This window comes from Protopterus annectens, chromosome 3.part1 (genome assembly GCF_019279795.1).
Source record: "Protopterus annectens isolate FY-2018-M chromosome 3.part1, PAN1.0, whole genome shotgun sequence".
NCBI lineage: Eukaryota > Metazoa > Chordata > Ceratodontiformes > Protopteridae > Protopterus > Protopterus annectens.
Window position 1 is genome coordinate 1887171420 of NC_056732.1, and position 72089 is coordinate 1887243508.

At 39.6% G+C, this 72089-nt stretch overlaps 1 long non-coding RNA gene across 1 annotated transcript; it reads left to right on the plus strand.

The window, feature by feature from the left end:
- Positions 1 to 14206: 14206 nt before the first annotated feature.
- On the plus strand, positions 14207 to 47612 carry LOC122798932. The gene is made up of 2 exons (XR_006364354.1): positions 14207 to 14757; positions 47078 to 47612. It is a non-coding gene; the product is annotated as an uncharacterized LOC122798932 (long non-coding RNA).
- Positions 47613 to 72089: the final 24477 nt, after the last annotated feature.

The window sequence follows — 72089 nt, forward strand, 5'->3', positions numbered from 1 at the left end:
TCTTTGATGAATATCGATACTCCCCCTCCTTTTGTGGTTCAGTCCAAGTTTTGGGGCCAAAAAGCATGGTATGAGGTATAACCTGGTAGTGCTGGGGTGCTCTCGGGAGCCCTGAACCAGGTTTCTGTTACTGCACAGATATCGATGCTCTCCATGCTACGGAGAGTTTTGAGTGCGTGCATCTTGAGGTTTAGACTTCTAGCGTTGAGTAGCATTACTCTTAGTTTCTTATCCCTTGTGATACCTATGGAGGTGGGTTTGTCTTTTGAGCCTTGCCTAAGAAAGGCACTATGGGGGTAGCAAGAGCCTTTGCCAATATGCGAAAGCCCAGGGGTAACAGGTGCAAGCCATCCCTAGCAAAGCATTGTGGCTTGTCGAGCATATCATCCCAGGCTGACAGGCATTGGATCCCCTTTGGATGACACCAATACTTAAGCCAATTGTTGAAATTGATCATCTTGTCTTCATATTGTGGAATCATTCTTGGTGAGGGTAAGATGCTACTCAAGGTCAGGGTCATACCGGCCTGGGCTACATGCTCAGAGAGATCCTCTATGTCTCTTTTCATGTAGTCCAGGGAGGTATGTCTCAGGTCATTCACACCAGCATGGACAATGACTGAGTCATATTTGTACTTGCCTTGGAGTGACCTGAGTGCTTGTGTTATGTGGCAGATCCTAGCGCCCGACAGGCTGCTCACCGTGACCTTCTCCTTGTTCAGCCTGGTGAGTGGGACGTCAGTGTGCCTGACGATAGAGTCACCTATTACAAGTGTATCAGGTGTGTTGTTTAGCCTTAAGGGCTGTGACTGTGTGGCACACTGGCTTTGTGAGATATGTGTTGCACGTGTTTTGTTTTGGGGTAGCGGTTGCTTGGGTGTCTGCTTTGGAGGTCTCTGCTGCTTAGGCAGATCTTTATATAGAGCCTCCGAGTATGTTTTTGTGTGATTATGTGTTTGGTTTGCTGTCATGGTAGGTCTATGTGAGACTGGAATTGTAGTGAGTGTGGTTTCCTTCTCCTTCTGACTGGTTATGCGAGTACTGAGTTGAGATAGCTTAGCCTCCAGTCTGGCTATATGGTTGCATCTCTCACATGTGTTGGAATTTGTTGGGAGGAGGAGAGGGTTGTCTGTGTACATGAGGCAGTTGTAACATTGCCTCGATTCCCATATTCACCAGCTCGACCAGAGAGGAGATTGACAACTGACCTTTGGACATGCTAGAATAATATTGGACCATTTCGAATATGCTGAGCTGAGCTAAGCAACACACAAACCTGCTCAGCAAAAGTAAGCTGTGCTTACAGGATTAGATGCTAAGCACTGTTTACCAGTGCACAAATTCACTTAGCTGAGCTAAACTATTGCTTAACATTTATATTTAAGTAATGCTTACACCAGCTAAGCGTAGTTGAGCACAACTTAGCATTGATCAGCTGTCATTTTATGGACTATCAGGGTTGTGGTATTAATTCATCATTACTGATATTGTGTTGTGTACGTTTACCTTCCATGAAATCCTCTATGTGCTTTCATTACATTATATTCTTGTGTATCTATACTGTATGGGGCACTTGTGTTTATATGGGTGTTTTACCTATTTTCTAGACTGACATCTTACTTTTGGACCTGTTACTCTATCCTGGTTGACAAATATTATTTACTACCTCATTTAATAAAACAAAACATTTTACTACTGCTTTCTCATGTAAAAGTGAATAAACTTCACTGGGGCTCAAACTATGACTGCCTTCCTGCAAAGCAGAAGCTCTAACCACTATGCTCTCTCACTTTGAGAATTTTACGGAAAAAAAATAAAAACATGGGTTTTTATTATTTTTGTTCTTTAGGGGTATGCACATAACTCTCAGCCTCTTTGGCAGGACATCTGGAGAACTACATGATACATGGGGGAACTCTGACCACAACTGGGGACACTTTTTAATTTTTTTCCTGTTGGGGACATGCTGGTGTTTACTTATTTGGTATCCCAGCATATACACTGGTATACTGATCTGGACATCCTGTGCTGGTCTATAGTGTGTGCATGTGGGTGTGCCTGTCTGCTTCCTACTTTCAGTGTCTATGGACACTGTTTCAATTAGTGTCTGCGGACACTGTTGTCTGTTTTCAAAGTGCCATAATGGCACTTTCTGAGTGCAGGGGGTGAGTTGACTGTGAGAGCCCTGTTTTGACACTCCCCCTGACTCATTCATGTTTCGTGTCCGTGAAACCTTAGAGCAGCATGCTTTCATGAATGTAGAAGGTGCACTGCTGTGCTACATGGACACGAAACCCCTCCATGCAGGAAGAGTACTATTCCTGCACAGAGTTTATTGAATCCAGGGGGCATCTTGGATAATCAGTGAAATCCACATCCACAGACTATAAGTGTCTTTTATTCACTGAATATCTAGCAACAAACTATTACACCATCTACCTTCCCTTTCTATTTGAGACTATAATTAGTATGCCAAAAAATTGCTTTATTCTCAGCATTCTTGAATACAGATTTTCAGAGTTATATCACTCTGTTTGTGAAACAAAAATCAACTTTAAATGAACTCCATTTTATCAGTTGTGTCTCTTTCTTTGCCGTGTTTCTTCCAAAGCAATACTTCACACACTTTCGCCTCTATAGTGTTAGTTGCATAGCTCTCAATCTCTTAGCACAAAAAATCTGGACAAAGCCAAAAATAATGGAAGGAGAAAGTTTAAAAAATAGGGACAAATTTTAAATATTGGCCTTATAAACTTAGAAAGAATAAAAGGTCTTGTGTTACCATACATTTCCCAAAGGGTATGAAATCTAAAACTCAAATGGCTGCATTATTTAATGAATTCATTCCTCAGTGATTCACCACAAGTATCCAGAAAATCACAAATTTTATGAGGAGCAGATCAAAAATTTGAGGCAAAAATCTGGACATTTTGGGAAAACCTGGACAGTTGAGACATATGATTACTTGTAATTGTCATATTAAAAAGACAAATCGGAGAGACTACACATACAAGTACCTTCAAGCACCTACAAGTAAAAGGTTCAAATCTCAGCCTTTCACTGATTGCTGTAGTAACTCAATGTGGCATGAAATGAAAATGGAGATTCCCTTATTCTCGTTCAAAGTAGCTTCACTGAGAAATGAATACACCTTGGCAGATGAGCGCTGTTGATCATATCAGTCTTATTTCTCTTCTGGTCTAGTGTGAACAAATCAAGCCTGTTTAAATTTCTGCAGATACTGTACAATATATATTATCATTATGTACAATATTGCTTCTTTCTGAATTATTACAACTTCAACATTAATATACTCCCATGAAAGACATTGTTACCATTAGTGCATCTGGATTCAGAATATACATTTCTACAACTTCCCGATGACTTATAATTTTGTTAGCTATTATTATGGGCTGTGCTCCCCAACCTACACTTTCCAAGTACTGATCAAGTAACTTAGGAGAAAAAAAAAGTATGTCCTATGCAGATCACCTCAAAGCCCTGTCTCTATACTCTGTTTCCTACAGACTTTTGAAAAATGCATTATTGCATCCCAATCTGATGGGCCTTTTGCATATCCAAACAATGAAAAATATTAGAATTATTTGATTTTCATAGGTTCATAGGTAAATACTAGGCTATCTGCCCAAGGGCATTTTTAAGCCTAGCCAGAATGTGTTGGCTTTTGCCACCCCCTTAGATTAGTTCCTTGTGTGCCTGCCCAGCAGAGCCATTAGTTCCCTGCGCCACTGTCCAGCAGAGCCACTGCAGTGATCCCCGGGGTAAATTATCTGTTTCCTATCCACCCCGTCAAGGTTTCTCTTGAAGAGCGTTAGTGAGGGTTTATGTCTGATATATATTGGAATTCTGTTCCAAAGCATGGGGAGTTTCTGGGACAGGAATCTATCCGTCCAACATGTCCTATTTATCATTGTAAACTTTGCTTGCAACATAAACAGGACGCAATGGAAGGACAAGTATGCAGGTATGTATCTCAGAGAATCCCCCTTTAGAACAGACTTCCCATCCATGTGAAGCAAAGTTCTTCCCTAACTCTGTTGAAAAGAAATCTGGAACAGTGGTGGAAAATCAGAAGTATGCCCTGAGTCTAGCAGCTATGTCTCTAATGGGTAGAGGCAGCATGTGTATTTTTCTCTAGCTTTTATATACCACTTACGATAACCTCTTTGGCACATAAACTTGAAGGATACATTTGGGATGCTCAGCTTGGCTTATAAAGGTCCCAGAAGTCATTAGCCTAGTACACACCTAAGAACTTATATTATAAAATTCAGTCTTTCAATGAACTATGGTGGTGATGAGTCTGTATCTGATGATTTATTACATGTCTTATCTTTACTTAATTATATACTATACTACTTGTTGGAACAATAGTTTAATGACCTTGGGTCACCGACTGCAACTGAATATTTAAAACAAAGCCTGTATTCCATGACACTGTCAAGAATTCCAGACTACTCAGATTAGACATGCTGGATGACACAGATAACTTGCTCACTTGTAGAACAACCTATTTACCTGTTGGGTGTCTTCTATTCTGCCTGCCCACCCTATACGATATATAAAATACCTCTTCTCAATGCCTACGGTAAGATGGGAAGGAGAGAGAGTCATTCTGATAGGATATCTGCCAGAGACTAAGAATGTGGTTTCCTATGTCTGCCTTAACTTACCCTACATCACACTGCTGGTGACTATGAAGCAGACAAATTGACAGATTATTCACTCTTTTCAAGCATAACCTGACCAGCAAGGCCAAAGCTTTATGGACAGTTAGTCAATCAGCCAGCATGTAGTTGAGGCTGAAACCTAAAAGTATAGTGGAAACTTACTTGGCTGTGTCAGGTAATTTGCAAACACCAGTCAGACAGGAAGAGGACAGGTTTAAGGTATTGCACACTGGGGCTGTAAGGAAGTTTATCCATAGGATTCTGATCATGCTGAAAATTGTAATGTTCATAGTTTTAGTACTAAGCTAACTGCCCTTGCGAGCCATTTTAAGCTTAGCCAATTACCCCTTGTGAGACTCAAACCCTGCACGTTGTGTTTATAAGGCAAACACCTCAGCCATTAAGCCATCCTCCCAATCCCATTGGGTTATATCATATTTATTTTGGGAGGGTATTCCATCTAATATGTGTGCAATTGAGGGTTTGATTCCAGGTATTAAAAATGAATGAATTAGTAAAATATGAAGCTTACTTCCCACTCAATTTTTAAATGCTGGTGAGCTGAAGCCTTATTTGATTACTCGTATCTAATCACATGACTGTAAATGTTTAGCTTTTGATCAAAAATAACTTTAGTTCTTATATATACATTTTCTTTTTTAACAATTAACAATTTGCCAAACATTACATAAATGTCTCAAGTCCTACCTTCTCTTAAATTTTACTTCTCCTCCTGAACATTATTCTACCTGTATTCTCACACTTTCCATTTATTTTTGTGTAATTTGCTCCTTCCGTTTTCCAAAGATCCCACTGACAATTTTTTATCTCCTTTAAAATATTTGATACTTCAGTTATGGTTGATGTTGATATCTATTTTCTAGTAATTGTTTTTTGGCAGCCAAGAGCATTACCTTTAGCAAAGGCCTTACTCATACCTCTCAACTATACAGATGTCCCCAGAATGTCCAGATATTTGTCTCATAGTTTTGGTCTATTTCGCATAAAATTGGGGTTTTCTAGCAAATCACTAGCAAATCATTAACGACTGAAGTCAGAAAATAATGGCACACATTTGAGTTTCAGACTTCGTATCCTTCAGAAAATTCATGCTAATGCAAAACCTGTTATTCTGTCCACTTTCTAAGCTTGTAAGAGTAATATTTTAAAATAATTGTCCCTATTTGTAGGCCTTTGCCCCTCCCCCCATTATTTGTGCCTTTGTCCAGATTTCTTGCTCTAACAGGTTAAGAGATATGGTGCCTGGTCAATCCAGATGTTATATTCCACTGCAAAATAATTATTCCTTAGTTATAATCATATACTGATTTGTTTCTATAATATTTCTGACAAAGTACTCTTTAGGGAATTTTTAAAATCTAGTAAGGTGTCACAGTCCCAAAAACAGGTTCTCAGTTACCTCTCTTTTTCCCATCATACTTCCAGCAATTATTACCTCGATGTGGAAAATTTCTCTGGAGTCTGCTTATGGTATAAACATATGTATGCAAATACTTCCATTTAAATATCTTAAGCCTTTTGGATTTTGTTGCATACTTGGGAGCCTTACAGATGTCTTGCCCTTGTTCCTTTATAAGTTGGTTTTCCTGTCTTGCGTCCCAATCTTTTCTAAACTACCCTGATTGATTCTTATAGTTATCAGCTAATATTTTATATGCCTTACTAATTGTTCCTTTTAACAGCAGCTTATGTTCTAGACTTAACTACATGTTCTACCAGAGCTAGTCTTTCACTTAGGTCTCCTCTAATTCCTTCTCTTTGCCTGTACTCTGATATCAGTCCCTGGTACAGATGTCAGTCTCTAACCTGCATTTCAAGCTTCTGATTAGTCTCATGACACTCAATCACATTTCCCTCTCTAGATATTTGTTCCTTGGCCAATACCTTGTTTCATTTGCTAATTGCCTCCAGTGAATTTTAACTCCCCCTTGCCCAATTTCAAAAAATAAAGCTAAACTGCCTATTTACAAAAACTAGCATCACTCAGTATTAAACCCAGTTCCATTTTCATGGATAATCTAAACTATTTAGCTATACATTTGGAAATTTATACCACCACACTGGTGCACAAGGACAGCGATTCCTGGATTTTGTCAATACAAACATCCTGGAACAACTAGTCAGAATATCCATTGGGGGAATAACTTCTTAGACCTTCTCCTTACTAACATGGGGGTATCTTGTACCATCCCTTGTGCGTCTTCATTATTTGTTAGGTCTGACCATAAAGCTGTCTCTTTTGAAATAAAACTGAATCCAGGGACCACTTCTGCCCCTTAAATGTTTTTTTTTTTCCCAACACAAGCTACCTTTTTCTACTTGATATATTGGCAAGCTTCAAATCCCACCAAACTAATTTAATTCAACTAAATATATGCAAACATCCACCACAAATTATACCAGCATGTGAACAGCTGTAGAAATGCATCTGCACCCAGTAGAATCAAGCAAATGACATACCACAAAAGCAAATCCCTTGGGTGGAATTTTAATATCAACAAGAGTTACAATAAAAGCAGGAGATTATTGTGTAAAAGTATGAAGATCAAGACACTGAATTATATTGCCCTCATCATCAAATTAAACAATAACTTGGGTGTTAATTAAATCTACCAAGGCTAAGGTCAAGACAAACATAGTCACCCAGGCAAAGGGCAAAAGCAAGGCCTTTTTTAGTTATGTTCCTAATCTCAATAGCACAATTTGCAAAACAGATTGTAAATGGTGTTACCTCAACCAAAGCTGAAGATGTTGCTAATTTACTGGCAGATATTTTCAGCTTCAACTTTACCCCTCTCTCCCCTACCCGTCTCATGTGAAAGATCTGAAACTGACTCAACACCTGCAGTCATACAAGACCAAGTCCTGAAAGTACTACTAAAAGTAGAAAAATAGTATGTCAGTGGATGCTGACAATATCCCAGGATGCATCATGAACAGCATGAAGAATGATGTCATACCAAATTAATGAAGAGCAATGACTATTCCCCTGCATAAGGAAGGACCTTCCATGAACCCAGGCAATTTCAGATTCACATCTAACCAGCCTCAATTACAAAGCCATGGAAAAAATTATCATGGAATTACTCAGTAAGAATATAGGAAACCTCCAAACACTGGCCCCATCTCAGTTTGGATTTTATGAAAGACAGGTCAGTCTTACTCAAACTGATGGACATTTTGAAAATGTTATCAGACCAATGGCTGAAAGTAAAATGATACACACCACCTACCTCAACCTGACCAAAGTTTTTAACACATCCCCCCACTCAGGCTTTGTAGAAAAGTTTAATAAAGTAGGAATAAACTCCTTCTGCACCCACTGCATTGCCCACTGGCATATGGGTGGAATGTAGGAGATTGAAATAGGGGACAAAACCTCCATAAGAAGACCTATCACCACTGGAGTTCCCCAGAATTCAGTGCTGGGACCTCTACTACTTGGTATCTACTTCTAACAAAGTCTGCAGATGACTACAAGCTAGAAGCAGTTATCAAATCCCACAAATTTAGCCATCTTACAGGAAGGCTTGTCCCTAACAAAAAACTGGTGCTAGACACGCAAACTAATGCAAAATTCCAAAAAAAATGCAGTATTGTCTCTTTGGAAAGTCAGCTCCTCTAAGATAACTACCAAATTGACAGGGCACATAAACAGTTGATCCATTAATTCAGGATTTGGGAACTAATGTGGACAGTGACCTTACTTTTGACCAGCATGTGCCTGTTATGTCAATAAAGTCCTTCTATATTTTGTAGCTCATAAGCAAGAGAATGTCTTCTAGATAAGGGGATATCCCCCTTTACTCAGCACTCCTCAGGGCAACCATTGAGTATAATGACCCTTTGGCATGTATCTGTCCAGGGACATGTGACAACTGGAACATCCACAGAGATACCTTACAAAAATGATACAAGACCTAAACTATATTTCCTATATGGACTGCCTCAAAGTTCTATTGCTGCTGAAGGTCTATTGCAGACAATCTCCAAACTCTGGACCCTACCCAGTTCAGATCTGTAAAAGGCAGATCATGTCTCCTAAACCTGATTGACTTCTTTGAAGCAGTCACCAAAGCCATAGATGAGGGTAAGGTGGTTCACACAGCTTATCTAGATCTCGCCAAGGCTTTTGATACCATCCCCCACTCTGGAATTATAAATAAGTTCACTAAATTAGGTATAAATCCCTATGTCACAAGATGGGTTGCCAACTGGCTCATGGACAGAACCCACACTGTGAAAGTAGCAGACTCCAAGTCCGACTTCAGACCAGTGACAAGTGGAGTACCACAGGGTTCAGTCCTGTGTCATCTCCTGTTTGGTATCAACTTCTCTGAAGTACAAGCTAACACAGAAGGTCTTTGGCTAACAAAGTTTGCAAATGACTGCAAACTAGGAGCCATAATCGAAACTCCTAACGATGTGGACATAATACAAAAGGGCCTCACTGAGACAGATGCCTGGTGTCAAAGCCATGGCCTGAAACCCAATGCCAAAAAATGTATTGTCAACCCTTTGGTAAAAACTCTGTACCCATGGACTACCACATAGCTGGTAGTCTACTTAATGCGGAAAATGTGATAAGAGACCTTGGGACACAGATGGACAGCAGTCTCTCCTTTGATAATCTCATCGCCATAGTGGTCAGGAAATCCTTCTACGTGGCTCACCTCATCACAAAAGATTTCTCATCCAGGAAAAAAAAAGTTCATTGTTCCCCTCTACTCATCACTCATTAGACCCATTATAGAGTACAATGCCCTTTTTGGTATGTACCTTACAAGACATCTACAACAACTGGAAAGGCCACAGAAATACCTCACAAAGAGGATTACTGGCCTCAAATAGATGCCCTATGCAGACCGTCTCAAAAAACTCCAGCTTTACTCCGTCGCATATCACCTACTCAGAGGCGATCTCTGCCTAACATACAAAGCTATGTCAAACCTAGAGCTGTTAGAAATGCTCCACTTGAAGAAATCCCAATCCCTCTGAGCTACACACTCTAGGGACCTAAACCTTGTCACCACAATAAACAGAATATGCTGGAGGGATAGATTCCTGTCCCAGAGACTTCCCATACTCTGAAACAAACTACCTATCTATATCAAACAAAGATATTCATTAGCACTCTTCAAGAAAAATCTTGATGACTGAATGGGAAATAGGAAATTCACACCAGGGATCACTTCTGTGGCTCTGCTAGACAGGGGCACAGGAAAATAAATTTCTTGGGTGGCGAAAGCCAGGGTACATTTTTGGCTAGGCTTATATAGGCCCTAGGGCTAATAGCCTAGCACCTACCTATGAACCTATGAACCTATGTCAAACCTACAAGCCATCCTCCAACCTATCTGAAAGTCAAATGGTACCAGAAATATTTCATTCATGGACCTAAACAAAATGGTTTGAAGGGAAAGGTATATCTTGGATAGGATCTCACTGCTCTGAAGTATACTGTCCATCCATATAAGATAAAATTCATCCTTCAGTACATTAAAGCATAACTTTGGTCAGTAGATGAGAAGTAGGAAATGTACCCCAAGAGTCTCACATATACCAGTAATGGATAGAGGTAACTCCTAATGCCTTCATTCTAACACATGGGTCCTCTCAAAAAATATGTGTTTTGATCTGGTAATTGTCAGTACAGTAATATATAAATATATATCTTAGAAAGGGTTAGGTGAATCTAAACCTTCTAGCTGACTGTCAGCATGGTTTTAGACCATTCCACAGTACCACCACTGCTCTCCTATCGTTTACAGACGGCATTAATAAATGCCGTAACAATAACATGCTCTCCGCTTCTCTTGTCATTAACCTCACTAAGGCTTTTGATATGGTCAGTCATCAAATACTACTTAACATACTCAACTCATTCTCACTTGACACACAAGCATTACTCTGGTTCAAATCCTATATGAACAATTTACAGCAGGCTTTCCTTTGGGATAATAACCTATCCAAACATCTCCCTGTTACCCTTGGTGTCCCTCAGGGCTCCATCCTGGGACTGCTACTCTTCTCCATATTCATTAACGACCTTTCTACTAATTTACCTGTACCTACTAGCATTCAATATGCAGATGACTCCACTTTGATTTGTAAAGCTAACACTTCATCTGAACTCCAAACCATCACCCAAACAGTATTCAACCAACTTGAAAACTGGTTCCAACAAGGTCGCCTCCTCCTTAATGCCAAAAAAATAAACTATTGCTATTTACTGCAACTGTTAAATCCACGCCATTAGACTTCTCTATTACATCCATCGATGGTACAATCATAGCTCCCGACCCAACTACAAAACTGTTAGGGGTATTGATTGACCACAACCTGAACTTTGACGCTCATATCAATGCCACCATCAAAACTGTCAACAGAAAACTTGGATCCTTATATGGGATAAAACCTTTTCTCACCCCAGAAGCCAGAACTACTATTGCCCAGACACATCTAATCTCCACACTCTTTTATGCCTCTCCAATTTATACTAATCTTTCCAAAAGTAACCTAAACAAGTTGTCTACTTCTTACAACAATATTGCCAGGTTTGCTACTGGGTCCTCATTCAGAACACATCACTGTCTAAACCTAAAACTTCTAGGATGGCTTGAACTAAATAACCAACTAAACTTTCAACAACTCTCCATTAACCATAAAATTCTACACCAGCCTAGTAAGACTCCTATTCTCAGTAGCCTCATCTCCCCCTACACAAACCTCACTAACCTTCGCTCAGGAAATAAACTACTAGTTACCACCCAGAAATCCCACAACAGGGCAGGTGATTCACTTTTCTCTAATACAGTGGGGAAGATCGGGAACAAGCTTCCCACTAAACTTACATCTCTTTCATCATTAACACTCTTTAAAAAACAACTAAAAATTCTACTAAAAACACAATGGCTATGTCCTTGTACTAACCCTGACTAACCCCCCCCACCTTATCCGTACTCTACAGACCTCCTCCTTAACCAACTCCATTGCAGCATTAGCAATTTCACCCCTCCTCCCCTCCCTTACATCCGGTTTCCCAGCATGCATCACTTAGTATTTGTCCTCACTACACTACCTTCTCAGTGTACATTAGCATTTTCACCCCTCCTCCCCTCCCTTACATCCGGTTTCCCAGCATGCATCACTGAGTATTTGTCCTCACTACACTACCTTCTCAGTGTACATTAGCATTTTCACCCCTCCTCCCCTCCCTTACATCCGGTTTCCCAGCATGCATCACTGAGTATTTGTCCTCACTACACTACCTTCTCAGTGTACATTAGCATTTTCACCCCTCCTTCCCTCCCTTACATCCTGTTTCCCAGCATGCATGACTGAGTATTTCTCCTCACTACACTACCTTCTCAGTGTACATTAGCATTTTCACCCCTCCTCCCCTCCCTTACATCCTGTTTCCCAGCATGCATCACTGAGTATTTCTCCTCACTGCACTACTTTCTCAGTGTACATTAGCATTTTCACCCCTCCTCCCCTCCCTTACATCCGGTTTCCCAGCATGCATCACTGAGTATTTGTCCTCACTACACTACCTTCTCAGTGTGCATTAGCATTTTCACCCCTCCTTTCCTCCCTTACATTCTGTTTCCCAGCATGCATCACTGAGTATTTCTCCTCACTACACTACCTTCTCAGTGTACTCTTATCTTCCTACCCTGCACTTTTACTTTTCTGTTCTTTCATTATGATTGTTTTCTTCCTGTTATACTTATCCTCCCTAATTTCTCCTACTTCCCTGTATTATACACATTTTATAACCCTGTTATATCTTTTGAAAAGCACATCCTACCCAACATACTAACGTTGAAGCTCTATCTCTTTCCATTGGTAACAATCACTGTATTTTTACCCTTTTTCAACTCAGTTCTCAATTTCTGTATTTTCTTTATTTCTGTATAACTGAAGTTGATGAAATAATTCTGCAAGCATATTCACCTTATCCACGTTATATAATGTATTTATCTGGTTTTGGCACTGGCCTGATGTTAACTAGTTATAAGTGGAGCTTTTCTCCCAGGGCCTCTACTGAAAATGGACATGTATCCAGCTAGACTAGCCCGGTCAACAAATGTAAAATAAAATAAAATAAAAATAAAATACACTCTAAAGGGATAGATTAATTTTAAGCACAATATGAAATAATTGTGTAGACAGATCTCATTACCAAGAGTTTTGCATCCAGGAAGAAAGAGGTCATTGTCTCTCTCTCTCTCTACTCTTCCCACATTAGACCAATCATAGAGTATAATGCCCCATTTGTCATGTACCTCACTAGACACCTGCAACAGCTGGAGAGGTCACTGAAGTACCTCAAGAAGAGGATCCTAGGCATTAAACACTTGTCCTACATGGGCAGACTCAAAAGACTCCAGCTATTCTCTGTCTCATATAGTCTACTTAGAGGCGATCTCTGCTTGACTTACAAAGCCATGTCTGAACCAGCTCTGTTAGAAATGCTACATCTAAAGAAGTCGCAATCCCTCCACACCACACGCTCCAGAGACCTCAACCTCATTACCACAATCAACAGAACATGCTGGAAGGACAGGTTCATAACCTAGAGACTGCCCAGGCTATGGAATAGACTTCACATATATGTCAAGCAGAGCACCTCACTGGCCTTCTTCAACAGAAATCTTGATGAGTGGATGGGAAGTAGAAAGTTCACCCCAGGGATCACTCTAGTGACTCTATTTGATAGAGGCATTGGGAACTAATGTTGGGTGGCACGATGCCAGGGCGCTTCTATGGGCTAGGCTTGTAAAGGCTCCAGGGCCATTAGCCTAATGCACACCTATGAACCTATGAACAATGGCCTGGAAAGGCAGTTAGACATGTAGTAGCCTATGAACCTGTAAAAATATGTAAATTACCATCTTAAGAGTATGATGGTTGTAATTATAAAAAATGAGTACATAAGTGCAAAAACTAAATATATATATATATATATATATATATATATATATATATATATATATATATATGACCATACTTCTCAACTTCTTAGAGGAAGAATTCTGGACATAGTCATAAATTATGGCAGGGGACAAATGCAAAAAATTAGGGACAGTTGTTAAATGTTGGTTTTACACATATTGAAAGTTGATATGATAAGAGGTTTTGCATGAACATGCATTTTCTAAAGGATGTGAAGACTAAAGTTGAAATGCTTCTTTTTACTTTTTTACTTCAATTTTTGATGTTTTGCCAATGATTTGCCAGAAAACCAAAATGGTATGCTGTAAAGACAAAAAATACAAGGCAAACATGCGGGCATTCTGTAGAAATGTGTGCAGATGAGAGGTATGTGGATACATATAGATATTTCGTGCATCTAATGAAGTGCCTATCTCAGTATTCAATTAAAGTGAGAGAGCATAAAGTTAGCTTCGGGGTCTACATTCCTGTAACATTACGCGTCAAATGCCTTTAGTGAGAAAGAAGTAGCAGGTGTACCGATTGCAGGATAACAAGCTCTATGGAAACATGGAAGCACTGTTGGTATACCGGTTTGGCGGTGCCAACGCCCTACGGGTCACCCCACGCCTGTCTCTGGCAGCTGGCCCGTTGCATGTAGTATATATATGATTTAATTTCTCCCAAAGCTGTGGACAGAATTGTTGTGGTTATTTGTGCAAAGTTCTGCCTTGGGTATAGCAGGTTGCGCGATGGGGGAGAGTACAGAAATAACTTGTCCCTCCACGACAATTCGGGATGCAGTTGTTGCTGCCCTGAAGAAGTGGGGGCTGAGAGTGGTTGTTGCTGGACTGATAGTGACTGTTATTGTACTGGCACCGGTCGCGTTTGAAGGGATGCTCACCGGGATAGCCAGTCTTATATCGTGGTTTGCTGGAAGTGCATATACGCTTCTGGGTTATTTGTTCGGAAACTGCCCGACCAGCGGTTTACCTATTGAGCTTTCAGCCAGTGTGGTGGCCACCTTATCCATCTGCATACGTCCGCATTTCACCACATCAAAATTAAAATAATGGGAAGCAAACGCCCCAAAACACGGAGAGATTGTAAGTACCGCTCTTATAAACTTAGAAAGTTACATGTATTAGCATGCATTTTTTCTGAAGAGCAGGAAATCTGAAACTCAAACATATCACATTATTTAGTTACTTCAGTCCTTCGTGGTTTGCCAGAAACTACAAATTTTATCAAAAGCCCAAAAGTAGTATACAAAAATGTAGACCATTCGGGAAAACCTGGACAGTTGGCACTTATACGGTGACATAAGAGCGACAAGTTCAGCTCTTAACGCACGTTATTTGGACAGTTACAATCCCAAGCGTTTAGTACAGCTGTTTTGACTGATGCACGAAACACTAATACGAAATAAAATAAGAGCCACACATGCACATATAAACACACAAACGGTATTTTGCCAATAATTGAAGTTCATTTTTTTCACTTTGTGCGAACATTTACCTTACAAAATCGCGTACTACTAAAGAATACCCAGCTTTAAAACTGACATCTGAAAAGTTAACAACCCTGTTAAAAACCTACGAAGGTGACCTTAGCAGGTTGATTTTGTAAATTGGATAAGAGTGTCCATTGCTATTATTTTCATGAAATGCAGTTAAAAAGTCAAACGATTACAGTCTGTAGTGCTAATGAAATTCATATGTCTGTAAGCGATGAACACAACGGATGAAACAATATTTTTAACCAAGATTATGAAATAACTGGAAAACAATTAATCAAAAGAGAGATCCGATTAACTAATGAAACATACATTTTAAGACACTTTTTGATGAATGCACCATAACTGTAGACTTCTCAATCTCACAGGCATTTTTCTTAACTGTTAGTTTCGGTTGCTCAACAACTAACAATTTCCTCTTTGATTAAGGAACAGCATAAGATGGTGGCTTCTATTTCCCCAATACATGCTTAGATTATTATTTTACCCAATGCTAACACTTCAGTGCAGCACGATAAGTCTGTTGCAGTGCTGAGTATGCTGCATTTAAGGTAAGTTGAACTGACTGCATACCTAGCTCACTTGTGGTACCTCAGGAATCTGTACAAAATTCCCAGCCAAAAGCAATAAGCCAAAATAAAAAGGAACTGTAGCAAATTAATGCTTTTAATGAGAATAAAACAAGTAAAATGTTAGCGCTTTCGTTAATACAATATTAACTTCATTAGACAAACTGAGAAACATATAATCTTCCTCTAACTACAATTAAAACAAATCTGATTGGACAGAGGGAAAACAAGATTGAAAGTCATATGAATTATTAACTCTTGACTGTTCTTGTTTACAGCTCAGAATGCATATAGTTTGAACATGGAAAATAAAAACATAAAATGGTTTTCCTCAGAAAAAACATAAACTGGGCAAAATGCAATAAAACATCTCCTTACTAGAAATGTTAAAGTTCAATAGAGGAAAAAAAAACTGTGTTGTTGCGTTTTTCGACTTTTCCCAGTTAGGGGTCGCCACAGCGGAACTCCGATCCGCTAACAATTGGTAGTTGATTTTTACGTGCCGAGTTACCAGCCCTGACGCACAACTGTCAACGAAGGTACACCCATTCACGCATGTCTCCACGCAGAAGACACTCTAGCTGAGAATCGAACCGGAAAGCGTCTGACTGAAGCGACAGCACCACCGCAGGCTTTTGAAAAAAAAAAAAAAAACCTGTGTAATGTTACCAAATGTTTTTGTTTTTATGTTATTTTACTTCTTTTCAAAGCCGTCATTTCTAAAATTAGGGTAATAGACACTCTATCACTGATACCTGGCCATTTATGTGCGTTCAGTAAAATTTGCATTTCATATTAGCACAATTGATGTTGTTTGATATTAAACATTTTAGAGAAACATATTGATTTTATATATGCATTTCTTAGGAAAACCATATCTTATGTTTTTATTTTCCATGCTCAAACTATATGCATTCTGAGCTGTAAACAACAGTCTATCAAGGGTTAATAATTCATATGACTTTCAAGCTTGTTTTCCCTCTGTCCAATCAGATTTGTTTTAATTGTAGTTAGAGGAAGATTATATGTTTCTCAGTTTGTCTGATAAAGTTAATATTGTATTAACGAAAGCGCTAACATTATTCTTTTTTTATTCTCATTAAAACCATTACTTTGCTACAATTCCTTTTATTTTGGCTTGGTGCTTATTGGGACTTCTACAGACAGTTTTCAGTTTTCCTCATTTTTTTTTTGCTCCATTTTTAGTTATCAAAAGTAGTGTCAGAGATTCCCTGGACCTTGGCTAAATTTCATTTAGCACCCCACCCCCCCCAAAAGAGACCACTGGACTAGTGACCCTAACCTAGTCAACAAATGACAGCTAACTGACTAACAAACTGACCAAATATCAGACTAATATAACTTCATGTACATTTGGTCAATCTGTCAGTATACAATAACACAAGTGACCACTCCATATTTTTTTGCTTCTTACAAGGCAGTGTAAGAAAAGTAAAAGGACTGTTAGAAAACAAGACCATTGTGTGTGACCCATTAATGTAGGTAAAATGTAACTAAGCCCTATCCTTTTTATACATTTATGTATTTTCAATCTTCATGACAGCGTCAGATTTCAATTGGATTTACATGAAAGCAAAAAATACTAAAAAGGTAGACATGATATAACGATATTGTAATTATAACTTTAATGTCTTTGTCATTGTTCAGATTGTATAGCTCCTCTTTGGGACACCACTGAAAATAATCTCATTTGAGTTTGGTCAGACTATCTTCTAAACAAATGAAAATAAATAAAATAATTGCCCCAGAGCAGGGCATCCTCACCTGCAGTGATCCTTTAATTGTGTGTGTGTGTGTGTGTGTGTGTGTGTGTGTGTGTGTGTGTGTGTGTGTGTATCTTTGTGAGTGTAGGTGGGGTATGCATATCTTCTTTAGTGTGCCTGTGACTGTGTGTGTATGCTTATGTTTTCTAGTTTGTCTGTGGCTTTGTATGTGTGCGTATGTTCATGTGTGTATTGGTGAGTGTGGGTGTGGGTGTCAGTATCCACATGTGCTTGAGTGTGCGTATGACTGTGTGTGCATGTGGTTGCATGTGTATACTTATATTTTTCAGTTTGTCTGTGGCTTTGTATGTATGTATGTATGTATATATATATATATATATATATATATATATATATATATGTGTGTGTGTATGGGTTCCCTTGATATGGTCGGAATTTCACAATGTTGACATTCATATGGCCAAGAGCATATGATCGACATTGTGAAATGTCAACCACGGGGAACCGGCATCTCACTACAGTGTGCAATGGAAAGATTTCCACTTCCACACTGTAGTGCAACCTCAGAGTTGGTATATTTAAGTTCCAGTGGCTGTGTATTTTTTACTTGTATGTTCGACATTTCAGATATCGATAATATAGTCTCATCCATATAGCAAGTAGACCAATATATATATATATATATATATATATATATATATATATATATATGTCCACTTTTTAATTTCGAAATGCCAAAATCTCAAGTTTTGAGATACCGAACTCAAACGACAAGATTTTGGAATCCTGAAAATAAAAAGTGAACAAAAAAAAAAACAACTAAAATAATGTTTTTGCAGGGAGCAAGCCGCCTTCTGTCCCCCACACCCCCCCACTTCAATATACCAACTCCAAGATTGCCCTACAGTGAAGTGAATGGTAAGCAGAACAGGAGCATGTCCTTTTCGAGGTTAGTATACTGTGCCTCTGTCTAACAGTGACACAGAAGTGATACCCGGGGTAACCCTACGATCTCCCATCCACTCATCAAGATTCCTCTAGAAGAGAGTCAATGAGGGACTCTGCCTAACCTGGACTGGGATTTTATTCCAGAGTGAAGGGAGCCTCTGGGTTATGAATCTGTCCCTCCAGCATGTCCTATTTATTTCAGTGCTGAGGTTCAAGTCTCTCGAGCGTAGCTCGATGGGATTTGGATTTTCTGAGGTGCAGCATGTCCATTAATTCCGGGTTGGACATGGCTTTATACGTCAGGCACAGATTGCCTCTGAACAGGCAGTATGCCACTGAGTAGAGCTGGAGTTTCTTTAACCGGGCAGCATATGGCATCTGTTTGAGCCCTTTGATCCTCTTGGTGAGGTGCGTTTGGGGTCTTTCCAGTTGCTGCAGGTGTCTGGTAAGGTACATCCCAAAAGGGGCATTGTACTCAATTATGGACCTGATGAGGGATGAGTAAAGAGGCACGATGACCTCCCCTGATCTAGATGTGAATCCCTTCATGATTAGGTGGGCTATATAAAATGTTTTTCTAACCACTTTGGCCACGTGGTTGTCATATGAGAGATTGCTATCAACTTGGGTCCCCAGGTCCCTAATTACTTCTTCCATACTTAATGGATTACCACCTATGTGGTAATTTGTGGGCACTTTGTTTTTGCCAAAGGGGATGACTATACACTTTTTGGCGTTTAGCTTGAGGCCATGGCTCTGGCACCAGTTGTCTGTTTCTATGAGGCCCTTTTGGAGGATGCTTGTGTCAGCTGGAGAGTCGATTATGGCGCCCAGTTTGCAGTCATTTGCCAACTTGGTCAGCCACAGTCCTTCCATGTTGGCCTGTACCTCTGAGAAATATATACCGAACAAGACAGGTCCCAGGACTGAGCCTTGTGGGACACCACTTGTAACTGGTTTGGAGTCTGACATGGCTCCAGCAATTCTAACCATGTGGGTTCTGTCCTTGATCCAGTTTGCAATCCATCTAGTGGAATAGGGGTTTATATTTAAGCTGGTGAGCTTATCTATAATGCCTGAGTGGGGTATTGTATCGAAGGCTTTCGCGAGGTCCAGGTAGGCTGTGTGGACCACCTTCCCCTCGTCAATCACCTTGGTGACTGTTTCAAAGAAATCAATCAGGTTTAAGAGGCAGGATCTGCCCTTAAGGATGCAGCTTGTAGAAATGTGAAAAGAGTGAGTGGTATGTTTAAAGTTGGTTGTGGCTCCCAATGCCCAAACATTATTTTATGTGACAGTTTTCAAATCACAGGTGAATTATTCTAAATTAATGCACATTTTTCATGCAATTATAAACAAGTAGTTTATTTAGCAAAGTGTCATTTATATCTAGCATTTTATGCAGGAAAGTCTTACAGGAAATTAAAAGATCATATTTATGCACATTTATTAGATATTAGGAAGGGTAAAGTCGCCAATGCTTTGTCTAAACATACTGATGTTTTAAAGATGCATTTTTTTTTTTTAATTATTGAGCAGGTAAAGAGTGACCCTTGGGGTTTCATATTGGATGAACATCCAGAGAAATGTGAATTAAAGTGGCAGCTTAGGTTGGATGCCACTAGTTTTCCTGGGCTCAACAAAACCATCTCTGTTAGCTCTGTTTTAAAATTGAAATACTTTGATGCTTAATTCAGAATTTAGATATTTAATCGAATTGTGTTTTTAGTGGTTGATTTTATCACAAGTGTTTTCAATGTATATTATATAACAGATTTTTAATGTGAACGTGGTGTTCTGATGTTCCATTAAAATAAGGAAAGAAAGCATTAAACTTTATTAATAAAAGTGTTCTTCGATCGTCACAGATGTCATTCATACATCACAGAAAGTGTTTGTTATTTTATTCAGTTGGTTTGATACTAGCTTTGGTTCTCAGTTTGTTTGTCCTGAGGTAGATGCCATTAGGGTGACTCAGTGCAGCAAAAAGGCTCAAAAAAATGAATTGTTTCTGGTTTATCCTTTTAATTCATAAAGCAAGCTTCAATTTGTTATGGCTTTTTCCCTTAGCCGGGAAAAAAAGATTGTCATCCCCCACTTCAGCTACTTGTCCCTTCAATAATCACTTAATAAAATGGTCTCTTTAAGTTTTCAGAACTTATAGGCATCAACATAGATTGAAATGATCCAGTTTTGAGAAGCCATTAAAATCTTCACAGTATTCAGAAACATTTAGCCTGTGGCATTACAGAAAGCAGAATGATTAGGAGTGACAAAGAGCAAGGTGGTGTTTCAGGGAGAGAAGAAGCATGTGACCTTACTATAGAGGGAAGAATGTCAGCAAATCAGTTGAAATGGCTTGAGATGAGTAGTTCCAAGTCTGCATCACTGATCCTGGCATTGCAATGTAATTAAATAAATCCAAACTATATTGTAGCCATAGCACTCCAATGGTGTAAGAAGTAAAATAATTAAATGAAAGACATAAATGACCAATGTTATTCTTATTTTTCAGTTGAGCATTCTGTTCCCAAATTTCAGAGGAATTCTTGTGACTAAATTTAACTTGAGACGGTGTCCGATGAAAACCAACAAAACAAACAACAGCTGCATGAAGCCACATCACTAGTTAGTCCATTTCATTAGTAACATAGTCATTTTGTCAAAAATTAAACGTAGACATCCATGTGAGCATTATAAAATCTTCATAACAAACCTGCTGTACAAATACCATCTAATATTCCTAGACCAAAGTTTTGTTTTTTGTATTTATTTATTTTTATTTGAATTTGTTTAGTAGGGTAAAGCAGTAATCATAAGAGAACAATTTCAGTCTTAGCTCAAAAGCACAGACTACAATATGTTAAACTGAGTATAAAATATAGAATCAATACAAAGGAATACCCAAACAAGCTATATAAAATAGTTGCAACAATGAACCATGAAGTTTAGGGTGAAAACAATAAAACAGAGTGAAAAAATGGAAGGTTAAATAAGGAATGTGAATCATTATGTTGTGAGGTGAAGAAGATAGAGAGTGCATTTGGATTTTGCTAGGGTATGAAGAATAGATTTTAGTAGTGAGTGGAATGTGAGTTAAGAAGATGTATTTTTAAGGTACATGGTGAGGGATTCCCAAAGTTTGCAGCCTGAGATAGAAAGCAGTGGTCTGTAAAAGAAGTTGGGACTTTGGGGTTTGAAGACATGAGCCTGACTGGTCTAAGCTTCTGAGGTCATATGATGATATTTACCTGATGAGTGAGTTTGGAGGCTAAAAAATGAGTGTGTCTAATTATTTAAAAGTTTGAAACTTGTGAGCTGAGTAGGAGGTCAGTCCTTTGTATGACTAGAAACCATTTTGTTTTCTTTTATGGTTATACAGTGGGGTATAAGTTCTTGGGGGAAAACATACGAAAATAGCAGATTTTATTTGAAAGGGATTGAATGGCTAAGGAGTTTCTTTTATATGCAGCAACAATGAGAGAACATGACCATATTCTATTTATGAGAACAGGAAACACTTATGGCTTCTCTAATGAGAGAGAAAGGTGTTTTTTTTTTGTCACAGAACAAGAGTGTAGTTAGATCTTTTTCATTGTGTACACAAGATAGAGATGTAGGTTTAGTGGGGTCTATATTGTAAGAGCAAACTTTCAAAAGTTCGAGCCACATATGGCCAACACCATATGGGCAAAATTTTGAAAGATCGCAAGTGTGAACAGAGATTGCCGTAGGGAATGTTTCCATTTACTGCACTGTAGTACAATCTCAGAGTTGGCATATTTAAGTAGTGGGGGTGTGGGGGGTGCAGGAGGGCTTCCCCCCTGCTCTGAATGATCAGGTAGGTTTTTGTTTTCTTTCTTTATTTTTTATTAAATGTTTGAAGTTTTACACCTTCGCTCATATGGTGTCGATCATATGAGATTCTAATTTGTAAAACTTCGATCATCTAATATAGACCCGGTTTAGTGAGGTGTTAAGCCATATTCCAAGATGTTTAAATGACATTCTCAGTTGGCTTAATGAAGTGATGAAAGGTGTGTGAGGAGTTTTAAGTTTTACAGAGTTTGTGTCTAGTCTCAAAGTCCCAAAGAACATAATTTTCATTTTGAAGCATTATGTAATGGATTTTTCTTATTAGTCCATTTAATAAGGGAACAGAAATTTACTTGGAGATTCTTTTGCAGTATTTGTAGTGATTGGTTAGAATGGAATTTAACCATGTTACCAGCATGGAGTTCAGGTAGACCACTTGGTAGCTTAGGGAATAAAATGGGGGCATAAAACTAGACCTGTGAGTTTTGACTTTGAGGAGGGAGGATGTTGAAGTTAAAGTTGAGGAGTAGAGATCGACTTGAAGTGACAATTAATGATAATTATGGAACTAAGGAATGGCATCAAGGCTGATGCAACTGTTGATCAGTATGTCTGATAAGATGAAATGCTGTGGTAAGTTTAATACAAATGATTCCTGTAAGCAATCCTTTGTCCTTGCCTAGAAGTATGAGTTGTGCAGTGACCAGACCAAAAAAAGACACTGTTTAGTAAAATGGAGGTGATACTGGCTGATGCACTGGTAAGATTTTACATCTCAGTAGTTTGGATATTGTCTGATTGTGTTAAATTAGGGCAGGATGATGCGGTGTGTGGACTGGTTTTATTATGGCTTTTTGGCCATCTCCTAGCATAATGATTTATGTCATGCAGAGACTGTGAGCATGATATAGGGAAGTCAATAAAGTGGGGATGAAGACTACCTTGGAGGTTTACTGACATGTTTGTGAGCAACTACAGTATATAGTACATCTGGGATTGGCTGAGTTTAGAATAGTTGTCTAGTGTAGGGTGGACAGCATGATTTTAAGTTTGTTGATGAACAAATATGTTTTTAGTCAGCATGAGATTAATTTAAGAGGGACTTTTTGCAGAATTGTAGAGGAAAATCTGATGGAATGATAATTGCTGAAAGAAGGAGGGTACATTTACTTTTCTGACTGTCATTTACTTTTCTGATCTCCAAACAATGAACCAAGACCTCTGGCTAATCAAATTTAAAGATGAGTGTAAACTAGGAATCATTGTCAGGTCCTCCCTCTGACACCAGAACTCTTCAACAATAATTTATGATTGCTACCTAGTGTACCAAAATGGGCTCAAATTAATGTTAAAAAGTACAATATCATCATATTGGTAAGCAGCCCTTTCCCCATCATACAAAACAGACAACACCCCACTGCAAAATCAGAAAGTTGTTAAAGACCTTAGAACATGCATTGATAACTCCACACCCTGCAGTCATCATGCAATGACAGTAGTCAAAAAGATCATCTATTTAGCAAACTGTCATAAACTGTAAATGTAAACGAGTACTGTGCAAGACTCACCCAGGCAGTTTTTAGGTTCCAAGCATAAACTATGCTGCAAATGTCTGTTCAGACCAATATTCCAACGACATCAATTTATTTTACAAGAAAACAAAGTTGTAGAAAGATATATAAAAGACTGCTTTTTATTATTAATGACAAGGAGGTAAGTGCTTTCGCTTTACGGTCTGAAGAAGCTGTAAGCTGGCTCCTCCTTGTCATTAATAAAAGCAGTCTTTATATATCTTTCTACAACTTTTTTGTAAAATAATGATGTCGGAATGGTCTGAACATTGCAACATAGTTATGCTTACAAAAACTGGGTGAGTCTTTACTGCTAATTACAATTTATGACAGTTTTATTGGAACTGTGCAGACACCTTTGCTTTATCGTGGTGTTTTTCGTTACTATTTATATATTTAGCAAACTAATTGCCAAATAAATATCATCCAGATCTAAAGAAGCTATTCTCATCTTATATTCCACATTGATTGGGCCATTTATTGAACACAATACCCCCTCTTTAGGATGTACATCACTAGACATATCAAACAAATAGTAAGACCCAGAGTTCCTAAATAAGATGATCACTGGCTTAAAAATCCTAAATTAGCATAAAAGTCTAGAAGCACTGTGTCTTTATTCTGTATCTTATAGACTTCTGAGAGGAGATGTACACCTCACCTTCCATGCTATTAGGGCCCACTTGGTCTTGGATCTCTACAAGTCAATTAGGCCCACAAATACCAGAACCGGGAATCTAAATTTTCAAAAACAAATAATTAAAATGTGACAGTGTGATAGCTGGGTCTATATCACAGAATTGAAACATGAAATACCCAAGAGCCATAACATCAACACATGTAATGGGAACACTAAGAAAGCCAAAACACCTAAATGACGAAATTCATCATAATGAATTACCTTGGTTGGCCAACATGAACGGAATTACATTTCCTAATCATTGCAAATGATTAGGAAATGTAATTTCATTCATGTTGGCCAACTATGGTAGGTCAATATGATGAATTTTGTTGTTTGGGTGTTTTGCCTTTCTTAGCAGTCACATTATATGTCGATGTTATGGCACTCGGGTATATCATGTTTCGATTACGTGACATAGACCCTGATAGTTTCATTACAAGGTGCTGGCTCCCCAGCTCTGGAATAGATTCTCACTACAAATCAAGCAGTGTGATACATTATCTTTCTGTATATCAAAGTTGACAATTGGATGACTATTCACAAATTCATCTCTGGTTTGACTGGACTAACATTCCTTTGAAAAAGAAGGTACAGTCTAACAGTGGCCAGCATAAATGGTCAAAAGACTCCGTTTACTTCTGATTTCTATAATTCCTATCATGAGATATTGGGGAGGAGTTGTTAGTAATTACCAGATCAAGTAAACTGAGGTAAGATGCTTAAGATTAAGCCAGGTTGGATATCATACTAACTCTATCAGTTTAGATTAGCTAGAAGTTCTGAAAGACCATTTTGTGCTGGACCAAGAAAGTAAAGCCTGAAGTCTCCTAATGTTATGAGATTTTTATGTTGTTTGAATAGGAGATTATGATTTGTATAAGGCTTTCAAATTTATCTAATTATGAGGGTGTGGGGGAGATGTGCTGAGGCTAGATGAAATTATATGCCTTTGTGCAAGGGTAATTGAATAAGCAACCAGTTAAACAAGGTCTCTAATGTGCTAGTTGCTTGCTGCTTGTGCCAGAAGTTGGGCTTTAAGGTAAGATTTAAAGAAATGCAGGGGTGTTTCCTCTGTTCCTGGATCTTGGCATAGTCAGAAGGGGTAGCTGTATCAGGGGAAGAATGGTTGTATGGATAGCTTGGCTGCGACTGTGTGATTGATACAAGGTCACCCCACATTCTTTAAAACCTCTATGTTCAAGAAATATGGACAAACTAAAAAATAATGAGGCACAAAAGCTGAAAATCAAGGACAGATTTTAAATGCCACTCTCATAAATGTAGAAAGCTCTTAGAATAATATGTTTTGCAGCAGCATGCATTTTGTTAAGGATATCAGGCCTGAAACTCAAATGTGTGTCTTTATTTATTTAATTTAATCCTTTATGTTTTGCCAGAAAAGTACAAATTTTATGAGCATCAAAAAAAATATGCAGCAAAAGTCTGGACATTATACACGGTTTTGAGCAACTGAGAGGTATGGGTCAAGACAGTGCTTGGTCACAAATGCATTTATGCAGACTGTTGTATTTCTTAGACTTTTTAACAGTTATTAGGAAGCAAGAGAGAGAGGTACTGGCTAAGGGCTGCTTCAATGTTACACCTTAAGAGTAATAATGGCATTATAGGATTTAATTTATACATGTATTTGTGTAATTTAGTGGTTCTTTCTTAGTGGCCATTTGAGTGTACAGAATGTACCATTTATGTAGCAAGTGTTATATTGTGTGGTAGACTGGAGGTCAAGGTGGGGTAATAGGAGGGGTTTGATGTAGAATGAAAAAAGAAACAGGCTGTTTTTAAAAGGAATGCAGTGAGTGTTTTATCACAATGAATGAAGGTATGTTTTATCACAATGAATGAAGGTATGTATTAGTTCTGGTTTAAGCACTTGGGCTTCAGGCCAGTTATTTTACACTAAGAAGGTTCGTGGTCTGCACTCTTGTGGGAGGAGAGGCTGGACTCTGCCCTTCTGAGCTGGGAATTTCTGGTTAAAGGCTTAAAGTGCCTGCATATTTGAACTGTTTCTTACTGAAATTGGTATACCTTGTTTGCTGTAGCATAGACTAGATCCAGGCTTGTTGAATCTAGCTTTGTTTGTATGCTTGTTGTTTGTTTGCTTGTTATTTCCCTGAAGCACTAATTCCACCTAAAACTCGGCTTTTCAGCGCTTCTGTGGATCCCTAGTGATATCTGCATTGCTTACTGTACTTATTTCCTTGTTTCACTTGAAAGAAAGTTACTGTTTGTCATTTTTGCATTTAAGTTACCTGTAACACATTGCATTTAAGTTACCTGGCACTTGCTCACTAAAGCAATTATATAAGTCAGCACTAAAAAATTAAAAGCACTACACCCTCACAAACTCCCCTTGAGTACCTTGTTCCCCATTGGTCCTTTTTTCAATTATAAAGGAATCCCCAGTACTATTCTAGCATGTCCAAAGGTCAGTTGTCAATCTCCTCTCCGGTCCAGCTGGTGAATCTGGGAATCTTGAGGCAATGTTACAACTGCCTCATGTACACAGACAACCCTCTCCTCCTCCCAACAAATTCCAACACATGAGAGATGCAACCATATAGCCAAACTGGAGGCTAAGCTCTCTCAACTCAGTACTGGCGTAACCAGTCAGAAGGAGAAGGAAACCACACTCACTACAATTCCAGTCTCACATAGACCTACCACGACAGCAAACCAAACACATAAACACACAAAAACATACTCGGAGGCTCTAAATAAAAATCTGCCTAAGCAGCAGAGACCTCCAAAGCAGACACCCAAGCAACTGCTACCCCAAAACAAAACACGTGCAACACATAGCTCACAAAGCCAGTGTGCCGAACAGTCACAGCCCTTAAGGCTAAACAACACACCTGATACACTTGTAATAGGTGACTCTATCATCAGGCACACTGACGTCCCGCTCACCAGGCTGAACAAGGAGAAGGTCACGGTGAGCTGCCTGTCGGGTGCTAGGATCCGCCACATAACACAAGCACTCAGGTCACTCCAAGGCAAGTACAAATATGACTCAGCCATTGTCCATGCTGGTGTGAATGACCTGAGACGTACCTCCCTGGACTACATGAAAAGAGACATAGAGGAGCTCTCTGAGCATGTAGCACAGGCCGGTATGACCCTGACCTTGAGTAGCATCTTATCCTCACCAAGAATGATGCCACAATACGAAGACAAGATGATCAATTTCAACAACTGGCTTAAGTATTGGTGTCATTCAAAGGGGATCCAATGCCTATCAGCCTTGGATGACATGCTCGACAAGCCATGATGCTTCGCTAGGGACGGCTTGCACCTGTCACCCCTGGGCTTTCGGATATTGGCAAAGGCTCTTGCTACCCCCATAGTGACTTTTTTAGGCAAGGCTCAAAAGACAAACCCACCTCCATAGGTATCACAAGGGATAAGAAACTAAGAGTAATGCTACTCAGCATGAAGTCTAAACCTCAAGATGCACACTGAAACTCTCCTTAGCATGGAGAACATCGATATCTGTGCAGCAACAGAAACCTGGTTCAAGGCTCCCGAGAGCACCCCAGCACTACCAGGTTATATCTCATACCATGCTTTTTGGCCCCAAAACTTGGACCGAACCACAAAAGGAGGGGGAGTATCAATATTCGTCAAAGATACCCACACCTCCAGGTTGGTGGCACAGCACAAAGCATCAGAGACTATCCATGTGCAACTAACAGTGGGTAAAACTGCCTTCCAGTTTATAGCCTGCTACAGACCACCCTCCCAAACCCAGGAACCCCACTCAGCCTTCCTGAGAATACTGGAAAATATGAAGGTCTCCCCAAACACCATTATATTGGGCGACTTCAACTACTCAAACATAGACTGGGAGCATTACTCTAGCTCCAACACCCTAGCCCAAAGGTTCCTAGAATTTATAAACTCAAATGCTATGGAACAACTTGTTATGACTCCCACAAGAGGGGAAAATATACTGGACCTGATCATCACCAACATGGGTACACTATGCTCTAGACCAGAAGTGTATCCCTCACTGGTAAGATCAGACCATAAACTAATCTCACTGGATATTCACATCCCGACCCCACCCCCTGCCCAGAAAACTACAGTAAAAAACTTCTCTAAAGCAAATTTCACACTCCTCAAAACCGAGGTAGAATCCTTCAAAGCCCCCGGGCCTGTGGAAAATACAGCCCAGACCGCAGAATCCTTTATAAACACATTCTATGAACACCTTCAGGAATGCATGGATCATGCAATCCCAAATAAAACCAAGACCCAGTCCTCCAAAGGCAGATGTCCTGTCTGGTGGACCCCAGCCATAAACAAACTATACAATAGAAGGAGGAAGCTACTACATGATAGAGCAAAATCCCAAAAAGGGAAGGCATCTTTGATCAGTATTAGCAAAAAACTACGGGCACTTATAAAATCATCTAAGGCCAGCTTTGAGAGAAAAATTGCACAGGACACTAAGGATAATCACAATGCTTTCTTTAGTTATGTTAGGAACCTGGGTGGGAATTCCCAGATATGCTCAGAATTAGTCCAAAATGACAAAAAATACACCGAACCCACAGACATTGCCAACATCCTAGCTGACAGGTTCAGTGCAAACTTCTACCTCCCTCCCCACCAAAAGGGCAAATATCTATCCCAGCAGAGTGCTGCCCCCCTGACATCTCAGATTCTCAGGTAAGAGCCGCCCTCTCCAAAGCAAAAAACACAGCATCAATGGGACCAGACGCTGTCCCGGGCTGTGTCCTACATGAACTCCAAGAAGAGCTAAACCCAAACATAAATCTACTGTTCAATCTCAGCCTTACTACAGGATATGTACCCAAAGAGCGACGTACTGCAACAGTGGTCCCTCTCCACAAAGGTGGTGCCTCAATGGATCCTGGAAACTATTGCCCCATAAGCCTGACTAGCTTGGTCTGCAAAGCTATGGAAAGGATCATCATGGACCTCATAAATTAAGATATTGGGGACCTACAGACACTGGATCCTACCCAGTTTGGCTTTGTTAAGGGCAGATCCTGCCTCTAAAACCTGGTTGATTTCTTTGAAACAGTCACCAAGGCCATTGACGAGGGGAAGGCGGTCCACACAGAATACCTGGACCTCGCAAAAGCCTTCGATGCAATACCTCACTCGGGCATTATAGATAAGCTCACCAGCTTAAATATAAACCCCTGTGTCACTAGATGGGTTGCAAACTGGCTCAAGGACAGAACCAACATGGTTAGAATTGCTGGAGCCATGTCAGACTCCATACCAGTTACAAGTGGCGTCCCACAAGGCTCAGTGCTGGGACCTCTCTTGTTCGGTATATATTTCTTGGAGGTACAGGCAAACACAGAAGGACTGTGGCTGACCAAGTTCGCAGATGACTGCAAACTGGGCACCATAATCGTCTCTCCAGCCGACACAAGCATCCTCCAAAAGGGCCTCATAGAAACAGACAACTGGTGCCAGAGCCATGGCCTCAAGCTAAATGCCAAAAAGTGTATAGTCATCCCCTTTGGCAAAAACAAAGTGCATACAAATTACCACATAGGTGGTAATCCATTAAGTACAGAAGAATTAATTAGGGACCTGGGGACCCAGGTTGATAGTAATCTCTCATTTGACAACCACGTGGCCAATGTGGTTAGAAAAACATTTTATATAGCCCACCTAATCGTGAAGGGATTCACATCTAGATCAGGGGAGGTCATCGTGCTTCTTTATACATCCCTCATCAGGCCCATATTTGAGTACAGTGCCCCTTTCAGGATGTACCTTACCAGACAACTGCAGCAACTGGAAAGACCCCAAAAGTTCCTCACCAAGAGGATCAAAGGGCTCAAACAGATGCCATATGCTGCCCTGTTAAAGAAACTCCAGTTCTACTCAGTGGCATACCGCCTGCTCAGAGGCGATCTGTGCCTAACGTATAAAGGCATGTCCAACCTGGAATTAATGGACATGCTGCACCTCAGAAAATCCAAATCCCATCGAGCTACGTGCTCGAGAGACTTGAACCTCAGCACTAAAATAAATAGGACATGATGGAGGGACATATTCATAACCCAGAGGCTCCCTTCACTCTGGAATAAAATCCCAGTCCAGGTTAGGCAGAGTCCATCATTGACTTTCTTCAAGAGGAATCTTGATGAGTGGATGGGAGATCATAGGTTTACCCCGGGTATCACTTCTGTGTCACTGTTAGACAGAGGCACAGTATACTAACCTCAAAAAGGGCATAGCAAAATTAATTTAAAATGGGTGGTGAAGGGCAAACACACTCTGGCTAGGCTTATAAATGTCCTAGGGCAGATAGCCTAGTATGAACCTATGAACCTATGAGAAGTCCTATGGCAGGCAGTATTGGGTAGTGGAAGAAGGAGCCTGAGAGATGGACTAAGGCATGGCAGTGAGACAGAGTTGGTGAAAGTAAGTAGCGAGGAAGTGAAGTATCTGCAGGAGACACTGTGGTAACAGAAGGGTTTATATACTGATTATGTGAGCGTTATAAAGGAAATGACAAGTCATATTCTGTGAAATATAAGTGGTTTAGCATAATGATATGCTACTGTAATTAGTGAGGGAGAAAAATAGGATGTGAAGAAGAGACAAGAGGGCAGGAGAATAGATAAATCTTTTTTGTGATGTTTGGAAGAAGGTACTCTGACTCACTCATTAAGAGGCTGTGAAAATTGGGGAAAGATGGGTGAAGGCTGCCAGCCTAGACAAATAGAATTTGATGCATAATTCTATCATTTGTATATATATAAATGACAAATATAGGCTTGTGTTCTAAAATGAAAGAAAACACTCTAAAATGTGAACTTCAAGATTGGTGCAACATTGCCATCTGCTGTAAGGAAAACCAAGCCAAGCATTTCAAATGTTCTTTGAAGTAAAATTATCTAAATAGTGGCCCTGAAGTGGCTGGCTGAACACATTCTTTATATTGTCTTAACTTAAGGAATAATTGCTAGAGTGTACATGTGAAATGTCTTTTATCGTTGTAGTCTCCTGAGCAGGTGTTAACTTGCTAAATAATCCAGTTTGTGGCCTGGGAACTCCAGACTAAGTGTCAAAATGAAGTAATTTGGGAGAGCCTTAGCAGAGCTGTTTGTTAGTGTTTTAAAAACTATTGTTCAGTGAGAGATTGAAAGCATTTGTCTTGGACCATCAACCCCAGCACTACTTGCTCTTTGTGCATGTAAGTAAGATTATAGCACTGTGTTTTCTCTTAAGAATAGCTAAAGATTAGAAAGTTAGATTAAGTGTTTTTCTTTGCATCAGACCTGTCCTAACATATTATTTTAAGTTTCTGTGTGATCTCTGAACTCTTAGATATCTTTGCAGTGTAGTAGTATTGTCTTGTGTTTAAATATTTTTAAAACCTTTACCTGTGGCTGGTTTGTGTAGAGACAAAATAAGCTCTAGAGTACATTGCATATTTATAGAGTTCATTGTAATAAGCCACTCTAAAAAGCCTTAGACTGAATAGTCACATTACCAATTGGATAATAATATTGCACAGTAATAATTGGACACCCTTTCAAGGGCCTTTGGGTAGCTGATAATTGTTAGCTGCTGGTGGTAGGAATTACTACTGTAAAGGGTCACAGCTAGAGAATCTGTGTCGGCCTTTCCCAGGACTGTCTGTGAAGTTGTATAAATACTTATCTCAAAGTGTGGGTGTGTGTCAGCTACCTGGACAGGGGCATGAAGCACTAGTGGAATAGAGAGGGTACTGGAGGTTACCTTGCCAGCTAGGCTGAGATCTTGACCCTATAGCTGTGCCAGTGGGGATTCTTATTGAGGACCTGGAGAGCAAAGGAGCAACCACCCACAAACTGACTGTGATCTCTGTGTGCACCTAAGGGAAATTGTACTTTACTGTGTGTATTTGCTATCCTTTCCTCTTCTATGAGATGACTTCCCTGGTGTTAGTGGTGAGGATTGAGGCTCCTTGATTGCTATGTCAGGGCACGGTCATCACATATTTGGTGGCAGTGGCTGGGATAAAATATCCTGACATATCTGTTTGGCATTGGTTTGGATAAGATATCCTCACTTGTGGTTTCCAGTGATGTGGATAGAGTGAATCCTGCAGCTTATGTACAGTGATCTCTGGAAGTGTTTTGTACTCAGCCACGCAGTGTATACTCAGAGTTCAGATCACAATTGTTTTGTTTCTTTTGTTAGCTTAGTCAGGGTGAGCAGGCAGCATGTCAGCACATGAGTATGGAAAGCTGACAAGGAGCCAGCTGATGGAGATGTGCCATGCTAGGGGACTGGTGCATGGAAACCTGATTAAGGCAGACCTGATTGCAGCCTTGGTTACAGCTGCATCAGAAAACAGCATCCAGGAGGACAATCAGACTGGCAGTGGAGATACAATATCCTCGGAGAATGGACAGCTCAACCTTTCAGCAGTGGACTTAAAAATCCAGCTGGAGCTTAAGAGACGTGAGTTGGATGTCAGGCATTTGGAGACAGAAGCCGAAGAAAAGGAGCATCAGAGGAAGCATGAGAGGGAAATGCTGACTCTTCACCAGAGTCATGGAGGTAATGGGGAAGGGAGTAATAGGACCCCAGAAGCACAACAGGTCAGTAAATTTCTTCCGCAATTTAAAGAGGGGAATAATTTTGATAGTTTCATTCACATGTTTGAAAGGGTATACAAACAGTATAGTGTTGACCAAAGGCTCTGGGTCCCTTACTCCATGGGAAAGCTGTAACTTGTATATCACAAATGCCTGACTCTGTTTTGATTATACTGCTGTAAAAAAAAATGTCTGTTAGATTGTTTTAAGCTAACACCTGAAATGTATAGGAAAAAGTTTCATGAGCATAGATGCAAGCCTGAGGAAAATGTATGTGAATATGTTACTGAACTGATCACATATTTTCATAGCTGGGTGAGTGGATGTCAAGTCACCACTTTTGAAGGGCTGGCAGACCTTTTCGTGAGGGAACAAGCCCTTACCACTTTGCCTGAGGACATGAGGATCTGGTTAGCTGATGGACAATGTGCTACTTCAGAGTTGGTGAAGAAGGAAGACCTGTACTTGGCCAGCAGGGCATCCCTGCACAGGAAGAAGACCTCATTATTGCTCATGGGTCTAAAGGAACCCATGGAGGGCAGCACAGACTGCCCCAACAGAATCTGCCAGGAGCAGGGGAAGCCACTAGTCCAGGTACACATCCAAGAGCTAGGATTAAATGTTTTGAATGTAACCAGTGGGGCCGTGTGGCATACAGGTGTCCACGGAGGCAAGGTGGGGAACCAAAGGTGAGGGAGCCAGTAAGTGGGAAAGATAAAATGCCAACAGTAGGTTGTCTTCAGACAACCCAGGTATGGAACTAACATCCTGCAGATGTCCTGAGAGGGAAGGATTTGGATGAAGTTATCCCATGTACTTATGCAGTTATATGTAGTGAGGCTAAGAGACAAGCTTGTGGGTCTGGTAGCATGGAGGAGACCCAGACAGACTGCATACTTTCAGCCAGGACTGCTGAGGTGGTTACTTCAGGGAGGGAGCTACTCTGTAGCAGTTGAGACTGAAGGTGAGTCACAGATGCTTGTGGGTACTGATGTTCCCTTGGACAGGGTAACTGCAAAAGTAGAGGTGAGTAGTAGTACCCATGCTGACAGTGAGGCACCACTGTCAGAGGATGCCAGACTTCCAGTGGAAGGAGAGCTGGGAAGGATTAGAAGGAAGGAGTTGAGACAGGCTCAGCTCTCAGACCCTACATTGCAAGGCCTGAGGAAGGTAGCTAGGGAGGCACCTGATTCTCAAGGGAAGGGGAATCTGTATACTGGGACAAAGGGTTACTATACAGAGAGTGGAACCATGAGGGAGGGCTAGAAAGTGAGAGAGTATAGCAGTTGGTACTGCCTAGAGCTTATTGTCTGGCACTTCTAGCCATAGCCCATGATATTCCCTTTACGGGTCATATGGGCATAAAACATACAAAGTGACATATTATGCAAAACTTCTATTGGCCTGGAATTTCCAGAGATGTAACAGGGTACTGCAGGACCTGTGAGCAGTGCTAAAAGGTAGGCAAGGCAGGAGACAAGGTGAGAGCTCCTTTGATGCCTTTGCCTGTGATTGAGGAGCCATTTCAGAGGGTAGCTATGGATATTGTGGGTCCCCCGAGTACCCCAAGTTCTACAGGGAAAAAGGATATCCTAGTGGTAGTGGATTATGCTACATGATAACCTGAGGCAGTGGCTTTGTCCTCCATTGAGGCAGAGAAGGTGGCAAATGCTTTGTTAGAGATTTTCAGCAGGGTAGGTTCCCAAAAGAAATACTGACCGACCGAGATGCCAATTTCCTGTCAGACCTGCAGGCTTGTCTGTGGAAGTCCTGTGGGGTGAAGCCCATGAAGACCACCCACTACCATCCCCAGACTAATTGTCTTGTTGAGAGGTTAAACTCTACAATCAGGTCCATGCTACGGGCATTTGCAGATCAGTTTAAGAGGGAGTGGGACAAATATTTGCCCCATCTATTGTTTGCTTTCAGAGAGGTTCCCCAGGAATCAAAAGGTTTTCACCCTTTGAGTTACTGTATGGGCATAGGGTGAAGGGGACCTCTAGATTTAATTCGAGATGAGTGGGAAGGTGAGTATGAGTCTCACAAGGAGTCCGTTGTGACATATTTCCTAAACCTCAGAAGGCTCAGGGAACTTATGGGCTTGGCCCATGAGAACCTAGTAGAAGCCTAATAACAGGAAAAGGTGTGGTATGACAGGAATGCTTGAGCTAGAAAGTATGCTGTGGGGCAGCAGGTAATGGTTCTCATTCCTGTCAGACACAACAAGCTGCAAGCAGCTTGGGAGGGACCCTACAAGGTGGTAAGAAAGGTAACTGATGTTAACTATATGGTGGAAGTGCTAGGCAGATGGCAGGGGCACAAACTGTACCATGTTAACATGATGAAACCTTACCATGATAGGGAGGCCCTTGTGCTGAGCATTTGCAGTGGATTGCAGGAGGAGTATGAAGGAGATCTGGGGACTGATCTCCTCAGTGAGGCTGAGGCTGACACTTCGGTGGAAGGGGTAGCAATATCCCAGCAGCTATCTCCTACCCAGGTTCGAGAAATTCGAGCAGTGTTGCAGGTATTTGGGGACATGTTCACTGGGATACCAGGGAACACCCACTTGGTGCAGCACCTGGTGGATACAGGACCCCAAAGGCCTATTAGGCAGGCCCCTTATAGGGTGCCTGAGAGATTTAGACAAACTCTGAGGAAAGAGGTACAGGGATGTTGGAACTAGGGGTGATTCAAGAGTCCAACAGTCCCTGGGCCTCACCAGCGGTGTTGGTGTCAAAGAAGGATGGCAGCACCAGGTTCTCTGTTGATTACTGGAAATTAAATAGTCACACAGATTCAGATGCTTACACCATGACTAGGACAGATGAGGCCCTAGAGCAGCTGGGTGGGGCAAAGTATCTTACAACCACTAATCTTACCAGGGGTTACTGGCAGGTGACCTTGAATCCCAGTGCTAGAGAGAAGTCAGCCTTTGTGACTCCTTTTGGCTTGTATGAGTTTCAAAGATGCCCTTTGGGATGAAGAATGCCACAGTAACTTTCCAGTGGCTGGTGGATAATATTCTAGCAGGAGCAGGATGGTTTGCCCTTGCTTACCTAGATGATGTTGCCATCTACAGCCATTCCTGGCCAGAGTACCTTCAGCACATCAGGGAGGTGTTGGGCAGACTACAGAGGACAGGGTTGACCATTAAGTCGAGCAAATGTCAGGTGGGTATGGCAGTGGTCTGCTACCTGGAACATAGAATGGACAGTGGTAAGATCAGGCCAGAACCTGCCAAAGTGGAAGCCATTTAGGCATGGCCTGAACCTGTTACCAAAAAGCAGGTGAGGGCATTCTTAGGGACAGCAGGGCACTACAGAAAGTTCATCCCTAGTTATAGTACCATATCTGCTCCCCTCACAGACCTGACAAGGAAGAACATGCCAGATAAGGTAGTGTGGACCCTAGAATGTGAGCAGGCATTTCAAAAGCTTAAAGAAGCTTTTGGAGGACCCCCTGTGTTTACCAGCCCAGATTACAGCAAGGAATTTGTTGTGCAGGTGGATGCTTCAAACCATGGGGTAGGGGCTGTACTTAGCCAGATTTCTTCAGAGGGGGAAGAGCACCCAGTGGTTTATCTCAATTGTAGGCTCCAACCCAGGGAGGAATGCTATGCAGCTGTAGAAAAGGAATGTCTGGCTATGGTGTGGGCATAGCAGAAACTTCAACCTTATCTGTTTGGAAAAAAAATCACTGTAATGACAGATCACAACCCTCTAATATGGTTAAACAGAGCCAGTCAGCAAAATGCCAAATTGCGAAGATGGAGCCTGGGATTGCAAGCATATATGTCAGTGCAGCACCACAGTGGGAGCAGCAATGCCAGTGCAGATGGGCTGTCAAGACAGGGAATGGGGTGAGGTACACCCAGATAGACCCTAACCCTCTCAAGCAGCGTTTCCCAAGGGTCACTTAAAAATCTAGCTTGAGTTCTCCAGGGGGGAAGAGACGTGAAGATTGGGGAAAGATGGGCAAAGGCTGCCAGCCTAGTCAAATAGAATTTGATACATAATTCTATCATTTGTATATATATAAATGTAAACTACAGGCTTGTGTTCTTAAATGAAAGAAAACACTCTAAAATGTGAACTTCAACATTGTTGCAACATTGCCATCTGCTGTAAGAAAAACCAAGCCAAGCATTTCAAATGTTCTTTGAAGTTACAATTATCTAAAAAAGTGGTTCTGAAGTGGCTGGCTGAACTCATTCTTTAGATTGTCTTGGGAGGGTGGTCTAATGGTTAAGGTGTTTGTCTTACAAACACAAGGTGCAAGGTTCGAGTCTCACAAGGGATAATTGGCTAGGCTTGCAAGGGCAGTTAACTTAGTACTAACCTATTAACTTAAGGAATAATTGTTAGAGTATACATGTGAAATGTCTTTTATTGTTGTAGTTTCCTGACCAGATGTTAGATTGCTAAATAATGCAGTTTGTGGCCTGAGAACTCCAGACTAAGTGCCAAAATGATGTCATGTGAATACTGGAAAAACCTAAGTGTCAAAATGATGTAATTTGGGAGGGCCTTAGCAGAGCTGTTTGTTAGTATTTTTAAAAACTGTAGTTCAGTGAGAGACTAAAATCATTTGTCTTGGACCATCAACCCCAGCATTACTTATGCTCTTTATGTATGTAAGTAGGATTATAGCACTGTGTTTTCTCTTAAGAATAGCTAAAGATTAGACAGAAGTACGGCACACTAAAGGGTTCAGCACCCCCCCCCCCCACAGAAGGACAGCACACTAAAGAGTGCAGAACCCCCTCAGAAGGATGGCACACTAAAGAGTGCAGCACCCCCCCCCCCACAGAAGGACAGCACACTAATGAGTGCAGCACCCCCCTACAGAAGGATGGCACATTAAAGATTTTTGCACCCCCCACAGAAGAATGACACACTAAAGAATGCAGCACCCCCCCCCCACAGAAGGATGACACACTAAAGAGTGCAGTATCTCCCCTACAGAAGGATGGCACAGTAGAGAGTGCATCGACCCCTCACAGAAATATTGCATGCTAAACAGTGCAGTACCCCCCAGAGAAAAATGATGCACTATAAAGTACAGCACCCCCCCCCCCTTACAGAAGGATGGCACACTAAAGGGTGCAGCATCACCCCGCAAAAGGATGACACACTACAGAGGGCAGCACCCCCACAGAAGCATGGCACACTAAAGAGTGCAGCACCCCCTCCCCACAGAAGAATGGCACACTAAAGATGCAGCAGCCCCCCCATGTAAGGATGTCACACTAAAGAGTGCAGCACCCCCCACAGAAGGATGGCACACTAAAGAGGGCAGCACCCCCACAGACGTATGGCACACTAAAGAGTGCAGCACCCCACACAAGGGCGACACACTAAAGAGTGCAACAGCCCCATCACAGAAGGATGGGATAATAAAGCTAGCAGCACCCCCATAATAGAAGGATGGCACATAAAGAGTGCAACACCCCCACAGAAGGATGGCACACTAAAGAATGCAGCAACTCCCACAGAATGATGGCATACTAAAGAGTGCAGCAACCCCCACCACAAATGGATGGCAAACTAAAGAGTGCAGCAACCCACACAGAAGGATGGCACACTAAAGAGTGCAGCATGCCCCCACAGAAGGATGACACAATAAAGAGTGCAGCACCCCCACAGAAGGATGGCACAGTAAAGAATGCAGCACCACCCAGAGAAGGATGGCACACTAAAGAGTGCAGCAACCCCCCATGTAACGATGTCACACTAAATTGTGCAACATCCCCCACAGAAGGATGGCACACTAAAGATGCAGCAACCCCCCCATGTAATGATGTCACACTAAATTGTGCAGCACCCTCCACAGAAAGATGGCACACTAAAGAGTGCATCATCCTCCACAGAAGTATGGCACAGTACAGAGAGCATCAACCCCCACAGAAGGATGACACACTAAAGAGTGCAGCAGCCCCATCATAGAAGGATGGGGTAATAAAGAGTTCAGCACCCCCTATCATACGAGGATGGCACATAGAGTGCAGCAGCCCCATAGAAGGATGGCACACTAAAGAGTGCAGCACCAGCTATCATAGAAGGATGGCACACTAAAGAGTGCAGCACCCACCTACAGAAAGATGACACTAAACAGTGCAGCACCTCCTCTCAGAAGGATGGCACATTAAAGAGTGCAGCAGAAGAATGGCACACTAAAGAGTGCAGCACCCCTCCACATAAGGGTGACACACTAAAGAATGCAGCACCCCCCACAGAAGGATAGGACACTAAAGAGTGCAGCATCCCCCCACAGAAGGATGACACACTAAAGAGTGCAGCACCCCCCACAGAAGGATGGGAGAATAAAGTATGCAGCACCCACCCACAGAAGGATGGCACACTAAAAAGTGCAGCACCCTCCCACAGATGGATGACACACTAAAGAGTGCTACACCCCCCCACAGAAAGATGACACACTAAAGAATGCAGCACCCCCATCACAAAAGGATGGCACAGTAAAGAGTGCAGCACTCCCCCCACAGAAGGATGGCACACTAAAGAGTGCAGCACCCCCCTCCCCACAAAAGGACAGCACACTAAAGAGTGCAGCATTCCCCCACAGAAGGATGGCACACTAAAGAGTGCAACAGCCACCCCCATGCTGTACCACACCGAAGAGTGCAGCATCTCCTCTTACAGAAGGATGGCAAACTAAAGAGTGTAGCCCCCCCCCACAGAAGTATGGCACAATAAAGAGTGCAGCAGCCCTCCTCCCTCTCTACTACACCATAGCTTCAGTATTGGAAAATGGATGTAACTAGCTGGTGTAGGACTAGAGCCCATATCCTTCTCAAAGACAACATGCTACCTGTCAAGCTACTGAGACTTTAACAACCAGACTTCACATGATTTACAGCAATCAGGGATGTAGGAAATAATCATTATGAGTTTTCATCACCTGGAGCAATCAATACAGTGAAGTGTGCCTGCAGCATGAACAGGAAATATAGAGTGCAAACAGTAGTCAAGCTTTCAATAACTCTATCCTGCATGCAAGCAGGCAGACATAAAAATATTATACAGAGCATAAATATTATGATGAACAGCAAATGCACAAAATAATACTTTAAGGCAAAGGGTTACATCCTTAAGCAAGTAAAACCTGCAACAAAAACAGAACTAACTATAGATAGCATTGAGCAGAATGAGGTAGGGTCATGCAGTGTGTCTAACAATATTTGTATGATTAACTACAGAAAGAGAGGATGTCTTACAGAATTGTATTAACTGTATGACTTTATGTAATAGTTTGTTAAAGTTATTACTTGTAAGGCTTCTCACGGCATTTCAGTCATTGTGTGACTTACATTTTATTATTCCCATTTTGTTGTCTTAGGTCATTGCATAACGCCTGAGAAAGTAAGAATATTCTGCTACACTTGTACTTCCTGTTCTTCAGACAAACAATACCCTTTTTTACCTTCAGGCATCCCTCTCAGTTCCCACATACATTTTAGTAGCAATGTATTGTCCATATGTACTGCCAAAATATGGCACAATTTTTCTTATCTGTATCCCATACACTGACACCCATTTCACCTTACGCATACTACAGATTTAATAAATTAACTGCAGAAATATGCTGATAGTTTTTTGGATGAAATTTTAAAAGACCTGGGTAGTCAGTAAGATGTAAACTTGTTTTCTAATTAATATGCTGAAATGAATGAAATGCTGATTGCATTTACATGTCAGTCTTCATACTTCTGTGATTCAGACATTTTGCTTCTTATACATTGTATCTCAAGTAATTATCACAGATAATTGCATGCCAGTCCATTTAACTAGTTATCAGATGAATAGGTTCCACTTAATTAGTTATCAGACAAATAGACAAACATTGTTCCACTTAACTAGTTATCACACAGATAGGTAAAATTGTTGCACTTAACTAGTTATCAGATGAATAGGTTCCACTTAACTATTTATCAGACAAATTGACAAACATTGTTCCACTTAACTAGTTATCAAACAGATAGGTAAAATTGTTCCACTTCACTAGTTATCAGATTAATAGGTTCCACTTAACTAGTTATCAGACAAATAGACAAACATTGTTCCACTTAACTAGTTATCACATAGACAGGTAAAATTGTTCCACTAAAAAAAGTTATCACATGAATAGGTAAACATTGCAAATGCACATTATTTCTTGAGCAAGAGGTAACATGAACCTGGTTATCTCCTCAGCTTATACTTTTGTTTGTTTCATAGTTTATAGTTTCATAGTATAGTACTAGGCTATCTGCCCTGGGGCATTTGTAAGCCTAGCCATAGTGATGTGGCTTTTGCCACCCCATGAAATGGTACAAAAATGTACAGAATAAATTTAGAATACTGTGCCTCTGTCTAGTAGTGACACAATGAAGGTCCCCTTATATAATAGAATTAGTTTACTGTGCCCCTGTCTAGCAGTGACACAGATGTGACCCCTGGGGTAAACTTACGATCTCCCATCCACTCATCAAGATTTCTCTTGAAGAGAGTCAGTGAGGGGTTCTGCCTAATACAAACTGGGATCTTGTTCCAAAGCATGGGAAGCCTCTGGGTTATGAATCTATCCCTCCAGCATGTCCTATTCATACTTGTGCCGAGGTTTAAGTCTTTAGCTCGTGGTCCTGATGGATTTGGATTTTTGAGGTGGAGCATGTCCATCAGATCCTGATTGGACATGGCCTTGTACGTCAGGCAGAGATCACCTCTGAGCAGGCAGAATGCTACTGAATAGAGCTGAAGTTTCTTTAGTCTGGCAGAATAAGACATATGTTGGAGACCCTTGATCCTCTTGGTGAGGTACTTTTGTGGTCTCTCCAGCTGTTGCAAATGCCGGGTGAGGTACATACCAAATGGAGCATTGTACTCAATCATGGGTCTGATGAGGGAGGAATATAGGGGTACAATGACATCCTTGGATCTGGATGTGAATCTCTTCATGATGAGGTGTGCAAGGTAGAATGTTTTTCTAACCACTTTGGCAACGTGGGTGTCAAATGAGAGGTCGCTGTCAACTTGGGTCCTTAGGTCTCTGATTACTTTTTCCATACTCAGTGGGTTGCTGTCTATGTGATAATTTGTGGGTACTTTGTTTTTCCCAAAGGGGATGACTATACATTTTTTGGCATTTAGTTTAAGGCCGTGACTCCGGCACCAGTTGTCCGTTTCTGTGAGGCCTTTTTGTAGGATGTGTGTGTCTGCTGGTGTATCGACTATGGTGCCTAGTTTGCAGTCATCTGCGAACTTTGTCAGCCACAGCCCTCCCATGTTTGCTTTAACATCTGAGAAATAAATGCCAAACAAGAGGGGCCCCAGGACAGATCCCTGTGGGACACCACTTGTGACTGGCTTTGAGTCTGACATTGCTCCAGCGATTTTAACTTTATGGGTTCTGTCCTTTAGCCAGTTTGCAACCCATCTAGTGACATAAGTGTTTACTTTTAAGCTGTTGAGCTTATCTATGATGCCTGAGTGGGGTATTGTGTCGAAGGCCTTAGCCAAGTCCAGGTATGCTGTATTGACTGCTTTGCCCTCATCAATGGCTCTAGTGACTGTTTTGAAAAAGTCAACCAGGTTTAAAAGGCAGGATCTGCCCTTTACAAAGCCGAACTGGGTGGGGTCAAGTGTCTGTAGGTCCCCTATGTCTCTGTTTATGAGTTCCATAATGATTCTTTCCATAGCTTTGCAGACCAGGCTGGTTAAGCTTATGGGGTGGTAGTTTCCAGGGTCTGTAGAGGCACCCCCTTGTGGAGTGGGACCACTGTTGCTGTACGCCAGTGTTCAGGTACATATCCCGAAGTAAGACTAATGTTAAATAGCATTTTTATGTGTGGGTTTAGCTCCTCTTGGAGTTCACGTAACACACAACCTGGGATACCGTCAGGTCCCATTGATGCTGTGTTTTTTGCTTTGTTTAGGGCGGTTCTCACTTGGACATCTGAGATGACAGGGAGATTACATTCAGCTGGGATAAGTATTTCTTCTTTTGGGGGTGAAGGAGGGGAGAAATTTGCACTGAACCTGTCAGCCAGAATGTTGGCAATATCTGTGGGTTCAGTATATTTTTTGTTGTGTACCAACTCTGAGCATATCTGAGGGTTTCCGCCCAGGTTTCTAACATAGCTGAAGAAGGCTTTGTGGTTATCTTTAGTGTCCTTAGCAATTTTTCTCTCAAAGTTGGCCTTGGATGTTTTTATGAGAGAACGTAGTTTTCTGCTAATGTTGATCAGAGATGTCTTCCCTTCATGGGATTTTGCTCTGACGTGCAGTAGCTTCCTTCTTTTGTTATACAATTTGTTTATGGCTGAGGTCCACCAGACAGGATGCTTACCTTTGGTGGAGAGGGACTTGGATTTGTTTGGGATTGCATGATCCATGCATTCTTGGAGATGTCCATAGAAAGCATTTGTGAAGGATTCGGCATTGTGGGATGTGGTATCCACTGGCACAGTGGGCTTAAAGGATAACATCTCAGTCTTAAGAAGAGTGAAGTCTGCTTTTGAGAAGTTTTTCACTGCGGTCTTTTGTGCTGGGGGTGGAGGTGGGATATGTATATCCAGGGTGATTAGTTTGTGGTCAGAGCTCACTAGTGAGGGGTATACTCCGTGTGGAGCATTTTGTCCCCATGTTTGTGATGATCAGGTCTAGTATATTATCTCCCCTAGTGGGAGAGGTGACTAGTTGTTCCAGTGCATTTGAATTTATGAATTCTAGGAACCTTTGGGCTAGGGTATTAGGGCTAGAATAATGTACCCAATCTATGTTTGGGTAGTTGAAGTCTCCCAGTATGATGGTATTTTGTGATACATTCATATCCTCCAATGTCTTCAGGAAAGCTGAGTGGGGTTCTTGAGATTGGGAGGGTGGTCTGTAACATGCTGCCAGTTGTACAGCAGTTTTGCCTATGGTTAGTTGCACCTGTATGGTCTCTGATGCTTCATGTGTTGCTACTAACCTGGAGGTGTGGGTGTCCTTGATGAATATGGACACTCCCCCTCCCTTTGTGGTTCGGCCCGTGTTTTGGGGTCAAAAAGCATGATACGAGGTATAGCCTGGTAGTGCTGGGGTGCTCTCAGGAGCCTTGAACCAGGTTTCAGTTACTGCACAGACGTCGATGTTCTCCATGCTGAGGAGTGCATCAAGTGCCTGCATCTTGAGATTTAGACTTCTGGCATTGAGCAGCATTACCCTTAGTTTTTTTTCCATTTTTGTTTTCTAAGGAGGTGGGTTTGTCTTTTGAGCCTTGCCTAAAAAAGGCACTATGGGGGTGGCAAGAGCCTTAACCAATATCCAGAAGCCCAGTGGTGACAGGTGTAAGCCATCCCTTGCAAAGCAGCGTGGCTTGTCCAACATGTCATCCCAGGCAGACAGATATTGGATCCCCTTAGAATGACACCAGTACTTGAGCCAGTTGTTAAAGCTGATCATCTTGTCTTTGTATTGTGGTATCATTCTTGGTGAGGGCAAGATGCTGCTCAGGGTCAGGGTCATACCAGCCTGGGCTACATAATCGGAGAGCTCCTCTATGTCTCTTTTCATGTAGTCCAGGGAGGTACGTTTCAGGTCATTCACACCAGCATGGACAATGACGGAGTCATATTTGTACTTGCTTTGGAGTGACTTGAGTGCATATGTTATGTGGCGGATCCTAGCTCCCGATAGACAGCTCACAGTCACCTTCTTGTTCAGCTTGGTCAGCGGGACATCAGTGTGTCTGACTATAGAGTCACCTATTACTAGTGTATCAGGCAAGGTGTTTGGCCTTAAGGGCTGTGATTGGTTGACACACTGATTTAATGAAGTATGTGTTGCATGTGTTTTGTTTTGAGGTGGTGGATTTTTGGATGTCTGCTTTGGGAGCCTCTGTTGTTTTGGTAAGTTTTTTATTAGAGCCTCCGAGTATGTCTTTGTGTTTTTATGTGTTTGGTTTGCAGTTGTGGTAGGTCTATGTGGGACTGGGATTGTTGTGTGTGTGGTTGCCATCTCCTCCTGTCTGGTCATGCCAGCCCTGAGTTGAGAGAGTTCAGCCTCCAGTTTGGGTATATAGTTGCATCTGTCACATGTATTTGTGTTTGTTGGGAGGAGGAGAGGGTTGTCTGTGTACATGAGACAATTGTAGCATTGTCTCAAGATACCCAGATTGACCAGATGAATTGGATACGACGCCAGTAATTTACCACTTGACATGCTAGAACAGTATAAGGGAGTGCTGTACCTTTAAGGGAAGTGGATATTCACAGGGGTGGTAAGTAGATGTAGTGCTGTACTTAGTACAAGAGTGCTTAGTTAGTAGAGAAGTATTGAGAACAAGTGCTAGACTTATAATATAGTGAGTAGTCTGGTTATACTAAGAGCAGAGCTTCCTTAAGGGAAAATTTGAAGAGCAGACTTGGCGGAGCCAGAAAAAGTTTAACCTTGTTTAACCGTCACAACAGCACAAAGCCGTGCAAACGTGGATTTTAAATGGTGAACTACAAAAGAGCTAGAAATGGTCCAAAACAACCAATTATTACAGCTTCTTGTGCTGAGGTCACTTCCTACAGGGACAGGTAGGCTGCTCAAGGCTCCCCACTCCCACTGGTGAGCAAAGAAATTTCCTTCTATCCAAGTAAGGTAATGGACAACACAGGAACTACACCACAGTCCAGAATACAGCAATGCCTGTAAACTGGTCTAAACTAGTCGAGGAGAGGTGGGAAAACAAGGATTATTTTTTTGTATTTTTGGTAGAAAACACACAGAAAATGCAGAAACAGTGATAAATTAGTTACACAGGCTAGCACACTTTAGTGGGCGGCCTCCACAGTTAAATTAAACAAACAAACAAACTTTCGATCAAATTCGACTAAAATGTAACTTTAAGTGCAGATTTTAAAATAATGCAGCAAACAGTTAAAACACAGTTCAAGCTAGTTCAGGGTAAGCTACAGAAGCTATTTTAAGTGAAAAAAAAGCAAAGATACTTAAATCCAGAAAGTAGTCACTTTTCTGAGTTCCCTGCTGCTAGGACCACTCTGCAGAACCACGAGGAGCTTGTCTGAGCAGTATAGCTAGAAAAAAATGCCCAGAGGCAGATTTTAAACAGTGAACTACAAAAGAGCTAGAAATGGTCCAAAACAACCAATTACTACAGCTTCTTGTGCTGAGGTCACTTCCTACAGGGACAGGTAGGCTGCTCGAGCAAAGAAACTTCCTTCTATCCAAGTAAGGTAATAGACAACACAGGAACTACACCACAGCCCAGAATACAGCAATGCCTGTAAGCTGGTCTAAACTAGTCGAGGAGAGGCGGGAAAACAAGGATTATTTTTTTGTTTTTTTTTTGGTAGAAACACACAGAAAATGCAGAAACAGTGATAAATTAGTTACACAGGCTAGCACACTTTAGTGGGCAGCCTCCACAGTTAAATTAAACAAATAAACAAACTTTCGATCAAATTCGACTAAAATGTAACTTTAAGTGCAGATTTTAAAATAATGCAGCAAACAGTTAAAAAACAGTTCAAGCTAGTTCAGGGTAAGCTACAGAAGCTATTTCAAGTGAAAAAAAAGCAAAGATACTTAAATCCAGAAAGTAGTCGCTTTTCTGAGTTCCCTGCTGCTAGGACCACTCTGCAGAACCACGAGGAGCTTGTCTGAGCAGTATAGCCAGAAAAAAACGCCCAGAGGCAGATTTTAAACTGAACTACAAAAGAGCTAGAAATGGTCCAAAACAACCAATTACTACATCGTTGCCCATAAATACATAATCTATGGAAACCTGGGGAATTTGATGAAGTGAAGTTGGATGAACTTAAGCAAATATTTAAGAATGTTTTCTCAAATGCTCTCAAGATACAACTTCTGCCTACACGTTTGTATAACATTAGTTAATGCTGCTGTTCACTGAAACTGAAATAACATTTTTGCTACCTTAGTGGTTTATTATATACTAATATTTTATTTATCTTATTTTTATAGATTTTCATCTGAGTGGAAGATTTTCTTTTACAAAAGGTTTAAATGAGACAAGCATCTTCATTCTGGGAAATTCATGAGCTGCAAATTTTCATTCTACAACATGAATTTATATGGTGGAGGACTTTGACCATCACATATTTTCTTCTTTGCATTTTCCCTATCAGTCTGGCAAGAATCTGGTTGTCAGGGTAGTCTGTGAGGTATTGCTTAATATATTATTTGTGATTTTAGCTTACTGGTATGTTTTCAGTAGCATTATAGAAGATATGTTCTTTATGGTACATTTGTTTAAGTGTTTCAAATATTACATAACTTTTACACACATTATAAACAAATTATATATTGTTATCTTCCAACATGAGATTTTTTTATCTGTACTCAAGTCAAACTAAACTCGTAACATGAAATCAAAGCATGAAGACTCAAGAAAGGTTACAGCCTTCATACAGCTTTAAATATGTTGGAATTAATTCAACATGAATGATAGTTATAATGTGGGTGTCTATGATCTGTAATAAAACATACCTTGATATTACTGATCTGACTGGTCTTTTCCATGCTTTTTGTAATGGTCATTATTATTATTATTATTATTATTATTATTATTATTATTATTATTATGGTATATGCATTAGTGGTATTCAGTAAAGAGATCATTGATTCTCACCTCATGATATTAGCTTGTGATTTTATTATATGAGGAGTCCCGCTGCATTTACTGCTTGGATATAGGCTCTCCATGCAGTAATAACAGCCACTGTTTATAAAGCTGAGCATGTGAATATTTTTTTGTCCTTCATTGTTTAATGTCTATCAGCCCCATCTCAGATTATTGACCCATCTGTCCCGTTCACCAGGGTAAGAGCTGACCAAGAGGGGCCATAAGACAAACTTAAGGAGCTTTTATTAATAGGACTTTAACCTACCATAGATATGCTGAGTGAGGATTCTGCAGGAGGACGTTCACTGGACTTCACACAAAACTGGCACTTCCTCAAGGAGCATAAGACTGTGTATTTTCCAGGTGACTAGAACTGTACATAACTATGTACATTTCCTTGGCATCCACCAGAGAAACTAATGCACTTTGTGTCCTCTGGATACATGCTCCACCTCTTCACCCTGAGAAATGTGAGCAGGCTCAGCCCCTGCATTTCTCTTCCTCACCTGCACTCCTGTACTTTTGTACTCCTCTCCCTCCTGCTGCATTCCTCTGTCTCTCCCTTCACTCATTTCTCTCTCTCTCTCTCTCTCCTCTGCACTCCTCACTCTCCAGTGAACTCTTCCCCCTGCAGTCCATTCCTCCCTTGCATGCCTCTTCTCTGCACGCCTTTTCTTCCCCATGTACTCTTGTCACCAAACTTTTCTGCTGTCTGCTCTGTACTCTTTGCATTGCACTTTTTCCCTTCCCTTCTACTCCCCCCACCTGCACTTCTCTCTCCCCTTTGTTAGCGCCAACAGGCATCCAGATGCTATTGAACTTGACTTATGTGGGACCTAGTTATGCCTTTGTCTCTCTATATCAATGCAGTTGAGTAAAAATATAATATATTTTAAAGGCATAATTCAGAACACAACATTTAACTGCCCCAGAAACAGCCTATAATGAAGATGATGAGAAGCTGCCCTAGAAGAAGTAAGAACAGCACTAAGGAAGAAAAGTCAGAGAAAGCAGCAGGCTCAGATGAGGTCACAGAAGATGTGATCAAGATACTGGGTGAGACAGGGGAGAAATGGCTTCTGAGGGAACTCATAGCAGTGTGGGGAGAAAGACTATCCTAGATGACTGGAGAATATGCATACTTATGCCAGCGTACAATACAAAGGGGACATCCACAACTGTGGGCAGTACAGAGGCATCACATTCCTATCACATTGTATGGAAGTTCTAGACAGGGTGATTGCTACATGGATGCACAGAGTAGTAGAAAGTAAGATGGGAAATGGGCAGTTCTGATTCAGTTCAGGATGGAGCACAACTGGGCTGATGTTTGCAGTGAGAAAGATAGTTGAGAAGAAGCTAGAGATGAGAAAAGAGTCCAAATGGGCATTCCTAGACTTGGAGAAAGCATATGAAAAGGTGCCAAGAAAGCTGATTTGGGCAATAGTGTGGTGGTTTTAAGTCCCAGAAAGACTGGCAGAATTAATGCAAGGTATGTACAAGGACCCAATGACTCAAGTACAAACAGTGTTCGGCTTCACAGAGGGGGTTCTCAGTGGGAGTGGGTATGCTCTGAGCTCACTACTTTTCATACTGATAATGTATTACGTTAGCAAACATGTTGAAGGAGACAGATCAACAAAGGTACTGCATGCAGATGATGTGGCATTACAGGAAGACTTTGAGCTAGAACTTCAGCAAAGGATAAGAGAATGGAATGCAACACTGAAGGTACATGGGATGCAACTTAGCACAGATAGAACTGGTAATGGTAGCAAACTGGGGAAATCAGAAGAAGCTGGGAATTCAGATAGAAGGGAAGAGTGTGGAACAGGTCAATAGCTTTGAGTATCTGAGAGGGGTGGTTGAGGAGAAGGAAAGTCTGAATAAAGAGGTCAAAGCTAGAGGGCTGCACTCAACTGGCAATAGACTTTCAGGTGTAGTCTGTGAACAGAAGAATAAAAGAAGTTGAAAAAGTAAGGTATACAAGACCAAATACTACTGTATGGTACAGAAATCTAGGCAGTAAATGCAGAGAAGCTGAGGAAGCTAAGAGTGAGGAAAATGAAGTGCCTGAGAAGGGTGGTAGGATGCACTCTGTGGGACAGGCAAAGAAATGAGGACATAAGAGCAGAAAACAAAGTAGCTCCAGTTGCAGAAAAGATCAAAGAAAACAGATGACAGTGGTTCAGACACATGCAGAAAAGCAGAAGACAATCTGGTTAAGATGATTTGGAACAGACAGGAAGAAAGTAAGAAGAAACAAGGACATCCAGCAAAGAGGTGGATGGATTGTGTGAAAGAAAATCTGTGACAGTTAGGCATGGGTTTTGAAGAAGGCAGTAGTGTAGCATTGAATGAAGAGAGATGGAGACAGTTAACATGACAGCCTGACCCCATGTAAAAAATGGGAAAGGGGGCTGATGATGATACCGAAATATATCCCATATGTGTATCCTCCACAGTTATTCAGCTCTGTTTGCTTTCTTAAGATGTACTTTATAGATGTATCATGACATGATTAAAGTAGTGACACTATTTTTTTAAGATTTTTGCCAAAAAACATATATTTTTAAAGGTATGAAGCTGATTTCTCTTCGTCCATTAGATTTTGGATTTCATATTAGTTACTGCAATTTTTTTTTAATTATGAGGTGAAAGCAGAGCATTTGTGCAGTGGGTAGGTGTGTCACTCCACAACAAGAAGTTCTGTGGTTCATTTCTCAGCTGGGTGCCTTCTGTGAGGCATCTGCATGTCCTACCTGTGTTCATGTGGGCTTTCATACATTCCAAAGCCATGCATGCAATAGGTGAACTGGCTACTCTAAACTGCCCATATGTGTATGTGGTATGGAGGAACAACCACAGCAGGCATAGCCACCCAGCCCTGTGAACATTGACTCTTTATGAAGGTCACAGTTTAGGTGACACCCTCACCCCATGTGCAAAACAGTAAACAAGGTGGGTATGGATGGAAGTAACTTAGGATTTTACTTTGTGATGCACACACTCTAAGGTAGTATCAGTTGGTCAGGTTAAGGAAGTGTATGACTGAGATGTCATTGCTTTTGACCTTACTGTACAATGAAGCAAAAAAGCTGCTTAAGCAAATACGTAAACTCCAGGAAATAGCACTGCGTACTCAGGTCAGACATGCAGGTGTTCTTGTCTCTTTAGGAATTGCCTGGGTTTGACTGCTGAGGACATTTCTGATTAGATTTTCTCTCTTTTTCAAATCTATTTAAAGAGACCACTTGTGGAGTTGAACACTCTCTTCTAATGAGCTGCTTTAAACTATGCATTCCTGCTCCTTAAACCAAGTAAGAAGAGGACAAGGGAAGAGTTCAGATAAAGGTCCTTGTTCCATTTGGGTAAGAACTAGCTGAGAAAAGCATGGTGTTGTTGGACAAGCAGCATCATAGCCTGATTCATCTCCTCTACTATAAAAAATCAACTAAAATGATGAGGAAGACTCGGAGGCAGAGCTACCACCACCAGCCAGTACGTGTTTACCTGCAGATAGCTCTGCTGACCACACACCTTACATTTACTACTCATCCTCCCACAGGTAAATTTGCCCATAACTCTTAAGCTGACCAAAGATGAATACTATTGTTTCTTTATTACCTTACTCTAGGACATACTTGATTCCAAATAATGACAAGCACTCTGTTTTTATTGACATTAATTCCGAGATATAATTCAATTTTCTACTTTAATGATCATGTAATGTCAACTTTCCATTGCTGCATATCATCAGCTAATCAATTATTGCTAATTGATTAATTTAGTTGTTGTTTATTTATTTATTTTTATTTTATTATCATTTTTTAATCAGGGTGGAACACTGATTTATGTCAATCATTTTCTGACCCATGAGCAAAATAAGAAAATGATACATTGAAAGCAGTAAGGGATTAAAAACAAATAGTAAAATCAGAACATAGTTATATGATATATCAGATCTATAGATTACACTGATTAATTCAGAGAAGATTACAAAGGTCAGTATATGAGTAGATAAATACATTCCTTACAGCGTGTATTTTAAACATCAAAACACACATATGGGAGGAAGTAAGGAAACAGGGAAAGGGAGGGAGCAACAGCTAAGGAGAGAGAAATGTTGGGGTGGGTAGGAAGACCAACAGTTAAATTGTAACTGTTGGTCTAATCCTTTTGGTTTAAGCACTTGGGCTTCAGGCCAGTTGTTTTACATTAAGAAGGTTTTTGGTCTATACTATTGTGGGAGGAGAAGGTAGATTCTGCCTGCCCTTCTGAGCTGGGAATTGCTGGTTGAAGGCTTATTGTGCTGTTTATTTGAACTGTTTCTTTCTGAAATTGGTGCACCTTGTTTGCTGAAGCATAGACTAGATTCAGACTTGCTGAATCTAGTTCTTTTTGTATAACTTGAGCATTAATCCAGGTCATCTTTTTTTCAAGAGGGTTCCCCTGCACTCTAGTAGCTTTAGTGTGCAGTTAGAACTCATCTGATTGAAGGTTGCTGGAACAGGGCTCAGTTTTGAGTTTTTCTGTTGGTTAATTGGTTAATTTGTTTAAATCAGTTCACTCTTGTTGGCTGCTGTTATATTTAAGTGTGTTTCTGTTCTCCTGTGCTAAATCGACCTAAACAGAGATTAAATATCTTTAGCATAGTCTGGTTACAGGTTTTGCTATACCCATATTTGCTTGTGTAATTCCTTTGTTCCTGCTACACCATCTTGTGCTGGCCAAGGCCTGCCTGCACTTAGTGGGAGTAAGTGAACTGGTTGGAACTGGTCTGGCATAGGGTGTTTAGGTAAGAGCACAGGGACAAGGGTTGATTGGTCAATTCCAGTGTTTCTATTTTACTTTTGTTTTTGTGGTATTTAAATCCTGCATTTGCACGGGTTTGTGCTTGTTGCATATTGCACACCACCACTGTGCTGTTTTAACACTTTACAAGGTATCTCAGCTGCATTTTATCCCTTACTAGCACTTCTGTGTAATTGAGGCCCTTGCTTGCAGCTACTGTATTGGTTTTATCTAGCACTACTCACACATGTAGGTACTCTCTTCAGATAGTACCCACTCTACTATCCCTGATCTCTTCCACAGATTCTGACAACCATGGACAGACAATTTCCTATGGTTTCTCCTGCTAGTCTGGTTGATATGGGCATCCTGAGACAGTGTAGCAACTGCCTTATGTACACAGACAACCATCTACACTACCACCTAGGAACACAATATGTGAGAGATGCAATTACATTAAGAACCTAGAATCCTTGCTGTTTCAGTCACAAGACTGTGCATCTGGTACTAAGAAAGTTATCTGCTCAAACATGACAAACACCACACCTCTAACACCACCCATACCTGTACAACACACTCCTACATACATGAAGGTTTACAACAAAAATATGCCTAATTAAAAGAGACCTCTGAAGCAAAAACACACATGCACATCACAACCCAGAGCACCAAGCACCACAAATAGTATACACACCTGTGTCTCACAGACACTAAGGCCCAGCCACAAACCCAACATACTAATCATAGCAGATCCTATCATGAGACACACACATGTGCCCATCACCTGGCTAGATGAGGAGAAAGTCATGGTAAGTTGCTTGTCAGATGCTAGACTCCACCATATCATGCACACACTGAAGTCACTTAACAACAGGTACTCTTATGACTTTGTTGTAGTCTATGTTGGTGTGAAAGTACCGATGATCAATAAAGGCAGAAAAAAAATATCTTTGCTTTTTGAGTTTGAGTTTGGTCTTGTTTGGTACTGAGTTCACATTTTTGGTGATATGTCTATGTATGTTGATGTGAATGACTTGGGATGTACCTCTCTGCACTATATGAAGAGAGACATGATTGAGCTTCCTGAATATGTGTCACATACAGGTATGTCAGTAGCCTTAAGCAGCATCCTACTGTCACCCCGAAAGATGTCTCAATACAAACAGAAAATTGTTTACTTTAACAATTGGCTTAGTTTATAGTGTCATTCCAAAGGGATCCAGTACCTGACACTCTGGGAGGACATGATTGACAGACCACAATGTTTTGCCAGAGATGGTCTTCATCTATCTCCCCTGGGCTTCAGGCTGGTGGCAAAGGCTCTTGCCTCCCCCATAGTGCCTTTTTTAGGCAAACTCATGAGCACAAAATTCCCAACATAACAAAATTTCTTCTAAAATATATTTAAAAGTCATGCTGCTAAATGCTAGGAGTATCAGCATGATACTGCACTCATTGCAAGCATTCCTCACCCTGGAGGATGTTGACATTTATGCAGTCACTGAAACCTGGTTCAAAGTTGCAGACAGCACCCCAGCCTTACCAGGTTACTCATCCTAACATACTTTCAGACCCTAAACAGAGGGCTACAAAGCCAAAGGAGGTGGAGATCCAATATCTATCAAAGAATCACACATCTCCAGGCTGGCCAAATGGAATGACACAAAGAGACACTCCTAGTGCAGTTAACTGTTCACAAAATACCCGTTCAGATCATAGCTAGCTACAGAACCCCAGAAAAGACTCAGTACGCCCATGCCACCTATCTGGATTTACTTGACTCCATCAAGATTCAACCTTCTACCCTGATGCTGGGTAACTTTATCTACCCAAACATAGAGTGGAAGACCTATTCTAGCCCAAACAGGAATGTGCAGAGATTCCTTGACTTCATCAATGCCAATGCATTGGATCAGCTGGTCGACACCCCCAAAAGAGGTGAAAATATCCTAGACCTGGTAATAACCAACATGAGTAGCTATTGTAGCATCCCTACAGTGTCATCCTCCTTGGTAAGATCGAACCATAAAGCGATCACTTTTGAAGTCACCATCTCCCCTGACCCCCCACCCCATCAGGGTCAGACAAAACAACTTTTCCAAAGCTGATAACAAACTCCTGAGAGCAGGTATAAGCATCTTCACAGCCACCATCCATTCAGTTGGAACTAGCATTAAAGTGCAAGCCTACACCACAAAACTGGTGAGCACCTACATAGCTGTATGTACTCAGAAGTACCTGATAGGAACAAATCATCTTCCTCAAGGAAGAGTAAACTTGTCTGGTGGACAGCAGCAGTAAACAAGCTCTATAATAAAAGGAAACAATTGCTGTCCGGGACCAAGAAGGAGCAGGTGCCAAGTTGGAAGCAATCTCTCCTTTGTCTGAAAAAGCAAATAAGGTAATTGGTGAAATCCTGTAAGGCTAACTTCAAATCCAAATTGGCCACATCCACTAAGGACAATCACAAGGCCTTCCACACTTACATCCACAATCTCAAAGGTAACATCCAAATCTGCTCTGAAATGGTGGTCAAGAACACCACATACACAAATGCTGTAGATATAGCAAACTTGCTGGCAGACAGGTTCAGTGAAAACTTCACCCCCTTGTCCCCCTCCCATCGGTAAACCAGGACATCCCCAGCAACTTCCCCCCTTCCCTTATCACCAGACAGCAGGTCCTTAATACCCTCAAAGGCAAAAAATGCAGTCTGCATGGGATTCGGAAACATCCATGGCTGCATCCTACATGAACTCAGGCATGAACTCTCAGCTCCATTAGACACCCTATTCAACCAAAGCCTTAGCACCAGCTTCATCCCAGCTGAATGGAGGATAGCCACGGTCATCCCTCCATACAAAGGTGGATAATCCAATGACCCAAGCAATTATAGGACCATCAGCCTAACTAGCCTGATCTGCAAGGCCATGGAACACATTATCATGGACCTTATAAACAAGGACATTGGCAATCTTCAAACACTTGACCCTACAAAGTTTGGTTTTGTCAAATGGAGATAATGCCTATTAAACTTGGTCAACTTCTTCAAAATAGTCACCAAAGTTGTGGACGAGGGGAACATAATGCACAACAACTACCTTAATCTGGCCAAAGCCTTCAACACTATTCCCCACTAGGGCATAATAGATAAACTCTCCCAGCTAGGTATCAACCAATATGTTACCAGATGGGTAGCTGACTGGCTCACTGATAAAACCCTTTCAGTCAAAATAGGAGAAGCCACCTCTAGTAGTAGACCCATAACAAGTGGTATACCCCAAGGATTGGTCTTTAGGTCTCTACTGTCTGAGATATACTTTTCTGAGCTGCAAAAATCATTGGTCTATGGCTGACCAAGTTTGAAGATGACTGTAAGCTGGGCACTGTCTTAAATTCCCCTAGTGATGTGAACATCATCCAAAAGGGACTTACCTAAGCTAATGGCTGGTGCCAGGAGCATGGCCTCAAACTGAATGCCAAGAAATGCATCATTATCCCCTTTGGGGAAATGGTGCCCCCACTAATTATCACGTTAATAACAATGCACTAAGCATGCAAGGAGTTGCGAGGGACTTGAGCACCCAGGTTGATAGCAACCTGACTTTTGAGGACCATATTGCCTCCATTGTACGGAAGGCTTTCTACATGGCCCACCTCATAAATAAGGGCATTTCATACAGGAACAAGGAGGTCATAACACCCCTGTACTCCTGCCTTATCAGACCCATTATTGAGTACAATGCCCCATTTGGCATGTATCTTGCCAAGCCCATGCAGCAACTGGAGAGACCACAGAGGTTCCTAACCAGGAAAATCCAGGGTATTAAACATCTGTCCTATACAGATAGGCTAAAAGCCCTGTCCCTATACTCAGTCTCGTACAGACTGCTCAGAGGTGACCTGTGTCTGGCATACAAGGCCATCTCAGACCAAACCTTTATGCAGTTGCTGCATATCCATAAGTCAAAATCCACATGGGCAACGTGCACATAAGCCCTCAACCTGGTCTGTGACATTAATAGAACTTGATGGTGTGATAGATTTCTGTCCCAGAGACTCCCCCATCTGTGGAATAGACTCCCTCTACATGTTAAGCAGAGTACCTTTCTACCACTGTTAAAGAGGAGCCTGGACAACTGGACGGGATAATGAAAATACATCCCTGGGACCCTCCTTTGTCCCTGCTGGACAGGGAAGACAGTTGCTGACTTTGTGAGAACATGGGCAAATTCTTGACTAGGCTTATAAGGTCCTCATGACCAATAGCCTAGTATCGCCCTCTGAACCTATGAAAAAGGAACTTCAACTGTTAGTGAATGAGCAGGAAAGACTAAAGGGAATAAAGGTAGGGAGCAGATGCATGTTCAGAAGTTCATGTTATGCCTTCAGACTGCAAACATTTACACATGACTTATTTGCAGAGGCATTTTGAGTTCTGAAATCTATAAGAAAATAAATTCTCTTATAAGAATTGGCAATGTTTCCCAGACTTAAAAAGCCATGACTGAGCAGTACAGGTTTGTGGTGTGGAGTCTGTTCCTTGTGGTGTTCAGGTAGAGAATGCTTTGTAAGCACAACTCATAAGTAGTTATTCATTTAGTGAATCAGATAAAGAAGATACTGAATGTTTTATTGTTAAGAAGCTTACATGCTAGTGAAAAAAGCAGTACTGTGCACTATGGGTGATCATTTTGCCTTTGAAAGGACAGAACAGTAGTACTCTGTGTGTGTGTGTGTGTGTGTGTGTGTGTGTGTGTGTGTGTGTGTGTGTGTGTGTGTGTGTGTGTGTGTGTGTGTGTTGGGGGGGGGCAGGATGATAAATCTGCATATCTTGTTGCAACGAATTTGCAGAATAGATATTTTCCTTGAAGCATTTGCAGTAACTGGTAGGCCATATTTCAGCTGGGCTAGAAGAACTGCTTTCCCTATGGATAATCTCCCTTTAGGTGAATAGAGGTGGGAAATGTTCTTTCTCCAGAAAGACAGAATTAACTTCTGATTTAATGGTCATGATGCAATGTTAAAAGTTAAGTTACTGATGCAGAAGTTTCTATGCAGTGTCAGCTGGTGACTTCAAATCAAAGGGGGCTGCAGGAGACAGCTGAATGGGTGCGTCCAATGGGAAGGGGTGTGACCAACTAGAAAGGGGGGGGGGCTATGCTTATATCACAAAAACTGGAACTTTAATTAAATATGCTCCCCTGGGTGCCAAACCGTCATTAAGAGAGTCCAATCAAGATACAATGAAGTGTAGAATAAAAAAAAAATATATTTTAATGCAATGTCTGCATGACAGCTTACTTAATATTTAGATGGAAATAAAAAGGTTGTGAGGCACGAAAAAATAAATTACTTTTTAAATACATTACTGGAATGCCAGTCAAAGTCAACTATAAGAAAAACAAGCAGCACTCAACTCAAACCACTTCTTATAATTCATATTCAGCTTTATTAAAGTACCAAGTAACATGCTGAAACTAGCAATCTCTGTGATACTCCCACTTGTAAAAATGTTTCTTATCCAAAGAAGACCTGCTGCCTGACAACAACTATCTACTTGTTTCATGGGGAAAACATGATCAAAGTAAAACATGAACAGCAAACAAGAAACAAGCTCAAGATAAATTACTTAAAGGATTACTGCACAGGTTATGGACCACACATGATAGATTGGCATTCAGTTTAGTTTACGGGTAAAGCCTGCAAAGATAACTGCAAGTCTCCAACAAAGGTAATGAGCTTCTTAAAATACTGTAATCCTGTCCTTTATTACAAATACTGTCATATGCATTTCAATACCCAAGGCTTATACGTTATCTAGTTATGTAAATACTCTCTGCATGGCAACAGCAAAAAGGATTTTAATGTTGGTAATTCTCTAACAGTATGCTTATTAAAATTTACTTGCATCTTACAGTCTCAGACAAGCTTACCTGATGGTCATGAAAGCATTGCTACACAGAGCAACGGACACTTTCTGAATAATAAGATGCATAAATCAACAGTATAAAAATATGACAGAAAACCAGAACATTTTGCAAAATCAAGCAAGGACAGATGAAAATCCACTGTAGTACTTGTGTTTACCTTGGATGGGGGGACACTCTGCACACTTACACTGCATAACTGCTCCTTGCCTTGCTTGAACACATCCAGAGTCACTACATGGGGGAGTGGGGTGCAACAAGTATGTCACAATTTAAAATATCTCTGGCTGACAGTGATGGCCCTGACACATTTGTCTTACCTCTCAACCTCAGAGCAAGAAATCTGGACAAAGCCATACATAGAAGTGAGACAAAGGCCCACAAATAAGGACACTATTTAAAGACTGTGGTTATAAACTTTCAAATAGAATAGTAAGTCTTGCATTAGTATGACTTTTCTGAAGGGTATGAAATCTGAAACTCAAATGTCTGTCATTATTTTCTAACTTCAATCTTTAATGAATTGCCACTAGTTTGCCAAAAAAACACAATTTTATGAAAAATGGACCAAAATGTGATGCAAATATAAAATAGCCACACAATACAGCTGGGAACCTGTCAAAGAAAGGACACTTTTTTATTAGTAGTAGTACTGTTAACTTCAGCAGCTGACAAAATAAATTAATCTACATGCATTTATGAAATAAAAGTAATCTATAACTCTGATTATTACAGTTATTTATTTATTGTAAACTCTCCACATTTCCTTCCAAAATTGCCATTCTGTGGAGGGATTATTAGAGGGAGAGCAACATTCTGAGCCAAAATCGGGGACAGTTGAGAGGTTTGAATATGCCTAATTCTATAAAGTGATTTATTTGCACGTACCTGTCAACCTGTTAATGCAGGAAATCTGGACAAGGCCAAATATATTCGGGGAACATACAAACAGTACTACATATTGCTCTTGTATAACCTTAGTTGATAGAATAACAGGTCTTGCATTAGCATACATTTTTCCTAAAGGTTATGAAGTCTGAAACTCAATGCCTGCCATTATTTAGTGACTTAATTCCTAAATGATTTGCCAGAAAACCACAAATTTTATGAGGAACAAACCAAAAATAAGAAGCAAAAATCTATTCATTCTGTGAAAATCTGGACAGTTGAGAGGTATAGTTCAGCTGGGGCTGTCTTTGAGTTTGCCGCCCTTCTCCCTCACAAAATCGTGGTTGAATGGCGCCTCCCCCCTGCAGCCATTCCAATGTCCCATTACTTGGTTATTTCACCCCATTTACCATAAACACTGTAATGTGCATACTGCTTTACTTTAATGATTTGGATTTCATTTGAAAGTTTTATTTTGTAATTTACAGTACAAACACTAAGACATCTGCTAAACAATGCAATGCACTCTCACAATGAAAATAGATTTAGCATTAAAATTTCTCTGCCCTTGAAACTCACATTCATTGAAACAGCATTGAAATCCACATTCAAAGAAAATACATTTGGCTAGTATAAAGATTAACTTTGGGCTGTTTTCAAATGATAGGCCCCTTGCACACAAGACATACATGTGTTGTGTGATACACCTTCCTGATTGTATTAAATTATATTCCTTGTATAGCACAGTACAGTTGTTAGAGGGTGTTTTAAATTTATTGTTTGAACATTTTTCCAGTAAACAATGAAACAAAATGCATGCACCAATAATGACAAAACTGCCCAACTGAGATTTCCATCATAAAAGTCTTCTCAAATTTCTACAATCCACCAGTATCAATAAATATGCACAATCTCTGCAGAAGTAAGTCATCTAAATAATTCCACATTAAAGAGATCTGTAACTAATAAAGAGGTTGCTGCTAGCAAATAACTTTATATTTCATTGTTTCATCCACAAATAAAGTGCCTGTATCACAAATAAAGTGCCTGTATCTTCGTCAAAGAGAACATTCTTAGTACGGCAGCACATCCACCCCCTGTGGGAGTAGAACCCACAACCTTCTGCATCAAAAGCAAGTACACTACTTGTTGTGCTCTTAATAATGCAAGCAGACATAGCATAAGGAGCATGAAATGTCTCTTCCCCTGCAGCTCTCAACTCCTTGGAAAATCTGCTAGACACTCAACTGTATCTCAACTTCGCAGCACAAGAAATCTGGAAAAATCCAAAATTTATTGGGGGGGACAAAAGCCCAAAAAACAGGGACACATTTTAAACACTGCTTGTATAATCTTGGAAAATTGCTAATATAAAATGCTGTACATTTCACTGCCAAGTTATGGACCCAGGACTCTGTGCAAAACAGTCAGAGCAACATACCACTATGCCAAATCAGCTGTTTTATGAAAGACTGGAGGGCTGAAACTTAAATGGCTGCCATTTAGTGAATTCAGTTCTCACCATAGCTGTCAACCTCTTAGCACAAAAAACCTGGACAAAGCCAGTAATGGGGGAATATAGCCCTCAAACATATTCAGTGAATTCAGTTCTCACCATATCTCTCAATCTTGGCACAAAAAACATGGACGAAGCCAATAATGGGGTAATACAGTCCCAAACATAGAGAAACATTTCAAATATTCATCTTATAAACTTAGAAAATTGCTGGAATAAAAGGTTTCATGTTACTATGTACTTTCTGAAGAATGTGAAGTCTGAAATTCAAATGCCTGTCAATTGTATTTATTTAACATTTGTTAACCAGGAAAGTCTGACTTGGAACAAATGCCAATGTTTAGCAGAGGCCCAGGGAGAAATACTGCAGACGCATGTGAGGACACCAGAGCAAACCCACACACAAGGAGAATATGCAGACGCCACACAAAAGGCACCCCAGCCAAGAATCAAATCAGAGAACCTATAACTGTGAGGCAACAATGCTACCACTGCATCATCAGCTATTTAATGAATAAAAAAAAAATCAGAAACCACAGATTTTATGAGGAACCGAACAGAACATTACAAAATATGAGGCAAAAATCTGTAAAAGTGTCACAAATAGTGGTGGGTAGGGAATTCAGGCTCTTGTTACCTGCACTCAGGGTACAAGGTTCAAGCTTGCGGTATTCTCCAACCACCTGAGTTCTCTCTCTAGCCACCAGTATAAATCAACTGGGGCATTACACACACACACACACACACACACACACACACACACACACACACACACACACACACACACACACACACACACATACACACACACACACACACTCTCACTCTCACAGTTCATTCATATCTTCATGATGATAACAGGCTGTTTGCTTCTACCTTTGATAAACTCCAAAGCTCTGCAACTTCAAATAAGAAAATCCAGGCTCTGCATGTTAAACTCCAATCAGCTCATCTCTGCATTCGTGCTGGAATGCACACTACCAGTTGCAAACATTTCCAAGACTGCTGACTTTGCAGTCTGATCCCCTCCCAGTCTAATTGGTTAGCACTGCATAGACTTCTGGAGCATCAAGAGTCTGCTGCCTTCTTCCTGAATCTGGACTGGTAAGGCAGCAGTCCGGATTCACTTTCTATGTGCGGAAGATGTTATAACTGGATTGTACCATTGTGTTTCACAGTTAGGGGGCTACAGTCCGATATCATGAGCTGCCACTGTTTCTATGGGTTCTTTATACTGTGTAATATCTGTCATTATTGCCTGCAATTAAACGGATTATCCTGCATCTGGCCCTCACAAATATGGTCACTTCTTGCACAGCTCCATATGTATCATCATGCCTTGTTAAATCAGACCATAGTTTAATCACCTCTTTCTTTAAAACTGGTGGTGTTTCCCCTGTAAATAGCACAGTGTTTATGGGTTTCCCCAAACAAACCTTCTTCAGTTACTTGATGACAAAGAATTCTGCTGTAATCTCCCTCTGAAAAATCCTATTTATCAGGCTGCTACCTTTGTCCCTGATTTCTAGTCCCACTTAAATAGTTCTATTGATAAGGCAGTCCCTATCCACACCAAATATAATGAGACATTAAAACACAAATCCCTATGATGGAATAACCATATAATAACAAGAGCTATAAACTGCTTATTGCTTACAGGTATCACGCTAGATGCCTTTCGAGCACACACAAGCAAACTAACAAAGAGCTTAAGGGAACCATTAGAAAGCTCAAAGCTGAGTATGAACTTAAGTAGCCACGGAAACCAAAAATAAATGCAAAGCCTTGTCTAACTAAGTCAAAAAGTTAAGAACTAATACCTAATAACATTTATAGCTAGTCTATTCTCTGATCCAGAAGAAACAGGTAATGTTGTAACTAACAAATTTAGTGCAAATTTTACTCTGCTCACAGCTAATGCTATTCTACAGGTTCCACAATCTCAGCCAACTTCTTTAATTACTGTGGAACAAATTCCTGCAGCTCCCTTAAAAAACATATCTGTATAGGGAGCACGTGAAACACAAACACATGCACCTAACATGGATATGTGCTACAGTGACAACATCACAAGCAAATGCCATGATAGACTTCTATACTGATAGTACAGTGTACGCATCAGGGTACAGAAGTTCTCATGCTATGACAGGTTTGTATACTAATAGTACAATATATGTATCTAGGTACAGAAACTTCGCATGTCAGGTTTGTGTATTAATAGTACAATATATGTATCATGGTACAGAAGGTTCTCGTACCATGATAGGTATGTATACTAATAGTACAATATATGTATCATGATATATAAGGTTCTCGTGCCATGATAGGTATGTATACTAATAGTGCAATATATGTATCATGATATATAAAGTTCTCGTGCCATGATAGGTATGTATACTAATAGTACAATATATGTATCATGATATATAAGGTTCTCGTGCAATGATAGGTATGTATACTAATAGTACAATATATGTATCATGATATATAAGGTTCTCGTGCCATGATAGGTATGTATACTAATAGTACAATATATGTATCATGATATATAAGGTTCTCGTGCCATGATAGGTATGTATACTAATAGTACAATATATGTATCATGATATATAAGGTTCTCGTACCATGATAGGTATGTATACTAATAGTACAATATATGTATCATGGTACAGAAGGTTCTCATGCCATGATAGTTTTGTATACTAACAGTACAATATATGTAGCCTGGTACAGAAGGTTCTCATGCCATGATAGTTTTGTATACTAACAGTACAATATATGTATCATGGTACAGAAGGTTCTCATGTCATGATAGGTTTGTATTCTAATAGTACAATATATGTATCACGATACAGAAGGTTCTCATGTGATGGTAGGTTTGTATGCTAATAGTACAATACATGTATCATGGTACAGAAGGTTCTTGTGCTATTGTAGGTTTGTATACTAATTGTACAATATATGTATCAAAGTACAGAAGGATTTCATGCCATGATAGGTTTGTATACAAATTGTTCAATATATGTATCATGGTACAGAAGGTTTTCATGCCATGATAGGTTTGTATACTAATAGTACAATATATGTATCATGGTACAGAAGGTTCTCATGCCATGATAGGTTTGTATACGAATAGTACAATATATGTATCATGGTACAGAAGGTTCTCATGCCATGATAGGTTTGTATACTAATAGTACAATATATGTATCACGATACAGAAGGTTCTCATGTGATGGTAGGTTTGCATACTAATAGTACAATATATGTATCACGATACAGAAGGTTCTCATGTGATGGTAGGTTTGCATACTAATAGTACAATACATGTACCATAGTGCAGAAGGTCCTCATGCCAAGGTAGGTTTGAATAATAATAGTACAATATATGTATCACAAAAGAGAAGGTTCTCATACCATGATAGGTTTGTATACTAATAGTACAATATCTGTAGCATGGTACAGATGTTATCATACCATGATAGGTTTGCATATTAATAGTACAATATATGTATCATGGTTCAGAAGGTTCTCATATCATGATAGGTTTGTATACTAATAGTACAATATATGTATCACGATACAGAAGGTTCTCATATCATGACAGATTTGTATATTAATAGTACAATATATGTATCACAAAAGAGAAGGTTCTCATATCATGATAGGTTTGTATACTAATAGTACAATATATGTATCACGATACAGAAGGTTCTCATATCATGATAGGTTTGTATACTAAGTACAATATATGTATCTATCTTACAGAAGATTCACATGCCATGATAGGTTTATATATTAATAGTAAAATATAGGTATGTTGGTACAGAAGGTTCTCATACCATGTTAGGTTTATATACTAATAGAATAATATATGTATCATGGTACATATGTATCACAATGAAAGGTAGGTTCTCATATCATGATAGGTTTGTATACTAATAGTACAATAATATGTATAGGTTCTCATATCATGATAGGTTTGTATACTAATAGTACAATATATGTATCACTGTACAGAAGGTTCTCATGACATGATAGGTTTGTATACTAATAGTACAATATATGTATCACAGTACAGAATGTTCTCATATCGTGATAGGTTTGTATACTAATAGTACAATATATGTATCTTCGTACAGAAGATTCACATGCCATGATAGGTTTATATATTAATAGTAAAATATAGGTATGTTGGTACAGAAGGTTCTCATACCATGTTAGGTTTATATACTAATAGAATAATATATGTATCATGGTACAGAAGGTTCTCATGCCATGAAAGGTCATGATATAAAAGGTCTAATGCCATTATAGGTTTGCATACTAATAGTACAATATATGTATCACTGTACAGAAGGTTCTCATGACATGATAGGTTTGTATACTAATAGTACAATATATGTATCACAGTACAGAATGTTCTCATATCGTGATAGGTTTGTATACTAATAGTACAATATATGTATCTTCGTACAGAAGATTCACATGCCATGATAGGTTTATATATTAATAGTAAAATATAGGTATGTTGGTACAGAAGGTTCTCATACCATGTTAGGTTTATATACTAATAGAATAATATATGTATCATGGTACAGAAGGTTCTCATGCCATGAAAGGTCATGATATAAAAGGTCTAATGCCATTATAGGTTTGCATACTAATAGTACAATATATGTATCACTGTACAGAAGGTTCTCATGCCATGATAGGTTTGTATATTAATAGTACAATATATGTATCATGGTACAGAAGGTTCTCATATCATGATAGGGTTGTATACTAATAGTACAATATATGTATCACGATACAGAATGTTCTCATATCGTGATAGGTTTGTATACTAATAGTACAATATATGTATCTTCGTACAGAAGATTCACATGCCATGATAGGTGTATATATTAATAGTAAAATATAGGTATGTTGGTACAGAAGGTTCTCATACCATGTTAGGTTTATATACTAATAGAATAATATATGTATCATGGTACAGAAGGTTCTCATGCCATGAAAGGTCATGATATAAAAGGTCTAATGCCATTATAGGTTTGTATACAAAAGGTACAATATATGTATCATGGTACAGAAGGTTCTCATATCATGATAGGTTTGTATACTAATAGTACAATATATGTATCATGGTACAGAAGGTTCTCATGCCATGAAAGGTCATGATATAAAAGGTCTAATGCCATTATAGGTTTGTATACTAATAGTACAATATATGCATCATGGTACAGAAGGTTCTCATACCATGATAGGGTTGTATACTAATAGTACAATATAAGTATCATGGTACAGAAGGTTCTCATACCATGATAGGTTTGTATACTAATAGTACAATATATGTATCATGGTACAGAAGGTTCTCATGCCATGAAAGGTCATGATATAAAAGGTCTAATGCCATTATAGGTTTGTATACTAATAGTACAATATATGTATCATGGTACAGAAGGTTCTCATACCATGATAGGGTTGTATACTAATAGTACAATATATGTATCATGGTACAGAAGGTTCTCATACCATGATAGGGTTGTATACTAATAGTACAATATATGTATCATGGTACAGAAGGTTCTCATGCCATGAAAGGTCATGATATAAAAGGTCTAATGCCATTATAGGTTTGTATACTAATAGTACAATATATGTATCATGGTACAGAAGGTTCTCATACCATGATAGGTTTGTATACTAATAGTACAATATATGTATCATGGTACAGAAGGTTCTCATGCCATGAAAGGTCATGATATAAAGGTCTAATGCCATTATAGGTTTGTATACTAATAGTACAATATATGTATCATGGTACAGAAGGTTCTCATACCATGATAGGTTTGTATACTAATAGCACAATATATGTATCATGATACAGAACACTCTCATGCCATGATAGGTTTGTATACTAATAGTACAATATATGTATCATGGTACAGAAGGTTCTCATACCATGATAGGGTTGTATACTAATAGTACAATATATGTATCATGCTACAGAAGGTTCTCATGCCATGAAAGGTCATGATATAAAAGGTCTAATGCCATTATAGGTTTGCATACTAATAGTACAATATATGTATCACTGTGCAGAAGGTTCTCATGACATGATAGGTTTGTATACTAATAGTACAATATATGTATCACAGTACAGAATGTTCTCATATCGTGATAGGTTTGTATACTAATAGTACAATATATGTATCTTCGTACAGAAGATTCACATGCCATGATAGGTTTATATGTTAATAGTAAAATATAGGTATGTTGGTACAGAAGGTTCTCATACCATGATAGGGTTGTATACTAATAGTACAATATATGTATCATGGTACAGAAGGTTCTCATGCCATGATAGGGTTGTATACTAATAGTACAATATATGTATCATGGTACAGAAGGTTCTCATACCATGATAGGGTTGTATACTAATAGTACAATATATGTATCATGGTACAGAAGGTTCTCATACCATGATAGGGTTGTATACTAATAGTACAATATATGTATCATGGTACAGAAGGTTCTCATACCATGATAGGGTTGTATACTAATAGTACAATATATGTATCATGGTACAGAAGGTTCTCATGCCATGAAAGGTCATGATATAAAAGGTCTAATGCCATTATAGGTTTGTATACTAATAGTACAATATATGTATCATGGTACAGAAGGTTCTCATACCATGATAGGTTTGTATACTAATAGTACAATATATGTATCATGGTACAGAAGGTTCTCATACCATGATAGGGTTGTATACTAATAGTACAATATATGTATCATGGTACAGAAGGTTCTCATACCATGATAGGTTTGTATACTAATAGCACAATATATGTATCATGATACAGAACACTCTCATGCCATGATAGGTTTGTATACTAATAGTACAATATATGTATCATGGTACAGAAGGTTCTCATACCATGATAGGGTTGTATACTAATAGTACAATATATGTATCATGGTACAGAAGGTTCTCATGCCATGAAAGGTCATGATATAAAAGGTCTAATGCCATTATAGGTTTGCATACTAATAGTACAATATATGTATCACTGTGCAGAAGATTCTCATGACATGATAGGTTTGTATACTAATAGTCAAATATATGTATCACAGTACAGAATGTTCTCATATCGTGATAGGTTTGTATACTAATAGTACAATATATGTATCTTCGTACAGAAGATTCACATGCCATGATAGGTTTATATGTTAATAGTAAAATATAGGTATGTTGGTACAGAAGGTTCTCATACCATGATAGGGTTGTATACTAATAGTACAATATATGTATCATGCTTTGAAGGTTCTCATACCATGATAGGGTTGTATACTAATAGTACAATATATGTATCATGAAACAGAAGGTTCTCATACCATGATAGGGTTGTATACTAATAGTACAATATATGTATCATGGTACAGAAGGTTCTCATACCATGTTAGGTTTGTATACTAATAGAATAATATATGTATCATGGTACAGAAGGTTCTCATGCCATGAAAGGTCATGATATAAAAGGTCTAATGCCATTATAGGTTTGTATACTAATAGTACAATATATGTATCACTGTGCAGAAGGTTCTCATGACATGATAGGGTTGTATACTAATAGTACAATATATGTATCATGGTACAGAATGTTCTCATATCATGATAGGGTTGTATACTAATAGTACAATATATGTATCTTCGTACAGAAGATTCACATGCCATGATAGGTTTATATATTAATAGTAAAATATAGGTATGTTTGTACAGAAGGTTCTCATGCCATGTTAGGTTTATATACTAATAGAATAATATATGTATCATGGTACAGAAGGTTCTCATGCCATGAAAGGTCATGATATAAAAGGTCTAATGCCATTATAGGTTTGCATACTAATAGTACAATATATGTATCATGGTACAGAAGGTTCTCATACCATGATAGGTTTGTATACTAATAGAACAATATATGTATCATGGTACAGAAGGTTCTCATACCATGATAGGGTTGTATACTAATAGTACAATATATGTATCACAATACAGAAGGTTCTCATGCCATGATAGGTTTGTATACTAATAGTACAATATATGTATCTTCGTACAGAAGATTCACATCCCATGATAGGTTTATATATTAATAGTAAAATATAGGTATGTTGGTACAGAAGGTTCTCATACCATGTTAGGTTTATATACTAATAGAATAATATATGTATCATGGTACAGAAGGTTCTCATGCCATGAAAGGTCATGATATAAAAGGTCTAATGCCATTATAGGTTTGCATACTAATAGTACAATATATGTATCACAGTACAGAAGGTTTTCATGCCATGATAGGTATGTATACTAATAGTACAATATATGTATCATGATATATAAGGTTCTCGTACCATGATAGGGTTGTATACTAATAGTACAATATATGTATCATGGTACAGAAGGTTCTCATGCCATGATAGCTTTGTATACTAATAGTCCAATATCTGTAGCATGGTACAGATGTTATCATACCATGATAGGTTTGCATATTAATAGTACAATATATGTATCATGGTTCAGAAGGTTCTCATATCATGATAGGTTTGTATACTAATAGTACAATATATGTATCACGATACAGAAGGTTCTCATATCATGACAGATTTGTATATTAATAGTACAATATATGTATCACAAAAGAGAAGGTTCTCATATCATGATAGGTTTGTATACTAATAGTACAATATCTGTAGCATGGTACAGATGTTATCATACCATGATAGGTTTGTATATTAATAGTACAATATATGTATAATGGTACAGAAGGTTCTCATATCATGATAGGGTTGTATACTAATAGTACAATATATGTATCACAATACAGAATGTTCTCATATCGTGATAGGTTTGTATACTAATAGTACAATATATGTATCTTGGTACAGAAGGTAATCGTGCCATAATAGGTGTATATACTAATACTAAAATATAGGTATCTTTGCAGAAGATTCACATGCCATGATAGGTTTATATATTAATAGTAAAATATAGGTATGTTGGTACAGAAGGTTCTCATACCATGTTAGGTTTGTATACTAATAGTACAATATATGTATCTTCGTACAGAAGATTCACATGCCATGATAGGTTTATATATTAATAGTAAAATATAGGTATGTTGGTACAGAAGGTTCTCATACCATGTTAGGTTTTATACTAATAGAATAATATATGTATCATGGTACAGAAGGTTCTCATGCCATGAAAGGTCATGATATAAAAGGTCTAATGCCATTATAGGTTTGCATACTAATAGTACAATATATGTATCACTTTACAGAAGGTTCTCATATCATGATAGGTTTGTATACTAATAGTACAATATATGTATCATGGTACAGAAGGTTCTCATGCCATGAAAGGTCATGATATAAAAGGTCTAATGCCATTATAGGTTTGCATACTAATAGTACAATATATGTATCATGGTACAGAAGGTTCTCATGCCATGATAGTTTTGTATACTAATAGTCCAATATCTGTAGCATGGTACAGATGTTATCATATCATGATAGGTTTGCATATTAATAGTACAATATATGTATCATGGTTCAGAAGGTTCTCATATCATGATAGGTTTGTATACTAATAGTACAATATATGTATCACGATACAGAAGGTTCTCATATCATGACAGATTTGTATATTAATAGTACAATATATGTATCACAAAAGAGAAGGTTCTCATATCATGATAGGTTTGTATACTAATAGTACAATATCTGTAGCATGGTACAGATGTTATCATACCATGATAGGTTTGTATATTAATAGTACAATATATGTATCACAGTACAGAATGTTCTCATATCGTGATAGGTTTGTATACTAATAGTACAATATATGTATCTTCGTACAGAAGATTCACATGCCATGATAGGTTTATATATTAATAGTAAAATATAGGTATGTTGGTACAGAAGGTTCTCATACCATGTTAGGTTTGTTTACTAATAGTACAATATATGTATCACAGTACAGAATGTTCTCATATCGTGATAGGTTTGTATACTAATAGTACAATATATGTATCATGGTACAGAAGGTTCTCATACCATGATAGGGTTGTATACTAATAGTACAATATATGTATCACAAAAGAGAAGGTTCTCATACCATGTTAGGTTTGTATACTGATAGTACAATATATGTATCATGGTATAGAAGGTTCTCATATCGTGATAGGTTTGTATACTAATAGTACAATATATGTATCTTGATACAAAAGGTTCTCATATCATGATAGGGTTGTATACTAATAGTACAATATATGTATCTTCGTACAGAAGATTCACATGCCATGATAGGTTTATATATTAATAGTAAAATATAGGTATGTTGGTACAGAAGGTTCTCATACCATGTTAGGTTTATATACTAATAGAATAATATATGTATCATGGTACAGAAGGTTCTCATGCCATGAAAGGTCATGATATAAAAGGTCTAATGCCATTATAGGTTTGCATACTAATAGTACAATATATGTATCACTGTGCAGAAGGTTCTCATGACATGATAGGTTTGTATACTAATAGTACAATATATGTATCATGGTACAGAAGGTTCTCATACCATGATAGGTTTGTATACTAATAGTACAATATATGTATCATTGTACAGAAGGTTCTCATACCATGATAGGGTTGTATACTAATAGTACAATATATGTATCATGGTACAGAAGGTTCTCATGCCATGAAAGGTCATGATATAAAAGGTCTAATGCCATTATAGGTTTGCATACTAATAGTACAATATATGTATCACAGTACAGAAGGTTTTCATGCCATGATAGGTTTGTATACTAATAGTACAATATATGTATCACAGTACAGAAGGTTTTCATGCCATGATAGGTTTGTATACTAATAGTACAATATATGTATCACAAAAGAGAAGGTTCTCATATCATGATAGGTTTGTATACTAATAGTACAATATATGTATCACAATACAGAATGTTCTCATATCGTGATAGGTTTGTATACTAATAGTACAATATATGTATCATGGTACAGAAGGTTCTCATGCCATGAAAGGTCATGATATAAAAGGTCTAATGCCATTATAGGTTTGTATACTAATAGTACAATATATGTATCACAGTACAGAATGTTCTCATATCGTGATAGGTTTGTATACTAATAGTACAATATATG